Source organism: Saccostrea echinata, unplaced genomic scaffold (genome assembly GCF_033153115.1).
Source record: "Saccostrea echinata isolate AGI-Se365-2 ecotype Australia unplaced genomic scaffold, CSIRO_AGI_Sech_v1 ptg000028l, whole genome shotgun sequence".
Lineage (NCBI taxonomy): Eukaryota > Metazoa > Mollusca > Bivalvia > Ostreida > Ostreidae > Saccostrea > Saccostrea echinata.
Genome location: NW_026889777.1, coordinates 13,459,426 through 13,531,514, shown reverse-complemented (window position 1 = coordinate 13,531,514; position 72,089 = coordinate 13,459,426). Strand labels below are relative to the sequence as shown.

General features: G+C 32.2%; 2 protein-coding genes across 2 annotated transcripts; both read left to right on the top strand.

The window, feature by feature from the left end:
• The first annotated feature begins 20,209 nt into the window (after positions 1-20,209).
• LOC133193781 (uncharacterized) lies at positions 20,210-34,655 on the top strand. The gene is made up of 7 exons (XM_061329711.1): positions 20,210-20,275; positions 20,465-20,576; positions 21,842-21,942; positions 22,059-22,211; positions 31,852-31,928; positions 32,573-32,638; positions 33,898-34,655. The coding sequence occupies exons 2-7, from the start codon at positions 20,529-20,531 to the stop codon at positions 34,041-34,043; spliced, it is 591 nt and encodes a 196-aa protein (XP_061185695.1). The 5' UTR covers positions 20,210-20,275; positions 20,465-20,528; the 3' UTR covers positions 34,044-34,655.
• A 4,149-nt stretch (positions 34,656-38,804) lies between these two features.
• Positions 38,805-52,221, top strand: LOC133193535 (organic cation transporter protein-like). Its single transcript, XM_061329498.1, has 10 exons — positions 38,805-38,844; positions 39,762-40,012; positions 41,569-41,669; positions 42,972-43,126; positions 43,248-43,416; positions 43,910-44,131; positions 46,743-46,966; positions 47,246-47,427; positions 51,793-51,929; positions 52,143-52,221. Exons 1-10 carry the CDS (start codon positions 38,805-38,807, stop codon positions 52,219-52,221), a joined length of 1,560 nt encoding a protein of 519 aa, XP_061185482.1.
• Positions 52,222-72,089: the final 19,868 nt, after the last annotated feature.

Genomic DNA, 72,089 nt, shown 5'->3' with positions numbered 1-72,089 from the left:
CCATAAATGACCTTTTCGTTGACGATATTCCATCTATTTGCCTTTGCCATAAATAAGTTCTGTTGCATTAATATTTCATGATTCGTAGTAAATTAGTTAAACATCCGAGGAGAATAGGCTTACGCAAATGTGTAAAAAAAATTGTTCTTCTTATTGTTAACTTCATACTTTATAAGTAATCAGCGGATCAATGAGAATTTGTTGAGTCACGAAAATTTTGTTCCATTTGTGTCTAACTGTTTTAGACAAGACAGGAATAATGTTTTAATTTCCGTAAAAATGTTAATAGCCTCATGATTTCACGGAAAATAACGATCCCGATGGATATCGTGGGGGTAGCTTAGATGTCCGATCCTAATAAAGGCCTCTTCATAAAGAAAACACTTCTCGGTCGTACAAAAAAGAATGAACAGTAGGATTTTATAGTTTTCGTTTATAGCTCGTGTGATTAAAAGTCATAAAACAAATCCTTCGTTATTCTTCTTCTGTGGTAGGAATGTATATTGAAATTGCACCCAGAAGTGTCATTACTTTGAGGTGACATAAATGATGCGTCAGGACAATAGTGTGCTTTGTAGTTTAAGTCTTTACGAGATAACTTGCCACCTCAATAATTTCTTGCTGAATAGGTTCATTGAGAGTTCAATTTACTTTATGAATATCTTCTTGATATAAATCTCTCTTCTGGACTTTATGTAGGGTTTTGAAAAAAAATCTTTTTGTTTGTTTTTATTTCATTTCCATTACAATATATATATATATATATATATATATGCATTGACATAAATTTTAAAACAGAGTTAATACAGTAAAATAAAAAAGAAAAAAGTAATATATCTATAAAGAGGACTAAACAATTGGAATATTGGAATATTTTCTGTCTGATTATATAATTCTTTCTAGCATATCCCTAATAGAAATCATTCAAATATTTTTCTGATAAAAATTAACCGTTCCTGGCCAAAGCACTACATAGATTTTGACTTCATCTTATTAAAATGTATTACAATTAAAGTATCTGCTACAAAAACACTTCATAACCCACTGCTTACATAAAACACGGTGTAGCTATTCCATTTTTCAAAACTGCGGTAAGTCATGGTTTAAAAATTCTCAGGAATCCAATACGATGTTATATAAATCTCTCCTGCCACGACCTTTACCTTCGATTTTATTTGAAGTAATTGCCAAAAAACCAAAGCCGTGTAATAATTGATGCGCACTGTTGGCATCTTCATCTGTTCCGCTTTCAAACACCACAAAGCTTTATGACTCTCAGGTCAAGACGTATTTTACTGCAGTTATTTTGTATTATCTTTATTCTGATAAAGGTCAAAAGCAATTTGTTCCTTTAGTTAGCTGGATGATTCTCATCGTTAACAAAGCTATATGTTACTGACCTTTTTTCATCATAGATCAAATACAGTTAAAACGCAACAATCCAGCTTAGTAGTGGTTGAAGATAAAAAGATAAGAATATATAAAGGAAACTAGCATAAGTAGATATAATTTTTGTTTTCTGATCTAGAATTGCTTTAGATTTCATACACGTTTTGTCATCATTGTGTAATTTATGAGTTGCAATTGCTTTAATATCCTAGTAATGAACAACTGTCTGATTAAATAAAATGCAAAACAGACTTCAAAAATTTGAAGAGATAATAACGCTTTATTTATAATAAAAATTTAAAAAAAAACTATTTAAAGCTTTGTGATGACAGAGAAATTGGGAGTTTTGTAGCTGAAAGAAATTATTTTAACCTAAAGAATAGATTTGATTTGATTGATTTGAACATTTAATAATTTTATTGTAATTTATAATTACAAAGGGATTGGGCACAAGTTCTTAAATCTTATTACGCCCTCTCCCTACATGTAAATTACAAATTGAAATTGTCACAGTTAAAAATAAAGCTTTCAAAGTATACAATATTTGGAAAAATTTACAAATTGATGCATTTTGCAGATATATATATATATATAGAGAGAGAGAGAGAGATACATGCAATTTTGTACATATGCATATACTGATACATTAATTAATGCTAACAAGGAAATCTAACAGAATGTTTAATAAAATAATGTTTGAACAAAAGAAAAGATACGTTTATCCTCTGCAGCACTCAATCAATCACCCCTCACCCCCACCCCCACCCCCACCCCACCCCATAATAAGACATGTCTATCTAGAATGTGGATTTTAGCAAATTATGAAAATTTATTTAAAACTTCTTTTCTGGCTTTCACATACTTTGGACATATAAAAAATAATAATATGCATCCTCACATCCTCTTCTTTACCACACGAGCATAAAAGACTTGATATTAAATTGCATCTTTAAAGGTCGTTACTCAATACACAATTTTGCCGTAGTCTGGTTTGAAGAACATTTAGTCGTCTGTCACCGTATTCAAAGTATGATTGTGTAGCATATTTTTAGTACTAATTTTAGATTTGAAATTAGACATTACTTTAAATTTCTAATTTCAAGTAAAATTGTGTTCTATTCGTTAACTACAGTAGGAATAGATGTAGACATAAGTTTGTAATCGACATTTTGGAATATAATTTTGAGAATTTCTTGTGGAGTAAATAGATGTGTTACAGCGCATATCTTGAAGTATTCCATTAAGTAATCAGGCACTAAATTATTATGCAGTTTGAACATAGTTTTTAATCAAGCTACTTGTCTTCCACTACTAAGATGTTCCCATCTCATTTCAAAGTAGTCTTTGGAAGCTATTGTTGTTAAACCTGTTACAATTGTAGCAGCATAAAGTTGCAGTTTTTCTAACTTATCGTTATCATTTTGTTGACAGCATCCCAATACCACGGAAGCATATTCAAGTTGCGATCTTATGAATGACGTGTATACATGAGTGAGAGAGTTTTTCGATTTACGTCAAATTTTTATTTTTTTACGAAAAAGCTATTTTTTTGTAGGCATTAGACAGAAAATTTTGATATTGATGCTGATATGGAAAGAATGCGATTGCTGTGTGTGTATTCCAATGACAAATTTAAGTTTAATTATATAAGCTAGTTTACTGCATTCTTCATGGCGACTATTTACACAGTCATACGAAATGAGGTCAAGATCGACCTTCCTGTTTTACTAGAAAGTAATAGTATAGTCATCGAACGCCTTGATATACATTTGTAAATGCATTTACTAGTATTCACACCTTCTATCAAAAGTACTCACTACTTTGCTTGAAATGGAAAAGCTTCATGGTATCGCATATATATATATATATATATATATATATATATATATATATATATATATATATATATATATATATATATATATATATATATATATATATATATATATTCATTTCTATTTGTTTTCTTTGTGATAACTCTTTGAAAGTTAGGAGAGTTGATTTCTTGATCATTCTAACGGAATGCAAATTTCGCCAAGCGAAAGGTCAGGAGCTAAGACGTCCTAATATGCATGTAATTCTCGTGCGGCTGTCTTTGTGTTTGACGTCAGTGGGCGGGGACTATTGAAATTGACATGTGAGGCCTCGTGTAATTTAAATCAATTAGTCTACATTTTTTAAATCTAAATTTGCAATTTTATTTCACAATGAAATGGAAATATAAGGAATCACTGTCTAGTTAGTAGAGTATGCCAGGGATATCAACGATAGTTGGAAACGTGGGATAATTTATGCATAACGGGCTTCGCCCTTTATGCAAATTATCCCACGTTTCCAACTATCGTTGATGCCCTGGCATACTCTACTAACTAGACAGTGATTCCTTTTATATATATATATATATATATATATATATATATATATATATATATATATATATATATATATATATATATATATATATATATTAAATAAACTTATATTCTGCTGGTATTTGGAAAAAAAATAAGCTGACTGCCAAGTTAAACGTAGTAAAGCTTACAAGTTGTACATGAACTGTTCAGCTAAAAATGTAAATTGTAAATAATGCAGATGACAAGTTATACGTAATTCAGCAGACATGCTGTAAATAATTTAGATGAAAAGTAGTTATTAACTCTGCTGACGAGTTGTAAGTAATTTAGCTGACAGGTTCTTATTATTTCTGCTCATACGTAATTAACATGAGAAGTTATCATTGTGTCAGTTGACAAGTTGTATACCTTAGCTGACAAGTGCTAGTAATTCAGCTGAAAAGCTGTATGAAGTTGTTCATAATTCAGCTCACAAGCTGTATGTCATCTGAAAAGAAACTTAATGTTATAGTCAAGATTATCTTTACAAATTTGTCAGCTTAAATGAAATATGGAGATAACGAACAGTATTCAAGCTCAATGTCCATTAAAGCAATACACTCTGTGTAAATCGGGAGCAGAGCAAACAGGAACCTCCAAAAACATCAGAGGTGGGATCAGGTGCCATGGAGGAGTGAGCATCCTCTGCCGACCGGTCACACCCGCCGTGTGCTCCTTGTCATGATCGGGAAAAAAGAAAAAATCCGTAGACATTTCAGTGTGTAAATAATGGCCTAATAATTATTTTGAAAAATGTCAGTCAGCATTTGACTTAATGATAGATTGTATTTGCTGACAAGGTTAATGTATCGACCATAGAACTTACGAAATGATGACTTCAAACGATTATCAGATGAATTACAACATATCATCTTAATTAGAAATCCTGAATTTCCTACAAATTGTCAAATGAATTATTCACAACTTCTCAACTGAACTATTAAAGGCCTTTAGATATCAACGTTTACCTGATTCACTTTGACTTTGTTATTTTTAGGAAAAAAAGAAAAGTTTTGTAGATATTTATGCTCATGAAAAATTTAACTATACTTGATTGAATGTGCAATATTTTGATGCCTCAATATCAATATGAATAATATTGACTTGCTCTATTATAAAAACCAATTTCTGATCGTTTTCTTCCTATTCATGCGTATTTAGGTAAAATTTCGTCAAGATTCAGGGCCATGATTTGAAAAAAAAAAATGATTTCACACAATTTGAGGCATGTTTGCATGATATTTTAACTTTGTGAACGCCCTTTTTGAGATTATTTATTACAATTTAATTTTTATGAAATATTTGAATTAAACAATGCATTATTATTATAACATGTCCAATTTCAAAGATGCTGAGCAAGATTATTCGGGAACTATTAATATTTCTTGTGGTAGAATGTTTTGAAGAAAATTCTTCAAATCTACACATTTGTTTGGCGAAACATCTGAAACTATAATCATGCATATTTTTACTCGAGAATGGAGTATATGCTAGGAATATTAAATAAAAGTTTCAATCAATATTTTTAAAGCAAGTTTTACACTTTCACTAAACAAACTTTGCCAAAAAATAAAGATATATTTAAAAACATTTAAGCTGAGATAAAATCTATCTCATGGGGCCTGAAAAATCGCATATTTTGAGCAGTATCTCGAAATTTACATCATTGGCCCCAATGTTTTCTTCAATTATTTTAAATTACACAATACAATCAACCGATCAACACTTACTTCGTCAAAAGCTTGATACAAGATAATATTTTATTGCCCATTTAGATTTTAAAAATACCCCACATATGATATTGTTTTAGTGCAAAAAGATTTCACAATACTTCATTTGCTTTAATTGGCAGGATTTTTTCAATAATTAATATTATTCAAGCTATTCTAAATTTAAAAAAAAAAGAAGATTATGTTTATTGACATGATTAGATTTTGGGAAAATGTGATAAAGGTTGAAGTGATTAACATAAAATTTACAATTTAAGAAAAAAAAAGTAAATTGTACAGTTTTAGGATGCAAACTGATCCATTTTCTTTCCAGTTTGAGCAATGCTGTGTAATATAATATAATATACTTTTCAAAAAATCCTTTAACTCATATCAAAGTGACATACCTAAAATCTTTGGCTCAGGTGAATAAAAACAAGAGGCCCATGGGCCACATCGGTCACCTGAGCACATTAGCCAGGAAAAAGCACATATCAGTTTAATATTGAAAAATTTACATTGGGGAGGGGGGACTTGAATTTTAAACTATCTGAGGATGCTTCCATATCAATATAACAAATGGCTTTGCTGTTCTTCAGCAGAAGGTTTTTTAAGAAATTTTACTATATATCCCTTTGTAAAACTTTGATCCCCCATTGTGGCCCATCCCTGATGGGGGGGGGGGTCATCATTTGAACAAACTTGAATCTACACTACCTGAGGATACTTCCATATAAATATGACTATACATGGCTTTTCTGTTCTTGAGAAGAATATTTTTGCCTATATATTCCTATGTAGAACTTTGATCCCCCATTGTGACCCCACCCTAACCCCCCCCCCGGGGGGGGGAGGTCATCATTTGAACAAACTTGAATAAAAAACTACCTGAAGATGCTTCCATATCAATGTGACTAATCTTGGGTTCGCTGTTCTTGAGAAAATTTTTCAAGTTTTTTTCCTATATATTCCTATGTAAAACTTTGAATCCCCGGGGTCATGATTTGAACAAACTTGAATCTACATAGCTGAGAATGCTTCAATATAAATATTACTTAACATGGCTTTGTTGATCTTGAGCAAAAGATTTCTAAAGATTTTTTCCTATATATTCCTATGTAAAACTTTGATCCGCTATTGTGGTCCCTCCCTATCCCAAGGGGTCATCATTTGAACAAACTTGAATCTACACTACCTGAGAATGTTTCCATATCAGTATGACTTAACAAGGCTTTGCTGTTCTTGAGAAGAAGATTTTAAAGATTTTTTCCTATATATTCTTGTGTAAAAATTTGATCCCCCATTGTGGCCACACCCTACCCCCGGGGTCATCATTTGAACAAACTTGAATGTACACTACCTGAGAATGCATCCATATCAATATGACTAAACAAAGCTTTGTTGTTCTTGAGAAGAAGATTTTTAAAGATTTTTTTCTATATATTCCTATATAAAATTTTGATCCCCCATTGTTACCCCACCCTACCCCCGGGGGTCATGATTGGAACAAACTTGAATCTAAATTACCTGAGGATACTTCCATATCAATATGACTGATCATGGCTTTGTTGTTCTTGAGAAGAAGATTTTACAAGTTTTTCCCTATATATTCCTTTGTAAAAAATTGATCCCCCATTGTGGCCCCACCCTACCCCCAGGGGTCATCATTTGAACAAACTTGAATCTACGCTATGTAAAGATGGTTTCCTAAAAGTTTCAACTTGTTGGTCCAGTGGTTCTTGAGAAGAAGATTTTTAAAACATGCCACCAAATTTTCCTTATTTCTGAATTATCTCCCCTTGAATGAGGGCGTGGCCCTTCATTTGAACAAACTTGAATTCCCTTCACCCATGGATACTTTGTGGCAGGTTTGGTTGAAATTGGCCCAGTGGTTCTGGAGAAGAAGTCGAAAATGTGAACAGTTTACAGACGGACAGACAGCTAGACAGACGGACAGACGGACTACAGAGAAAATGTGATCAGAAAAGCTCACTTGAGCTTTCAGCTCAGGTGAGCTAAAAATAATGTAATAATCATACTATTTTGATTTCTAATAAAATTTATAGCATAAATTTCTTATAACATTTCCTTTAAACATGGTTTAATTGTTTAATGGTATCTTGTTTTTAATTTATGTTATGCTGCAGTTTCTTAAGTTTCAGCCTCAGGAATTTATTATTGTGTAATTTCGTGAAAGCACGAAATAATAAAAATACATGCTTTTATTCTTATATTGCTAAAATTCATCGAAAAAACACTTGATCATCAATTTTGTTTTCGATATTTGACGTCTAAGAGTCATTTCGCCATATTTACATCCACTGAATATTATTTCCTTTATTTCGTATGAAAACCACGGCGTTTATAAAAACTTTAACCTGCTAAGCAAGCCGCCTGTATAGATTTCTTAATCAGTGGCTCTCCATCAATGAAACATACAATGGTGTACATATCAATAATGCAACATTTAAGGTACTTATTTCTATTTCGTATGAATATTTATACAGACATAAATACAAACAATAAAATGTCTTTCTTTGGTTGTTCGTATGGGAATCAACGTTGCCGCAATTTGCAGGAAAAATCTACATATCCGTTTTTTTTTTTTTTTTTTTTTTTTTTTTTTGCAAAAGCTGCGACATTAATTGCCATGCAAACAACCAAAGAAGTATTTAGCTGTTTAGTTAATGAATACTCAGGTAAAATAAGGAACATACTGTTGGTACAAATAAAAATGAGATCAAAATTCATTGTAAAAAAGGCATTGGTAATCGACAATCTTGAAAAGAGGTACATTGTTACGTTCACTACAAAATGCTGTAATTTTTGTTTAATGAACACATTTTGTTAAATTTAATAATGTTTCGTTAAATTAATATTCTTTGCACTCAACAAAACCATAGAGGATTATATATATTCAATGAAGTATACATGCATTTATTTGTATTTCTGTTACTAGATGTAGACTAATACGACATTTGCATGCTTATTTAAAGAGTAATCAACCAGGAACCCATACTTCTCCATTTCAATATAAAAATATGAATTACAATATATGATATAACGTACAAATGCATGATTGTTACAAGAATTCCTTATTATATTTATTTCAAATTTATTGCTTTCGTTTTGCATGGAAGCAATTTCAGAGCGTCTGTGCTTTTTTGACACAAAACAGATGGTTATCAAATCATAAGTACTTGTAAAACAGGATATCTTGTTAACTGTTTTAGCAAGAGATGTCAGAGTGTTTTGTTCTGTTATCCCGAGAACAACACAACAAGCCCAGAAATTTAATGCTGATCGTTTTACATAATGGGCAAAAGAAATGGGAAAATGGGGCAGGGATTTTTTTCTTTGCTTTATATATCTTAGCATTTTTGTGCCACAAATCACCTTTATCCTTTATTTATAATTCCAATGAATTCACATTTTAACAAAACATTAATAATATATTTATTAAGTAGATCGGAAAATTATATATCTGTAAAAAAATAACGCACAATTTTACTCCTTATAAAGTATTGGAAGTCATGTCATATTATGTATTTGTAAGATTATAAATCATTGAATGCAAAATGTTGTTTGCATTTTAATGCAATGAACTAATAAAGACAAGGCCGTAAAATCACTTAATCGACCAATAATTTTTTTTTTCGACCAAAAGGCGATGATTCCAAGGAAGCATTCAAATAACAGCTAATGAAGAAGTTAAATGATAAGACAATATCATGTTTATTTTACTCCATATTATGTCTATGCATCGTATTATATATATATATATATATATATATATATATATATATATATATATATATATATATATATATATATATATATATATATATATATTAGAATATTTAGCTCACCGGACCAGAAAGGTCAAATCAACTTTTCAATCGATAAATGATACTTAGGTTCAAAGTCAATTTTCACCTATTTTGTAATCAATTAACTTCTCATTGGAGATCAAACATTCATGACATCTCTTAGATAAATAAGTAAATTCTTTCCTTTTTCGGCTTCTTTGGAAATAAGTTCTTTTCGGAATTAGTTTGACACTTCGAAATTTCGCTCAGATAAATTTATTTACATGCTTTCGGCTAAACGTAATCTTTCCTTTGTTATGAAACTCTTCTACGGAAATACAGGTAATTGACTCCTCACACCTTTCACTTTTTGTTAATCTGAGTAATCAGTGTCAACTACATCAAAGAAGAATTGCCGAAATTGGCCTAACTCTTTTATAACAAGGTACCCGATTGGTTAATGAAACAAGTCCGGTACTGTGCCTCGGTGAAAAGTGAATCTAAGAGATTCACTTTCTACCGAGAGCTCTATCAATAAAGATCTATTTGTGTTAAATCGGACTTTGTTTCCATTTTTCCAATTAGATATTCCTGTAGAAGCCGATTGGCAGTTGCAGCACTCCCAGAGTTAATTCCCCGAATTCACCATTCAGTATCACGAAGGAATTTATTCCAGTGTGACAGATTTTAATATGTGAAAAGATAGTCCGGCGTCTGTCTGTTTATCTCTTGTCTGTAGTCTTTCGTGTTTTAAATTTTTCATACTTTTGACTTCTCAATGAACCATTTTCAACGAATCTTGCCAGAATGCACCCATGTGCGAAGTGTGTTCGAGATTGTTCACATGAAAGGCCACGCCCATTTTCAAGAGAGATAATTACAAATAAGTGTAAATTTAAGGGCATTTTTTAAAACATCTAACAACCAGTGTGCCAGAAAAGATGAAACTTGTGTGAAAGCTTCGTAACATATACTTTAGATTTAAGTTTGTTCAAAGCATGATCCCCTGGGGTAGGGTGGTGCCACAGCAGGGGATCAATGATTTTACATAGGAATATATCGGAAATATCTTTAGAAACACTCTCCTCAAGAAAAGCAAAGCCATGATTAATCATTTTAATACAGAAGAACATGTAAGTCTTCAGCTAGATTAGATTCAAGTTTCTTTCCTTTTTTTCAAAATCAAGACCCCGGGGTGAGGTGGGGCCACAACAGGGGTTTAAAGTGCTACCTAAGAATCTATTGGAAAAAAAATTAAAAAACATTTTTCTTAACATCAGCAGAGCTATAATAAATCATATGAATACAGAAGCATCCTCAGGTAGTGTGGTTCAATTTTGTTCAGATCATGACCCCCTTGGGTAGAGAAGGTCGCAACAGAAGATCAAACTTTTGTATAATAATACATAGGAAAAATCTTTTAAATCTACTTCTCAAATAACAACAAAGCCATGATTACATATAGTTATTTTTACGCTGAAGCATTTTCAGGTAGTGTAGATTCAAGTTTGTTTAAATCATCACTTCCAGAGAGTAGGATGGAGCCACTTACACATATTAAAACTTTTCAATACTGAACTAGTTTATGTTTTTCTATCACCATAGTTCTCGGGTGAGCGATGTAGCCCATGAACCTCTTGGTTTTTTTTTCAAAAGAGAGGAAGAGAAAATTGTTCTTAGAATAAAAATAAGATTATGTTGCCAAAAAGACATTTCAATCTGAAACCAATTTGCTAAATAAGCTATATAACTAAGGTACATTTCTTACTAAACAAAAATAAAAACTTGAACTTTGATTAACTATAGGAGTAAAACATGTTTAACCTTAGTGTCCTTTGAACAGTGGTTGAAACAAAGAAGAAGCACACCTTCAATTCATTATCTTTCTTTTTATTCAAATCATAATTAGAACGGGAACCTTTCTTTAGAATACAATAAACAGATGTATTTGCTTTATGATTCATTTTTCTGCGTAGGGGTAGTTTTCGTTTATTGAATTATTGAGAGTCATCCGCAATGCACGATCTACCCTTTGTATCTGAAAATGGTCATTCACTGAGATATTGACATACACTACCATTTAATATGTTAGCGACAGGCAAGATAGCTGAGTGTTTCTATCAGTAAATTGAAATAATTATATTACAATGTGAAAAAATGAAGAAAAAAAGTTGTCATCATCTAGCAGAAAATCTTACTATTCCTAAAAGTGAAATGTGCTTATGTCCTGTATATTTTTAATTGTTAAGTTTCCTGATATACTCGATTAATCAATTGATAATCAATTGCTTTAGTTCATCATGGGTATGACGAAGCCAGGGTAGATTAATTGAGTTTTAATTAATTGGAGATGAAACTAAGACTGAAGAATTAGATCCCATTACTTATTTTCCAATTAACCTATGTGTGTTATGAAAACAGGAAGACATAAAGATAACCTTCTTGTGAACTTAAGTATTGATTGTACCTGAGAGTTTTCTAAACTCATAAATCGGGGTCTACCCACTAGTCCGGAGGTTCATTAGTCTGACGGCCCACTAGTCCGAAGATTCACAAGTCCGACAGCCCACTTGTCCGAAGTACAAGAAGTCCGAAGGTTCACTGGTCCGATTTAAAAAAACAAAATACACATATCATAACAAGGAACCTTCGGACTAGTGGACCGTCGGACTAGTGAACCTTCGCACTAGTGGAGGTGACTCATAAATTCCAAATAAGCGGTGAGCATGTCTAGGAGTCATTCTTACATAAACAATCCTTCTGAGTATTGCATAATCAAAAGAGAGTCTGCTACCGGTATGTGTAGTCTAGATCCCATTAAAAATTAAGGCAGAAAAAAAATCATTATAATGGACAACATAGCAGATGTACATGTTGTGTCCAAAAGCTCTCATTCCGGAAAAAAAAGATTGGAGCGGAAGGAAGAACAAACTTAAGGGTACTCTCAAATATAAAAAAACAAACAAACAAACAAAAAAAGCCATCAGCTCAATATCTTTACTGTAAGTGTTTTAGGAAAAAACGTTAGGAAAACTCGTAAATATACTATATTTTCTCAGTCCATCTGACGTATTTTATCAAGAGTCATTGAACACTATTGAAGCAAAACGAAATGAAAACTTGATCTGTAAATTCAAATAATTTGAATTCACAAATGATTCATTGAAATTTAGCTCAAAATCAACAATTAAGTATGTAGAAAAAAATCCAAAAGCAAGTGGTTTAGACTAACTGACAGACGGGGAGACGGACGGACAGACAGACGGAGACGAAACCTATAATATTCTCCAGTTTTTCTCTGAAAAAGACAAATTAAGACAACAGTTTTTCGAGAAGAAGGAAAAACCAAAGTCATTACGATCTATCTTTTATAACAGGATTACGATGACATTCGGTGATGCGGCCCATGGGCCCCTGTTTACAATGCTTGCAATATAATCAACAAGCAACAATTGATTAATCACAATCTACAATTTCAAAATGTGGTGAACGAACATCCCATGGGACATATTCAACTTCAGAAACACTTAGCCTAATAGTTAAATCAAAGTTTTCGATCTATGTCCGTGGAGACTAGTACTTAGTCGGTAATACACTCATCCCTCCTTTATCTGGCAGAGATTATACGATCCTGTCTCTGCTGAATATTGGGAAGCCATTGTCTCCATTTTAAACGAAAAATTCCGGATTTAGATTTGGACAAACATGCATCAGATGGATACGATGCAGCGATGGCATTAAGTTAATGGTTTTTGATAAACACATGACGAGTGGAATAGCGTAGTTTGTCTCGTTGTATTGCAATTGAGAGAAATTAATTCCAATTTCATTAAATGGAATTGGGAATTTTTTTTTATTTAGGTATCCCGATAACCAAACAAACATGTATAGCATGTGTTGATAGTGTTTCCTAATTTTCTATGTTTTTGTATTATAAAATTTGCACATATTATATCTTAAAGTATATGCTTTAGAAAACTTCACAGAGAGCATAAATGGTGCATGTATTTTGCATATTCAAAGCATTGAAGTTGTACAGGCTTGATCGTTTACATAATCAATTTCAAAGAACATTTCGATATATCAAACTGGCTTTCCAAAGTTCTCAGAATCTATTCATTAGTAAATACCTCAGCTGTAGCAATTAATCCAAAGAAAAAAGGCTGAATCATCTATTTGTTAGACTTTTCTCACTCTCATTAATTTCCTGTTGGGAACGTATTTTATTTCTCCAAGATAATTAGAAATAATTATGCCCTCAAATAAACCTCAGAAGAGTTAAATTTGTTGCATCATGCATTGTGTCTGGTATCAATTGTGTTATGTAATTCAGCATCTGAGAATCAATCTAAAAGGCAATTGAGAAGCCTTTTACGCACAAAGATAACTAAACTTTTGAAAAATTTAACAAGCTAGCAATTTATTGTCCTTGAAAAATATAGTTATTAATGTAAATTTGATATGGCTAAACCTCCGCACCAATCCAGGAATATATTGATATAAATAAATAAATAAAACTCCCGAGACCGGATATTAAGAAACTTATGTACATGTACTTTGGTATACATTAATGTTTAATGGTTGTGGTTATAAAATGTGTTCCTTTCAACTTTAATGGGGATCCTACTCGGTAAAGTAAAGAAAATCACTTTAAAGATGACCGTCCCCCAGCTAGGAAATACAACTTTAAAAGTTATTCTCTGTAGCCATGCACTTAAACTTCTTCGCCATGCATGATCACCGATTTTGAGGGAAAATTGCCCATGCATTATTACTACTTGACACCACAACATATATCACATAAACGTTGATTGCTATACCAATGCCTTGCAATAACAATGCTGTAAAAATTGATCACTAGTTATACAAAATGTGCTTTTATAAAAAAGGGTCTTTATCTATTAATTGGTGCATTTCAACCTATAATTGCGTTTATGGGTGTATACGACTTTATAAAAATGAAAGGATAAAATATTTAAGTTTGAATACTTTGTTTGGTAGCATGTATAATAGCTGTTTTCCCAAATATGTTTATCATGCATTTAGAAATCAGGCCTAGGCCTTCAACTTTGGAAACAGCCATTGTCATTTGTTTGCTTTGCTGCTAACATTAACTATGGGACTCTGAACATGTTGAAAAATGTCATTTTTCAAACTTTATGGCATGTTTTCATGGTACCCATGTATAGCAACCAATTTATGCCTGATTTGATTACGATATCTATGACTTTCATCGTAGAGAGTTTGAAGAAATTCTGAAACTATGCGTGCTACAGCTCCTATATGAAATATATGGAGATAACGAACAGTATTCAAGCTCAAAAGTCCATTAAACAATACAAAATAGGAGCAGAGCAAACACGCACCTCTAAACATCAGAGGTGAGATCAGGTGCCATGGAGGAGTGAGCATCCCCTGCCGACCGGTCACACCCGCCGTGTGCTCCTTGTCATGATCGGGAAATAACGGAAAAATCCGTCGACAATTCAGTGTGTAAATAATGGCCTAACAATTAGTATGAAAAACGTCAGTCAGCATTTGACTCAATGATAAATTGTATTTGCTGACAAGGTCATTGTATCGACCATAGAACTTACGAAATGATGACTTTAAACGAGACAGCTGATATTCTTGTTTCATCAACTTGTTTGTCAATAATTTACCTCGTTTTAGAAATTGTTCATACGTAGAGCATGCTCTTGCGTATCGAATCAACTGAGAGATATATACCCCGTATGCAGGTGATGAAGGTATATTGCTGCATAAGTAAGGGAAGTTGACGATTGAAAAGTTAAAGTCATCACGTTTATCATAAAGCTTGGTTGTTAGATTACCATTAACGTCTTTTTCAAGTAAAATATCCAAATATGAAACAGATGTGTCAGACTCTATATAAAATTTCAAATCATTAGAGAAAATGGCTGTTAAATTTTAATTTATTTGAATAAGGCTCCTAATGAAGCTTGAATTTAAAATCTTTTCATGCAAGAATTCTCATTCCTTTATATGATCAAAGGTAGCGTTAAGTCTTTAAAACTTTTAAAAAGATAGTATGTGCTCCCCATAAAGGGACAAAAAATGAAATATGCATGTATTTGTTTGCCTTTTTTTTTTTTAACTAGAAATGCATTTAAAACACATTTTGAGATTTCGTAATTTTCCCTGTATAACACCTGATATGAATTGCTGTAATGCTGGTACATGTTTTTGAAGAGAAACAAATTATTTTCAGAACCTTGGGGCGGACAACCTTATTTATTTTTCTATGAAAAGATTAATAGGTGGATAGTATTAAAGAAACTTTTTTTTCTGACGTACGAATGTTCTCTGACAGTTTTTTTTGCATTTATTCGACTTCGTCTGTAGGATCACTGGGCAATTTTAGACCGATTTTACATACAGTATTTCTGTGTAACTGAATTTTGTTTGTATTAAAATTCTTTCGTTATGAGGAATATTTTTGAATAAATAAAATTATTTGTCAATAAAAATCTAAAACAGAAACGCTTCAGAAATAATATGAGCTGCCGTTCTCAGTTTTACATTGGAAAACTGAATAAACCTTCAGTTGAAAATGCAAGCACTTTTTCCAAAATATTTGTTCATACTTGTAAAAATCATGGGCTTAACGAATTAGTTTTGCATAAGAGTTTAATAAGCTCTTTTTTTTTTCTTTTCTTTTGAAAAAAAAAAAAAAAACATGTTGATTAAAAATATTTTTATTAAAATTAATTAAATTATGTCATCCCTGCAGATCTAAGCACATGACCTGTTACCTTTTGAATTTCACAATCTACGATAGAAAACGTCTTAAAACATTTTTTTTTTTTAAGAACAGCAAAATACAGATTGATGAAAGCTGTTATCTATTAAATATTCAACTCAACTAGTGGGAATACAACTTAATTGATTCAAATCATGAAGTTCAAAACTAGTTTGTAAACCTAAAAGGCCAGGGTTCCAAGTTTCACAGACATTGTGAATACTTTTATTTTGAAAATACAATATTTAGAATATGTATCTGTCTAAATTGTTAGGCTAATATTATCTTGAACTGATTTTGAATAATTATGTCATAATGACCATTAGGTCCAAAGCTTGGACATAATGAGATTAAAAGTTTACATATAGCAAAATACATAAAATCTATGTCTAGTACATGTAGTTTCAAATGGATTGATTTCAGATTCATTTGTCAACATATAGAATAGTCGACCTAAAATTAGCTTCTATTTTTCAATTGGTGAAAAATAAACCTATTTGACATTTGACAGTTGACATTTTGCAATCGACATTGTCTAATTCTGGTTTAAACTATATATATATATATATAGATATAGATATAGATATATATATACATTGTATATATATTCACATTTCTGCACTCTCTTATAACTTCTGGGCCATACATGCATGTAAAGAGTTTTCTTTTGATGCAGTTAACAAAAGTACACAGATATGTCTTGTCTTTTGTCTCTACAGCTGAGGGTAATTTACAGACATTTTAGAATAAGCGTCCTTCATTTTTTTTCTTCTGAATCATTTCAGGTTCCCCTTACATCAAAGTCTTTATAATTATCCTGATTAAAGCCTGAGTGTTATTACGTTTTAAATTTTTCTGCATCATTGAAAGAATCGCACCATCAAAGCAGAATTGGATTATTGAACAATGTACTTTCAATGGTTTCCATGTCACTTTAAGTGCCAAAGCCACACTAGTTAAATCTTCAAAGAAAATTTACGACCCAAAAGAAAAAAAATAAGAATAAGAATATCAGTTCGAGGACAGGTAGTTGAAGAATAGCAAACTTTTACTAAATTAATATTCAAAATGAGAAAGAAGCCATTCCTGGCCTTTCGTTTTTCTGGTAATTGTTTGACAAGCAAACTCGTTCGTAAAAGCAATCTTTAAATTTCTTGACCTGTTACCTGGTATATGAGCATTATTGCGTTGATAAACCATTATTCCTACCATGCACAGATCCTTTCCGTTTTCATTATGCAGAATTCAAAGTTACCAAAGATCGATGAGTGTGGTTATTAACAATTAATAATTAATTTTTACAATGTTAGACAAAGAAAGCACCTTCTGAAATCATATATATTTGCATGAGTTTTATGAAACCCCTGCCTAAAGCTAATAAGCTCCCCACTCCAACCCCACTCTCACGGCCCCAATTTCAAATCCTAGATCCGCCCCTAAATGTCAAAGTCTGTACAATAGTGATGACAAGGAATATCATCGGGGTAGAGGCAGATAGAGCGCACTACATATGATTAACCATCTAGGCATGTATAAAATTAAACTAGCTGTTATGAAATTTTATTAAATGTAAATGCCTGTCTAAAGATAAATATTTTTTTTCTTGTTCCAAAGGTCCTTTATCCTTTTGAACAAGGAAACATGGGTTAATATCATAATTTATTACATGTAAATATGATTCCGTATGAATTCAGTAAAAATTTTAAACGGATTTCCATAAGAAATAAAGGGGAAGAATGACTTAAGAAAATCCCAAAAATTAATCCAAAATTTATATATCATCACGGTATATCAGTCAAAATCTTAAGTTTGTGCATCAAAAGCTTTTTTTAGTCCAATGACATTTTATAAATCTGATGTATATTACAATCAAGGATGTATGCACATACAGTCGTATCAAATAATCATTATTTGTAATATATGATATAGACAAAGCGATCAATAGATCAGCGTTCGTTCATCTTTCATTCACCGTTTGTTCAACGTTCGCTAATACATTCACTTTTCTTATTACTCACTTAACGTTCTCTCTATCCATCGCGCCCCGCTCTCGTTTCTTTCGTTTATAAACTTGCTTTGTAGAAATCCTCATCGTCCATATGAGGTAGAATTTAGAAAGTTCTCTTGCCTCTCATTTACTTGGAGAATGCCCCCACCACCACACACACAGCATTTTTTTTTCTTTTTCGAAATATGGGATATCGACATACTTTTTTTCCTATTCATGTATTCTAATATGAATTATACTTTATCCATATAATTATATTCTAAACATTTCCTCTCTATGAGTTACAATGTATGTACATGTATAAAAGTCGCGTTTTCCATGTTTTCAACGTCGAACTGTGTCAATGAAAAACAAACAACTCTTAAAATATTTTATTCATAGCTTTTCTATTTGCTAGCAATAAACATATAAACTGTACAATCGAAGCTGCTGCATGAGGCTTTTCGACGATAAATAAATACGTATGTATTTACAAACAAATAAATGAATAAATTATTTTATTTATTTATTATATATTGCTTGTCGGAAAGCCTCATACAGTTGCGATTGCTTCTCTTAAATTATAAAAAAAAAACAAAAACAAACAAACAAAAACACCATGCATTCATGCAGATACCTAGGGAATTTGTCAAGACTGAAATGAATTAGATATTAACTGAAGCTTTTGCAGGATACTCAGGTGAACAATGAAGATACTGGAAAACTCATGTGCCTCTTCCTAAATGCAAATAAGTTCATGGGTTTATATATTTTTTCTATTCTTTCACTTTTGCTTCTCGGCATCCTGCAGAAATTCTTGGTATCACTTGAACACCCATCATCTTGATATCATCTCGCAGTTTTATCTAATTTATATATCGGAAACATTACGATACTTAATACCTTAATGATATTATGATTAGACAGACAGATTTTCAATCGTTTGATCTTATTTTATCGAATCCCAGACTTGGTTTATGTTTAGGTGTATCCTGGGATACCCACTGTAAACTGTACACGATTTTTCATGTAATTACCCATGCTAAGGTTATTCAAAAATCTTTTTTTAAATGTGTACGGGGTTAAAGCTTTGATTTTACGAGCTAATTTACAGTAATTTAATTTTTGTTCCGGGGAGGTAAAACCTGATGTTTAATCAGGTTGGCAGTACTCGGACAAGCGCAAAGTTAATCATGACCCACTTCAGAATTAATATATACTACAAATTAACTTTAATTTGAAAGAAGAGTTTATTGTTCTGACCTATTTCTTTCTATCAAGTTTGCCAGATTTATTGTACATGTGGTATCGTACTGCAAAACACGCACTTATACACATCAGAACCCTCACCAGATATCTGGAAGGGAGTTGGGGGAGCGTCTGTAAGTGGTACCCTCCCTCCTTGAGCCAGAAAATGGCTACCATTCAGGTTTGTAGGAACCGGGGGCAGGGGAGGGGAGGGGGCTCCCTCAATGATTTTGCCAGTATATGCTTTACATTAGTAAACAATGCGTCTGGTGGCCTTTTTCTCAAGAATTTCTGACAACCCCACCTCCACCCCCAAAATGACATTGTCTCCTATGGGCCTTTCTTTTTTGCGGGTCTTTTTTGCATTCTGGAAGTCATCTTTTATATAATACATGTAAATGAAAGATTTCTAGCAACATTACTTAACAGATTGATAATAAATTAACTTTGTTTCGAAAATGATTTCTTAAAGGGTATAGGATCTTAACAAACACACATGTATCTCCTTTTCTTTCAGACAGCCTTGAATCCAACAACCAACTACAAACTATTTTTTAACACGAATTATGTTTAAGAAATTAATTAATCATACTTCATTTTATTTGAAGTCACTTTATGAGTTGTTTAAGAAAGATGCAATAAATACCATGTAGAAAATCACATCATACGTGGATGTAGAGTTTATGCCTATAGGTGTGATGTGTTATTCATAAATGAATGATTAAATAAATAAATAAAATAAATAAATTTAACATAAAGCGCCTTATCCGGAATTAAGTACTCCACTTTAGATTTTTGATCTTATGATCTACTTTCGGTTTTACCAATTTGGCGCCAGGTACAAAAGTAAACACACCGTCACACGTAAGTCACCTTGACGTTCTCATGGCCAAAGTTGCTTATACTTATAGTAATATTTATCTCAATATGTCATAGATTTGAATAATTGGACTGTAAACAAGTGATTTTTTTATTAGGTAAGATCGTGTTTATTTCACAAATATTTCTGGTTTCTTTGGCAATCGCAGAACAAGTTGACCCATATTGTTATGATGATTGCAAAATTGAAATATTATAAAATAGCTTAAAGATAATGATAACTTTTTGTATTGATTAAAGATTATGAACACAAATATATGTTTTCTAACAATTCTTCATTTTTTCAGTTTTGTTCAAATTGACCCTAAGTGCTTCCTCTCATCGCATCCATGATCACAGAATTCTTAAAATATGGCCACAAGTTCACGGACATCAAATGCGCCACCATTAACGGAAGAGGTTAAATGCTATCTTTATTATTATTATTATTATTTTTTATCAGAATTAATAGTTTCTTTTTGTCCCATCACGTGTCAAAGTAAAGAAATTTATAGTGCCAGGGTTAGGGTCCAATTTTAGGATGTGAAAACCACAGGCTCTTGTTTTGTGTATAGGTAACCCCTTCATTTTATTTTCCAGGAAAATGAGAAAGGATGGCAACCAAATCCCATATGTACAGAACGAATGCCTTTGTGTATCCATCTTCACAATGTCAAGGTTTTATGATACCATTCCTCTTCATAAACCCTTGACAAAAGTTGCCATTTAAAGGTTGGCCTTGTGGATAACATGAAGTAATGTTTAATTATAAACCAACCAATGAGATTTTGTCTTTAAAATCTGTCGTCTTCAAGTGGAGTCAAAGTGTGGCTCAAAGCCACAGCTGTAAGGAGGAGGATCTTCCAAAAAATTAATCTCCGATATTTATTTGAGGAAACTAGTGACAGAGCTCACAATATTGGCACTTTCCATTTTAAAGACAAGCAATATTCATTTACAAAACTTACTTACAAGGCTGTATTCTGATTTGTTCCAGTCCTAGACCAGGAACATGAAAAAGTAGCTTTCTAGCCTGACTTTTAAAAAGAGACTTTTGTCAAAGGGTTTGTGTAGAGGAACGATATCACAATACTTGACATTGTGAAGATGGTGTGTACCCCACTCCCAACCCCCTTTTTATGGGTTACTTGGTCAGGTCTAAATATATATATAAAACTGCTATATACTTCACATACATGCAGCTGTTGAATCAAAATACAGTCAAATCTCATTATCTCGAACTCATTGGGACTAAAGAAAAACTTCGAGATGTCAGAGAATTCAAGATATCAAGGATTAAATACTTAAAGAATATTAAGTTGTTGGGACTTCCAATTCACTTCGACATATCCATGGTGTTTGAGATATCAGTGTTCGAGATACCAGAGTTCAACTGTAGTATGTTATTATCAAAGGCCAGTTAAATGTTATCATATATCCAGGTTCCAACTACCAAATTACCCCCTACAAATTCTAAACTTATTTGATATTTTTAACCAGTTCTGAAAATACAATAAAATTGAGATGCTTAACTGTAACAGCATTTGGTAAGAATATATTGTATCCTAAAATGTATTAGTCTACCAAGAGTAATTAGCATTTCAAAATTAAAAAAAGAAATACTGAGAAGGAAAAAATATATTTTAATATTTACAGTTTATTTTCAATTTGTTTTGATTTTACAGCAAATGGTGAAGGGTATGAAGGAACATTATAAACAGAAAGAGGAAGGATTGTCTCAGGTCAAACTTCAGGTGGAAATAATTTGGTCAACTATTCAGAAAAGGTACATTGACATGATAATATTATTGTTACAATACCTTAAATGAAATATAAATTGGAAATCTTCAGGCAAACTGATTTGTTAGTAATGGGTTTTTTTTTCAATATTTTGTGACATAGATTTCAGCACATTTGCACAAGAGAGAAGGAGAATTTTACTGCTCCCTCCTTGACTAGTGAGGATAAAGACCAGATATTGTACCTCAATCAGCAACTGACCCAACTTTCTGACAATCTTAGACGACTCGTGTCTGACGAGAATCAGGAACAAAGGTAAAAGAAGTGTAGGCTGCAACTGAGTGTGGTGTGGGTGGGTGTGGGTGTGTGTGTGTGTGTGTGTGGGGGGGGGGGGGTTATTGTTGATTATAGCTAGAATATTCCAAAATATATTCGGCATATAGGCTAGTAAAGATGTATCAATATTTAATATTGACATTTGCATATGTTTTCTTTTATATATATAACCCCTATTTGAATAAGGTGATTTTAAAAAATGTGTATAAACAGGTTCGTCATGCTACCATTAATTGATTGTTTATTCATAAACGATCTACGTAATTTCATAGTGACGTCATAAGTGTTCAACACTGTTGAGGTTTGCAGAAAAAAAACATTTTATGGGTTTAAAACTTTAGTACCCAACTATTTGTAATAAATCAGTCACAAATGTAAATATAAGTAATAAGGTATCGTTTTTATACTTTTATCATGATGTAAATACAGGTTGGCACGTGATAAATTTACCATAAAGCCCTTTGGGCCTTATGAAATTTGATCACATGACCACACCGTATTTACATGCCGATAAAAGTTTAAAAATGATACCTTATTTCTTAAATATGATTTAAGAAAAGCAAGAGTTTCTATTCTAAAAAATAATATGAATTCAATTGATACATGTACAAAATTCCATTACTCATTTGTTGTTGTGATGTACATGTATTACTAAGAGATTATGTTGAGTTGGATGTGCAAACGTCAGCACTTTCACATTTCCTGCAACATAGTTTGGCTGTGAACAACCTACTAATTACCCTGTAAGCATTTACAAGGATACTGCTAGGCTTTGAAAGTCATTTTTACAAGGCTACAATTCACTAATGGATTAATGCTTTATCTCCTGACCTTTCAGTAATATGTAGGCTTACGAGAAGTTCATGCAATAAATGTTGTATGTTATTAACAATAGAAAGAGAGGAAAAATGCAGATGTAAAGTACATATATGTGGTTGTCAGTGAGTCACAGTTGAGAAAAGAAAAAAAGATTATTAATTGTGTAGGAAAACTTCTTGATCAATTTCTACATCAGCTCAGTGAATGAATGAGCCATGTATTTCGTTAATCTGTCGATGGAAATAAAGTTTTTCAGATGTGTACCTAAGGCTGTGAATTGATGAAATCATCTCCTGTTTCTCCATAATCAAGTTTTGGTATCATTCATCTAGTATGAAACTTTACCTCATTTGTAATTCATTAATCGGGTAAATGTGCACAGTAAAATCTTTGGTTACACCTCAAGGTTTTGGATGATTCATGAGAGAGATCATGGAGATTGAGACAGTCTTTTCAAAATGAAATATTTGTAATTTGCTCTGAATTTAGAAATTTAGAAAATCATAATGAAATCATTTAATATGCAGTAAAAACCAGCACATGATTTGGTTGAAGAGTTCAGTTGAAAATCTGAAGCCATTGCAAAAATAAATTTCTTGTCAATATTATTTATTCTTAACATGCTTAATTTATTATAACTTTCATTTAATTCAAATGTGAAAGTGTGACATTAATTGCATTTACTAGTACATGTAGTAAGATTCACAGGAGTTTAGAGTACCATGTGTTTACAGCTATAGGAGTTATTTGGTCTACCATACGATACATTAGACAAATAATTGTGAAATTTTTCAATCAGGCCCCTGTTTGAAAAGGAATAGGTACAAGAAAAAATTGTTTCTGATATTGGATTGAATCTCCATATTTTTTTCAAGATGTCTTTCAGTTATTGCTTCAGACAATGCCTGACATCTCTTATTATTTTGAAACACTTTAATTTTCTTGCTAACTAGGACGCATCCACCAACAAGTATGCCTACACAGTTTTTGAAGCCACATCTTCAATGAATTTGCTGCGTTTATCTAATTTGCAGAATCTTGTGTTAATTAGAATTCTGATCTTCTGCAGGTTTTGATTTTATTGATATTAATTGAGAAAAGGGCAATATTTGCCTTCCTCAGTTTGCTTTTTAAGTTTGTCCAATATACACATGATTTAATTGATCTGAGTAATGCAGATTTTCTTGAATTACCACATACAGTTGATGATAAAAAAATAGACAGGTTCTAAATAAAGATATGAACATAATGAATGATGATAATGCATCAGTTAGTGCATATTCAGCAAAGCTTCTTTATTTTATTTTGGCTTGTACTTAAATTAGCAGAAAAGAAGCTGTGTGAAAGGGGCCTAGAATATGATTACTGCTAAAATAAGTACCTTTACTGTAACAGTATTGTATTTGATGTTTGTATTCAGTTTTTCCATAATTCATGTATGTATGAGGGTTGTCCCAGAAAAACGTGAACTTTTTAAATATTTCATAAACTACCTGACCAAAATTATTCATTTTTGGCACAATGTTGGGAAATGATATTTTCGTCATTTTTGGCTAAATAATTATAATGCATTTAGAAACAACATTTAAAGGGTGATAAATTTCGGTGGTCAGCGCACGGCAATTTCTTGACTTCAAAAATTGCACTGACAGCGATGTTTTCTTTATTATATTCAGGTTATTCGGAAATATAATGTGACCAAAATTACATCCATAGAAACTGTATGATCTAGAGTACTGGTGTGTAAACATGGTAAAAACTCAATACTCGACATTATAAATAATAAAAGTATGACGTTTTATGCACAAACACTATATTAATTAAATATTGTCAAAAACAGTGACGTCGGGCGATAATGTGGCGCACCAAATTATCACACAGAAGTGTATGGAGCGGGGTAAGACCCCTGTTCATATGGGAAAATGTCATTGAGCTGGGAACGAGGGAATGACACAAATACAAGTATCGAACACTGGTTTATACATAGTAAAAGAGGTTCAAAGATGGATGGACTAGTTATCCAATGAAAGAAGCGTTTAGTAGACCTACAAAAATGACAACTAAAAAGTCTAGAGCTGGACGTCATACGTGGAGACCGCCGTTAACTATGCAAGCAGTTAGAATTATGATTGGGAAATTGTCTAATAAAAGAATTAATTCCTTGATTTATTCATAACTGTAGCATGTGTGAAATGGATAACTCGATGACTAAAAGAAAATCAAATGCAATATCGAATTTATGCTTCGAACAAATTTTTAAAGATGCACATTTCCTGAACAAATTTAAAAAATTCACTAGCTGCGTTTTGACGTCGTCTGTGTTGCGCCGACAGCTATTTTGAATGATTCGTTGGATCAAAGATAAAAATGTTATTTATAGAGACATCTTATTGAAATTTCTGTCAATTACGTAAAAAGTGTTGATTATGATGCATACCAATTTTTAATTGTATAATATTAGTGAAACAAAAAAATATTGAAAATGTTCGCGTTTTTCTGGGACAACCCTCTTACTAACACTTAATGTAGATTGAATGTATAGACAAGATAAAAGTTTACTGAATGAATGTACATTGGCTTCTGTTTCTCCCTTGTCTTCCTGTTTTTAACAGACCTGCTTTTGACTGAAGTACATTATATAACTGCTAAGGATTGTATGTCTCAGTAATTTAACTAATTTTTAGACAATCTGAGTGTAAACTTGGAACAAATATGTTTATTAGTAATTTGGGTTGTCAGTCACAGATTTTCTGTATTAAATAAAGGATTTCTTTGTCTGCAGACCAGAAATATACAGGGTATTGCTCCAAGGTTTAGTCATTGAGAAAACAAGTGGGAGAAAATTTCTTACTTCTGCTGATTAAAACAAATCCTTCTCCCCCCCCCCCCCCCCCCAAAAAAAAATCACATGCATACAAAACAAAAACAAACATAAAAAAAAAACAACAACAACAAGTGTCTGTTAAGTGCAATCTATCATTTCTTCCAAACAAGCTGAACTGAAAGATAGTACCCTTGTAGAATTTGACGGTAGGAAATTTTTCTTTAAATCTTTACTTTTTCTGTAAATTCAGACAGCACATGTGATTTCAACATTAATGTTAAGCATCCTGTATTATTATGTGTACCAGCTGGACTGGAAATAGAGGCAATTCATAAGACATTGTTTAAAACCTTGTAGGGTAAACAGATAATGCAAAGTGCATTAAATTAGGTAACCAGAGTCACCCAGGTGACCTATTGCTATGTCAATTAAATAAACCTTATTAAGTGCATGGTTATATTATAAGCTATTGTGACATAACAAACTATTGACTAGATATTTTCATGCCCCGCCATGAATATGGCCGGGGCATATAGTGTTTGTCATGTCCGTCCTTCCGTCCTTCTGTCCTTCCGTCCTTCCATCTGTCTTTCCGTCACACTTTGCGTTTAGCTCTGTTCAAAGCTCAGTTTCAAAGAAACTATCCAAGATATTTTTATCAAACTTCATATGCTGATAGATATTGATGAGGGCTATGCAACTGCATCAACATTTTTTGACCTTGACTTTTCCTTTGACCTTGACCTCACTTTTCTTAAATTAGTGTTTAGCTCAGTTTTAAAGATACCATTCAAGATAGTGTAATGAAACTTCATATGTTGATACCTACTGACGTAAGCTATTCAACTGCATCAACATTTTTTGACCTTGACCTTTCTCTTGACCTTGACCTCACTTTTCTTAAATTAGTGTTTAGCTCAGTTTTAAAGATACCATTCAAGAAAGTGTAATCAAACTTCATATGTTGATACATACTGATGTAAGCTATTCAACTGCATCAACATTTTTTGACCTTGACCTTACTTTTGACCTTGACCTCACTTTTCTTAAATTGGTGTTTAGCTCAGTTTTAAAGATAGTGTAATCAAACTTCATATGTTGATACATACTGATGTATGCTATTCAATTGCATCAACATTTTTTTGACCTTGACCTTTCTTTTGACCTTGACCTCACTTTCCTTAAATTAGTGTTAAGCTCAGTTTTAATGAAACCATTCAAGATATTTTTAACAAACTTCATATCCTGATACATACTAATGTAACCTTTTCAACTGCATCAACATTTTTTGACCTTGACCTTTCCTCTGACCTTGACCTCACTTTTCTTAAATTAGTGTCAAACTTCATATGCTGATACATACCGATAAGAGCTATTCAACTGCATCAATATATTTTGACCTTGACCTTTTCTTTGACCTTGACCTCATTTTTCTTAAATTAGTGTTTAGCTCATTTTTAAAGAAACCATTCATAATATTTTCATCAAACTTCATATGCTTATACATACTGATGTAACCTTTTCAACTGCATCAACATTTTTTGACCTTGACCTTTCCTCTGACCTTGACCTCACTTTTCTTAAATTAGTGTCAAATTTCATATGCTGATACATACCGATGAGAGCTATTCAACTGCATCAATGTTTTTTGACCTTTACCTTTCCTTTGACCTTGACCTCACTTTTCTCAATTTGTGTTAAATTGTTGCATTACTAATATACCCTCGGCGGGGCATTCATGTCCTATTGACATATTTATAGTTCATAATTTTTTTAAAAAAGAGAAAAAAAATGCAAAAATTTTGTTCAATATTTACTCTATTTTTTATAGAATGCATACATGCACAGGAACTTTTTTCGCATATCGTTTTACGCATAATATCAATTGTCAAAGTAGGGGTCTGAGCAGCGACCTGCAGTCAATTTTTTGCACTATTTTCTTTGGAAATCATAGAAATGTTGAATTAAAATCATTTTTGATGTCATATCTTATTTATGACATCAAGTTGGATAAAAAAAATTTCATGCTCTGAAGTCTGCATATGTCCTCCAGGCTTAGAACATAATTTAAGATTTCCCCATCAGTGTTTGATTTGGGGGGGGGGGGGGATATGAGCCTTTTATACTAAATATGTACACTGTATATAGTTCTTTGTGAATTAAGGAAGTAAAGTGAAATTATCTAACTAATAATTTTGTGCACACTATTATATTTTGCAACCACAGCATAATGTTAGATAATTTGCTAAGGAATGTTTAAAATCATAAACCTAATTGATTAATTGATAATGAATTAAGTTATCTATATTAAATATAGAATAAAAAATCTTTAAAGCATGGTGTATCTTAGAAGTGACTGATTCATATATGTACAGAGGAATACTGAGGAAAACTGCACACGGAATAAAGAAGTGTTATGTAATCTTCAAAGAGTCATGAATGAGGAAGACGTGGAATTTGTCTGATTAGTAGCCATCATCATGCAAGATTGCAGACTTGAGGGATAGTAAATTCTGTCAATCATTTTATGCATTTTATTAGAATTTTTTAGGTCACTTGAGCATGTTGAGTCAGATTTTTTGATTTTTTTGATGTCCTTTCTTGAAATTCAGTAGCTGTCTTAAAATTCTGATGGTGCATGTTTGTGAAGAGTTATAAAATCGGTCTTCAAATTCACAGAAAACTTATGCTTGGCCTCAAAAAAAAAAGAAATGTATTTAAATTTTCAAATGCAAGACAGACTTTCTATAAAAGCATGTACCACTTTGTATAAAGCATATTTATGTACCACTTTTTATGCCCTACCCAGGTATTGGTTGGCGTCAGAATCCTGGATAAAGCTATATAAAGAAGCAAGTCAATTCCTGATTAAAGTAAATATAAGGCCTACCTTGACCAAACTTGCATGGATGATGCATCTAGAGATGGACACTTCTACGAGATTTGCTTCAGATGCTGGATCTTATGTAATTATCCAAATGAATGACCAGGTTAAAGAATTTGGAGCAGGTCCATTCCAAAGTATCTATAAGCCCTACTTGGACCAAACTTGCATGGATGATGCACCTAAGGATGGACACTACCAAACTTGCTTTGGCTGCTGGATCTGACCCTTATTTTCCAGATGAGTGAATTTTAGCTATACTTACAGTCCAGTTCAAACATCTGAAACAAGTCTGGTAGTGTCCATCCATAGATGCATCATCCATGCAAGTTTAATCATAACAGCTAGGCTATATAATTATAGAGCTACTCCAAAAAAATTACCCTGGTCATTCATCTGGAAAATGTAGGTCAGATCCAACATTCGAAGTAAGTCTGGAAGTGTCCATTATTAGATACATCATCCATGCTAATTTGGTTAAAGTATGGCTAAAATTCAAAATTGAACTCATATCTGGAATGGTATGTCATTACTGTCTTTATTGCAGTTGTCAGTCTACAACTATCCATTTTGGAATACAGATCCCCATGTATGTTCATAGTATTTAAATTTCAGTTTGTGTTTTAACTGTATATCATTTAGTTTCAAAGTATAGTATGTGCCATGAGCTCATAAACATGTATAACTGCTTATTATCAAAACCCTGCCTTTTAAAAATTAAAAAAAGACATAAATTAAACTGCCCAGAGTATCTTTTGCAGAGTAAGTCAAAGTGGCCTGTAAAGCTGGTATCTTTTTAAAAATATTTTATGACAGTTCTTGTGATATAAGGTGTGAAAGTCGGACAGATGGACATACTGTTAGAAAGACAGATGCTTGGTAAAGTGATCCCTGCTTTGCAGGGGACACAGAAATGAGATAATTTTCTAATACTTTTGTTGAAAGTATTGATATATATGAAGAAAAAAAAATAAACATAATTTACCAATTCAAAATAAAATGCAAAACAAAAATGATAATTTTAGACTGGCTCGTGTTATGTTAGTTGCACACTTCAAAGCCAGGGCGAGGATAAGCATCTGTTAATTTCTGCAACAGGCTTCATTTTCACTAGATTAGGAGGATTAAAGGATAATCCCTAAATAGCAGCAACACATACAGCTGTTTTAATGTTCAGTGTTCGTGATCCATTGAGGTAAATAACCTTGACCTTCAGACAGAATTTAGATCAAAGAAAAAATAAGCTGTACTTACAAGCATTGAGGTCAAGTGATCAGAGCTAGAAAGAAAATTGAAAAGCTACAATCTTTTGTAATATCTTTGCAGACGTATACAGAAGAGACGAAATGATGAGTTTATGTTCACAGTGGGATTACTTCCTTTGATTATAATGTCTTGTTGCATGAATGTTGTTTTAAAAGTAAATATCTAACACTGAATATTTTATTTTTTGGCCCTAGCTTGCAGATTCATTGTTACAATTACATGCAAACAGGTTTTCCATATATACAAAAAGAAAAATCTTTTGTCGTAAAGCCTAGCTACTTTAAACATGATTTCAATTATTGTTTTTAGTGTAAAACTCAATACTTGTATTTCTAAGTTTCATAAAATGTATAATGATGCAAATGGACCATGAGGTAATATTATAATCATGATAAGGCCATCTTAAAAAAATTGTTTGGTTGCTCTCTACCGACCGACCAACTGGCTAAAAATAGCCCAACTCTAAACTTTTTTTTTACCTCCTGGAAGCAATTTTTTTTTTATGTATTCTGGACAATAGATTTTAAAAATTTAGCATTGAAATTGAAATTTTCTGAGAATTTTTTTTTTTTTTAACCTATGTATTGTTTTTTTGTTTTTTTGTTTTGTTTTTTGTTTTTTTTTTTGTTTTTGCTACATACCTGTATTTATTAATTCTTGAAAAAATGTAAAAAGGTATTTTTTCAACATTTTCAACATTTTTATATGATGCATATAGATTGATATGCAACATGCACGTAATATAAAGAGTACAAATTTGCAGTCCAACATCCAGGTGGCCAGCCAGGCCATAAAACTTACAAGATGAGCTCACTTTTGATGTCAGTCTCACTTTTCTACAATAAACATGAGACAGAGATCAAAAAGCCATCTCTTCTGAGTTTTAAGACCCCAGGGATCTTGGGCTGAAGGTGTGAGATATCTATAAATGCAAGGAATGGAGAAGTTGAGGTTTAAATAAATACCAAGGAAATTGAGATATTGCTGTTAGAGGTACTGATGTTCAACTGTTTAGTTATATGTTCTGAATTGCCTTCCATACCTGTAGGTCTAACATGTACAAAATACCACCTGTAAGAGAGATTCCCATGTTTTTTTGTCATTTCATGTGCAAAAACCTCATCATTTCTGATGACTGTTAAAGGATTCCTTTTATTTTTACCGACTAAAAGTGCATTGTAAAAATCTTGAGGCTCAAAAAACTGGTATATTTGGAATTTATATGAAGAGCTGGCAATAAATTAAGTGATGTTTAGAAGCAGACTGGGTGGTTACCAGTTAAATGTTTGAACTAAATAACAGAACATATAGCATCAAATGTTGGGGAAATGTATTGATTTAATGTAATGCATGTCTGCTGTTAAAAATCTTTACAATTCTGATTGAAAAGAATTCTGTACTTAAGTGCATTGAAATTAAATGAATTTCCCCTACACATTTACTAGTTCTCGATGTCTGTTTATGATAATTCTCCCATCTTCTTCATTGGATTTCTAAGCATGTAAGTGTTCACCAAAAGTGCAGTCTTAAAAGTGATAAATGTTATGAACTTGTGAAAACAATTGAACTTGTAGGGTGCATGAATCTTATCCTCTATTATGAAAATATTTTATTGTCTCTCTATACAAGATATAAATCTAATGTGAATGGGTATTAGACATTAGATGCAGGTTTTAATAAAATTTAGGTTGTCAGCTTCTTTCTTTAAACATTTTTGTTGTTGTTGTTGTTATTTAAATAACAACTGTTAGTATACTGAATAAACAACAGTTTGTACTTAATTTATCTAATTGCTTGAATAAAAATTTGACAATTTTTTTTAACAGACATCTAGACTACATCAAGGTGTACTGTCAGCAATATTCAAAGAAAGACAACTCTAATTTCATGAGGGAAATTCAAGGTAAACTAAGACAAGTTCTAGTTAGATATCCTTATGTTAATTTGGATTAACATTTTAATTTTTTGATTCTTGTCTGGGTGACCATTCTATTGCCAATTAGTTGGAAAGTTAACACTTTTATTTCTGAAGTGTCCGCATTGAAATGGTCAGTGGTATCATGAGTGAGATGGTCAAGAAATTCATCACATCAGCAATACTGTTCGTTATTTCCATATATTTCATCAGCAATACCTGATGACTTCTTGTTCTGAGTTAGAAATTCGAACCTTCATGTTAATTAAACCCCATTTAATCAATTAAAAAAATCTACCATTTTCTGTGTAGAAGATAGTTGTTTTCTAACTGAACTCTAATTTTGCTTGTGTTAAGTAGTTAGTACTGTAACCATGACTGAATCAATTTCAGGGACACTTTCTGTCAATACATTTCTATGCAAAATCAAGAATTTATATTTTGCCACATTTTCTTGTTTTCAAATCATAAACTATTAGTCTAATTTAAGATCAATTAATCAGACTGGTTTATCTAATTCAGAGTCAAATTATTATGTAGAACTCAATCTACAGGCAGTTTTGTTTGAAACTGAAATCTGCATTTTACCTTTCCTCTTTATTCTGTAGTCAAATGTATATTTTCATTGTCAGAGTTACAAGGAATGCATTCTGCAAACTGTTTACAGACAGAAGAAATTGAGAACCACATTAACAGAGGTAAAATAATATCATTAGTCAAGCTTTTTCATAACATTATTTTTTCTTAAACATGGGCATTCTGCCAATTGTCATATCAATAATCAATATATAGTGCTCAAGACAGCTCTGACCGGTTGACAGGGGATGCTTTCTCCTCCTAGGCACGTGATCCCATCTGTGGAATTCCCAGGGGTCCATGTTTTATGCCCTGTTCACAGATTTGTATTGTTTGGAATTTTTTGGGGTTTTTTTTTAGATTGAACAATGTTCATTATCTTTACCTATTTCATTATACTTTTAAAATTTGTTTCCTTATAATATAAATCTGTACTAAAGAAAAAAGTCTAACATCCCTAATGTTGAAATTAATGATCCAAATAAAATTAATGATGGTCTGCTCAGTGAGATGTTGGACCAGTAGATGAGATGTTGGACAGTTATGTTGTTTATTTATTTGCTTTATGTCAAACTGGATCCTCAGTGTAGGGGGTGGGGGTCAACTGTATCTTGTGTGCATTCGTGTTTGACAGTTTACACAGTATTGATCGAGTTAAATCTACAGTAGGGGTAAAGAAATTTACAACAAAATTTGGTCATCTCCATCACAAACATTGAATCAGTGCAAGATACATTATAATAAACAGTAAAAGGTTTAACAAAACAATTATTGACAAAATGCATGCTGCTCTCAAACACAGACAGTAAATCCATGCTTGCTAAAAAGTAAATTGAGTTTTGTCTTGATCATAGCAGGCTCAACTAAAAAAAGGGTTAAAAGTGAAGGAAACAATGTTTCTGTTCTTTATGCTACCAAGCACTGATGCATGCTGGGATATATTCACTATATTTGTAATTTTTTTCTTTCTAATATGGGTATAGCCCCATATAAGGGCAATCAAAATACAAGATGCAAACATGTCAAATGACAGATTTACAAACCAGAAAATTACAAAGGCTGCTGTGAGAATTCCATGGGTTTTCAACAAAAATAACAGAGACGTAAAATTTGAAAAATGTTCATTTATTTTAATTTCTCAATATGTCATTGAATTTAAGCAGCTCAAAAAGAAAGCTCAAAATCATAGAAATGAACATGATTTATTTTTGCTTAACTTAATTAGAAATCAACACTTTCAGCAATGTTCAGAAATTATTTGATTCATCTGATTCAATAAGTTTGATTGAACTTTTGAAAACCATAATTTTTTTCCGTCAAAGTTGACCTTGACTAAATTATTTTCCTTACATCTATACAATTATATTATTTTGTTTTACAGGTATCAGGCATCTTTCCAAAATCAAAAGAGCTCTCAATGGTGAGGTGAATGAAAAAGAATCAAGAGGTCAAGGACAGGTCAAAAATACCAAGGTCACTTACAGCCAAAGGAGCACGATAAAATCAGCTCTTCAGGAAAGAAACTAATGTCAAAGAGAATGTGAGGAGACACAAATATATTGATCTAATTTGAATTTAATTTTAATTATATTGATACTTCTGCTTTAATAGTATTCAAAAGTTGTACACTTGAATGAACACTGTGCATGTATGTCTTATTTTGGCTTTAAACAAATATATATTTATGCATTTACACAGTTATAATCTGTCTACTTGGTCACACAGTATAGAAGATTCAACATATTTCTTCAAAGTTAATATTAATAATTTAAGGATGTGTAATTATCTTTCTCGGAAAATAATTTAACCTCATCTGTATACATAATTATGTAGTTTAATATTATTAAGACACCAAACCAATAAAAACAGTCAGATAGTTATTGGAAATATTTTTCAATATTCTATTGAATATTTTAATGAATGTGCAAACTGCTGATATATACTGTAACATCATCCCCCCATAACAATCCTGAAACTTTACTTTCTGGAATATTGAAAAATAAAAGGTCCATGTCTATGTTTTAAGACTTATGCAAGTAAATATACCCACGTTTTGTGCATGCATATTTATTTTATCTCTATCTTTTGTATTAATTTTCTTTATAATTATTTGACTTATGTAGATGTGATTATGCAATAAAAACAAATAAACCATTAATTTGCCATTTTCTTATGAGAATTCTGCATTTTGAATATTATGTAAATAGTGTTAATTGCTTTAAATGTTATACATTATTTTATGTTAACCAATTAATGTATGAAGTTTTATTAAGAATGAATTTACACTTTGAATTCCATATTATTTTCTTAAAATTGAACATTATATTACCAAGACATAGATGTATTTTAAGAAAAATGGTTGAAATCCTATGGACTTTTTCAATGTACAGAGAAAGATAATTAAAAGGAAAACTTAAAAATTTATCACCAAAAAGAATTGTCTGGAACCATCTTGATTAGTTTAATCTCTTCAAAAGTTTAATTTATATATTATAATGAATCATTTATTAACAACTGAGAAAGAAGACATTGTTAAAAAAAATAAGATAAAAAAAAAAATAGGACAAATTACATTCTCTTTCAAAATGTTGATTTTTGAAAAGAAAATTATTTGTCACCTGAAAGTTTGTTTTGTTAAACATGCTAAAACTGTTTTCCTTCTTTTATCTTTTTAGTCTCAAAGCAATGTATTTGATTTACTGATTTTTCTTTTTAATAAAATTATTTGTGTTTTCATTTATATTAATTTATTAAAGGGCTTTTTTGTATACATTCATCTTGTTGATAAAGAAGTGCTACATAATTCATATACATGAACATATTGATTTTTGACCATTGTTTATTTGATTATAAAATATACGTGCTAGTTTTGTCTATTGGATTTAGTGATACACTCATTTAAATACAGATATATTGTTGATTTTTGCCTGTGATCTTTTTTGATTTTGATTGTTTTTTTTTTACAATATAATTAGTGATTATTTATAATGTATTGTCTAGTCGCTTTTAATTAGTATTTCGAAATCGTACAAAATTGTTCAAACCCAATGCTAAAAAAAAAAAAATAAAATATTAATCATTAATTATTTGTTTTTGTTATTGTACATTGGTGAAGAGCAATCCATTGAAATGAGGAAAATATGATGGCTTTATTTATTACCACTTAGTGCTTGCATAGGGTTACAAAGGGGATGATATAGTTATATTTGAAAATGATTGCTAAATAATTTTTGTAAGAAATATATCACTTTTTTTTTTTTTTTTGCAAATTGTGTGGAAATCCTCAAATTTATTCATATCATAGAATATCATATATTTAAACCACATGTTTGTGTACCCAGAAATGAAGAAAAAGAGAATCTCAAAAATTTAGGATATCAATTATACCGAGATTCCAATGGACTGTTATTTTTTAAATAGTCCTTTCAACCAATGTCACAGTATCCTTTTATTAGTTCTCATAAGGTGAAAGCTCAAAGAGCTAATGCTTTGGTCATTTTAATTTTTTTGAATGTGGGTCATAATTCATGAACCCCTTGGACAATTATTTTGGTCAAATTTGTGATGGAGTATCCTTGGTCCAAGGGTTTTCATAGGATTTCAACCTTATAAAAAGGAAGAGTTATAGTATAGGGATTTTAATCAAAAGTAGGTGTTGTTGAAACGTCTTTTTTCTCAAGAACCACTCGGCAAGTTAAAATTGTTCTATATTGCCCCATCACCCTGGGGCAAATAGCTTGGTCTCTGGTTGTCTGTCTATTTTGCCCACTATAAGAACAAGGATCATCAAATTTTATTCATTGATGTATCTGATAATGCATCTAAGGACTTTAGGATATTTTTACCCAAAAGTAGCTAGGTCACCATGAAATATGGAGATAACGAACAGTATTCAAAGTCCATTAAAACAACACAAATCAGGAGCAGAGCTACACGGACCTCCAAAAACATCAGAGGTAGGATCAGGTGCCATGGAGGAGTGAGCAGATCCCCTGCCGTCCGGTCACACCCGCCGTGTGCTCCTTGTCATGATCGGAAAATACCGGAAAAATCCGTCGACAAATCAGTGTGTAAATAATGGCCTAACTATTGGTATGAGAAACGTCAGTCAGCATATGACTTAATGATAGATTGTATTTTCTGACACGGTCATTGTATCGACCATAGAACTTACGAAATGATGACTTTAAACGAGAATGTTGATATTCTTGTTGCATCAACTTGTTTGTCAATAACTTACCTCGTTTTTGAAATTGTTCATTCGTAGATCATGCTCTTGCGTATCGAATCAACTGAGAGATATACACCCCATATGCAGGTGATAAGGATATATTGCTGCATAAGAAAGAGAAGTTGACGATTGAAAAGTTAAAGTCATCACGTTTATCATAAAGCTTTATTGTTAGATTACCATTAACATCTTACCTCTAGTTAAATATCTATTTCATATCTTTGGACTATATCAAAAGTCCACCCATGTTTTGTCATCCATCACCCAAGTCTGATAAAAATGTTCTTTAGATTAATTTCCTGTCAGAATTCTATAAACTGTTATGGTTTGAAATGGTTAGTGTCTTTCAATGTAAATCTTGTAAATCTGGTATTTTCAGATATGGTATTTTGTTCACAGCATCGATACTTTTTGGTGTCTCTCTACATATTTCGATCGACAGATCGACTGCGATCTTTAAACTTTCCTTTTTACTTTTGAATTCCTTAATCCATCTGTAAACTGTACAAAGTGAACGACTTTCCTTTACCTTTCATATAGGTTCTTCAGCGATTTTAATAATGAAGTACAGTTTTCACATACGCCCTCATTTCCCTCTCTTGGTAGAGATCATTTTTAAACAGTTTTCAACTCGGTGTAGTGACCACGCTTACTTTTTAAAAAGGAAATTTTTGCGATGTTAGTAGGGAAAGTAAGCATGCAGTTTTCTGTGATTATGAGTTCTTTCATAGAACTTTTCGACTGTAAAAAATTAGAATTAAATATTTCTACATTTTTTTTACGATAAACAGTATGTTGCATTACTTGTAGAAAGACCCTCGTAGTTAAATTTGTTCCAGTGGGGCTTTGTTGGTCATTATTGGAAAAAAGAATCTTGAAATTAAATACATGTAACTTTAAAAAAAAATCATATATTTATTAAAAGCAAGCAGGTTATTTAATGATGGTGTAAGTTATGGGCCCAATACCATGATAAACCACGTAAATTGTACGTAACGTAGGCTCAGACCCCTAGGTTTCGCTAAATTCATCATCTGTACCATTAAATAGGTCTCCTTGGCGACTATGAGAGAAGCTTCAGACAATATGATCCCTTTTTAAGATTGTTAAATTCATGTCATAAAGCCCCCGAGCTCCATCCCTAGATGAAAGTGAGTTTGTTTAGGGATGAGAAGCGTGAACTGTCAAGATAACGAACAGCATTTATGCTCTCGAGTTCAATTAATACAAATTGAGAGAAGGGTAACACACGGACCTCTGAAAATACTAGTATCGGAGGTGATATAAAGTGCCAAAGATGGATAAGCACCTCCTGTAGACTGTCCACACCTGCTGTGAGCCCCTTGCTATGGTCGGGTAAACTTAGGATTCAGGATGAATATAACGGCCGTAGATTTTACAAAATGTTTTCTTTAAAGGAGATTGTTGATGCCCTTATACCCTTGTATCATTAACTTATTTTTTATGAGCCTGTCTCGTTTTACAAATTGTTTGTACGTAGAACATGTTCTTGCAAATCAAGTCATCTGGGAGACATAACATAATATGCAGATGGATATAGTATATTGCTAAATAAGTAATGGAAGTTGACGATAGAAATTCAGTTGACCGTCAAGGTTGTGTTTTATATCTCATACATTCAAATGGTTTAGAACAGAAATACCTTGAAAATATTGGTCATTCAATTACAAACAAAAAATTAATTCCTTCACATTCTACAATAATGTTCTAAAATAAAATTTGAAATTTGTATTACCTATTTAAAAATTCCATTCAAAAAGTAAGCCTTATTGGAAATGGCCTTTACTTTCATGTTTAAAACTTTTTTATCAAAATAAAGAAAAATCATTCAATTCACACTTTGACTTTCATATACATGTATATGACCTCATCTTATCTATATCCTTCTGAACTTGAAACATACCGATGAAAATACTGAATTGCTAATAAAAATCTGAATTAATCATATTAATATTCTAGTCACATTTGACCGTTATTGTGTCTGCATATTGATCAGGAGGTTTGGATAATTATTCATTTTTAGAAGCAAAGTAGCTATGGATTATGACGATGTTATAGCGGATTTAGACTCCTTTGGTAAATACCAAAGACGCGTTTTTTTCCTGATTTCTATACCATGTCTGTTCACAGGATTTGGAGCCCCAGCAACGAGTTTTATTTTAGGAGATCATCAACACAGGTACAACTTAATAAGAATATCTTACATGCTAATCTCTGTAATAGATGTAATCCTATTAGCTGTTATTTTCACTCTGATTTTTCGCAGGTCCATTTGATATAATATTAGAATCAGACCCAGTGGGATAAAAATTAAAAGTTCATGACTTAATTGCAAAAAAGTTTATTTGAAGAGAAATTTTCCCTCACAAATGAGCATTTTTAGCATAAAATCGGCTTCAGCCCAGTCCTAGATATGTATTATATGGAATCTGAATGGGGTCGTGTTTCACTATCACATATCTCATCATCGTGGATACGGATCTATGTGCGACGGTGCGATAAAGCAATGGCGATGACGTGATGACGCCATGCAATGACAATGGTGCGATAACAATTGTCTTATGGTACGAGAATAAAGCGCTAGCTCTTCTATCTGTCGCTTCATATTTTGCTATCACACCTTTGCTACAACAAGGTGGCGCGACTGCATCATATCGTCATCACACCGTTGCGTCAATGTCATCGCACCATTGCGTCATCTGTATCGTGTCATCGTATCATCGATCCAATTTTCGATGTTTGATGGCGCGAAATCAAATTACATTACCCTATCCAAACTCCATAGTACAAATTATTCGTGCAAAACAAGAATATCTGAAAGTTTGATCAAGTATATAGACTTATAATATTTAGCTAAATTTATGCATCATTCACAATGTTTACTAAATGTGTATTCATATTCAAATATTTTCATATTCATTCAAATTTTAGGAGTTTCACTCACTTGAATATGTTCAGTGAATTGATAAAAAACGATATATTTTGGAAATAAGTACTTCAAGCAAATCAAGAGTTTTATTCTGTTCATCTTTCAAGTCTTCGTTGCAGGTGTAAAATCCCATTTTTTGACAATGACACATACGACGTACAGTCCGATTTCCATTTGGCCGCCATAAATAAGACGATTCCTTTGAATCCAGATGGAACATATTCATCTTGTACCGTTCTGATAAATGGGACAGAACGGAAGTGTTCCGAATGGGTATATGATCGTTCAAGATTTATTCGTACTGTAACGTCAGATGTGAGTAACTCTAGATTAATTTTGCATTCCGATTATTACACTTTCTCAATTGTTAGAAATATTTCCATGTATACGTTTATTAATCTCCATGTATAGATTTAAGATAATATTGTAAACTGAGTATGTTTCGTGGAATATGGAGATAAAGAACAGTATTCAAGCTCAACGTTCATTAAAATAATACAAATCAGGAGCAAACACGGACATCCAAAAACATCAGAGTGGGATCAGGTGTCATTGAGGAATGAGCAACCCCTGCCGACCGGTCACACCCGCCGTGTGCTACTTGTTTTGATCGGGAAATAACGGTAAAATCCGTCGACAATTCAGTGTGTAAATAATGGCTTAACAATTAGTATGAAAAACGTCAGTCAGTGATGACTTAATGATAGATTGTATTTGCTGACAAGGTCATTGTATCAACCACAGAACTTACGAAATGATGACTTTAAACGAGACTATTGATATTCTTGTTTCATCAACTTGTTTGTCTATAATTTACCTCGTTTTAGAAATTGTTCATACTTAGAGTATTCTTTTGCGAATCGACAATAATTGCGATGAGGACCCCCTCCCCCAATTCACTAATTATCAAGTACTTTGTCGGTATAAAAACTGTGCACAAGCAAAGATACCTCGCTTCACAATATTATGTGCAAAAGAAAAAAAAGGGCGAACAAGCGAACACAATGCCTATGGTGCAACAAATAAGATGATGAAAAAATTAAATCTCAATTATAACAAAGTTTTCTTCTATATTTCATCTAACATTAACGGATACTCTATGTAGAATCTCCACTTTCTGCAAAAATCTCACATTAATATTGAAATTATTATGCCCACAGAGGGCAAAAATAATCATTTTCTCATGCTACACATGTAATACAATTTTTTCATATCCGTTTGTATCTTTCCCGAGAATTACTTGAAGTCCATTTAGTCATAAATTTCAATAATACATGTAAGAACACTGTAAATACTAAATTCACAAATTTGAATTTGATTTTTATACAACTGAAGCTATAGGCATTCTGCACGCCTTGTTCACTTATCTTCTTTATTCCTGAAAACTGCACTAATTTATAATACAGTTAAAATTAAGATCTAGAATTTCACTCTTACACTTTGGTAAGCAATTACATAATTATTCATGTCACGTGTCCGTGTTAAAGGGAGGTTTTTTGGCAAAACGTTATTATTTTTGTCAAGGTTACATGTAAAATATGTTTTTGGTGTCTGCATAAGAACAGGTAGAACATACCCATATTCCATTTAACCACTACATTTACCATTGCAGGCTTTTTTTTTTACTATTTTTTGGGAAAATGATATTTCTCAAAGTTAGAGGGATACATCTATCTTATTTTAGGAGATATTTCACAGATACAGCTCTTAAAGAGACATCTATTTTACGGAAAGCTTCTAATAAAATAAATAGTGAAACTAAATGGACAAAGCTACTGGCTAAAATTATACTTATAGTGGAAAGAAATATATATTTTTTTAAAAAGTGTATTCTAAACATGCGTTAAAAGTTTCAGAAACTTCTCTTTTAGTTTAACCTTGTGTGTGATTCCCTTTATGTTCGTTCTCACCTGAAGATCGCATATCTAGTGGGTTTTCTTGTGGCCTCCATGTTTTCACAGATTGGAGATGTGTAGGTGTTTTATCTTAATTGTTGTATAATATAAATGTTTCCTGAATTATGTTTCTCTAAACTGTTATATATAGAAATACCCTATTACTGTACCACATCTTTATAAGAAATTTCAAACATTTTCGATTTTTTACCTAAAGCACAAATGGGTCAGATTCTGAAAGAAGAATTGGTTGATTAATGCGCATTTATTAATCCAAAGAAGAAGGTACAGTTTTGACTTTATTATGCCCTAAAAATTTAATGTCTTCAAAGAGTTTTGAAACTGGCTTAAATATTAGTGGAGTATATGACTGTGATAAATCGGGAAAGAATATGGCATGAATGAGTACCATTCTGGAAATATGACGTCGTTAATTAGATGCATTTCTCTGTTTTAAACAGAAAAAGCCACAAAATGACCCGTTTCAAGGGTCATTTTCATTAAGAAAATAGTGTCCACAGCCGTCGCCCACTATAACATTCGGATATGTTGTGTAAAAGTCTTTGGAAAATGACATATCTCAAAATCTTTGTGGGCGATGGCTGTGGACAATATTATCTGAAAGAAAATTCCAAGGAAAATTAGTGTCTTCTGCAACTTTTTAAGAAAATACGGGAAAATGCACATGTTTATGACATCACAATTAGCATTTAGAAGGTCATGTGAGAAAAATGATTTGCAAGATCTCTCTGCATGGAATTTCAATGATTCAGAAAGCATGAGTTTTAATTTTTTACATCACTTTCATTTTTAAGAAAAACACAGGGCAAGATTTGTATTGAAACCGTACCTTGTTCTTTATAGAGGATATTCAATGTTTTGTTGTTGGATATGGAATTAATTTCACGAGAGGGACAGGATTTTTTTTTATTTTCACTCGTGTTTTGCACTCGCAAAAAAATCAAACAATCCTGTCCCACTAGTTAATTAAATTCCATATTCAACAACAAGACATTGAATTTCCTGTTTATTACATTTTATTTTATTTTCCCTTTGCCTCTGTCTTTTAGGCTGTGACGTTATAGTTGAGACGTCATAGCTTAGCAGTTGTGAGATTGAAAACATTGTAACATGGATTTTAGCAACATATTTTGGAAGAAATTGGCAGTTTTAGTCTCTATCGGGATGATTTAGTTACTAATTCTAATTTATTAAAGGCAAAATTATTTATTTTTTTTACTTACTTTGATATCCTTTCACACTGTGAGAGAATATCACTTTGGTATCCTTTCACAGTGTGAGAGAATATAACTTTGTTCAATTAATAAATCACAGTATTTCACCGGTGAAAATGCAATAAATATATTTTATTGCTTTAGATATGGGAGACGGATTGTTATGTTAATACTATGTACACTCAGGGTTGCTGTTGTCTTTGCTGTCCCATTTTCCATTAACCCGGCGATGTTTGGGATTTTGAGGTTTTTTGAGGGATTGACTTCTCTAGCTTTCTATCAGATGTCATTTGTAACAGGTACACGTACAAACACACGCATGGGTGCACATGCGCACATCATGCTGTTTCTTGAAAAAACTTTTAATTTATACGATAATAATCTTGATTATTGATTTTTTTCATTTCATTTAAAATTTAGCTATTGAATTAGTCGGCCCATCAGAAAGATTATTCACAGCTAACTTTTCTAAGATGCTTTATTGTATGGGTGAGTTCCTGTTGATTTTACTGGCGTTCTTTGAGAGAGATTGGGTTTATCTGACTCTGTGGCTGGCCATACCGACTGTGCCCCCGCTCATATACTGGCTGTATGTATCATATGATCACAATTATTTACCTTTTTTTGAAATATAATTATCATACATGGAAAATCATACCTAATAGGTGTTATATTTAGGCCATTTTAGATTAAATTCTAAAAATCTAAAAAAAGAGACTGAATACTCAAATATTAACCTCTATTATTTCTGTCAATCAAGTTATTTAAAGATTCTTTGTACCGGGTACATAAAAATGTACATTTTCTCTTCAAAATGAAAATTAAGGGGAGAAAATGTTTTCTGTGAAGGAAATGAGGAAACTTTCTCATTACCTTTTTTTAAAAAATCAATTTTGTACTTTATATTCCTGCAAAAATAGCTCTATTATTGATCTATCCTTTAAGCTAAAGTTATTTCGGAAAAAAAGGTTTAATCAAAATAGTTTATGTTTTTCTCACACAATTATTGCATTTATCCATAATTTTGTTGTGATACGAAAATGCATTTTGGATATTACTGATAGCTGATTTTGTAAATGTAGACCTGGTTTGATTCCTGAATCCCCCCGCTGGTTGACCTCACGAGGAAAGACGGAAGAAGCTACCAAGATATTACGAAAAATTGCCAAAGTTAACAAAATTAAAAAGAAATTCGATGCTAGTAAAATTAAAAGAGAAGAAGATCAAGGAGTCAAAGTGATTTTAAAGGAATTGGTACATTCGAGGATTCTCATGAAAAGGCTATTCATAGTGATTGCAAACTGGTAATACTTTTCAATGTATGTGAATAGAAAAAAAGAGGTGTGATTCTGAAACACTGATACCCTCGTATAACAGCTAATGGCCAAGGTTAAAGTTTTCATATGTAGGTCAAACTCCAAAGTCAAGAGTTCAATAATTAGTCGGTACCCCAAAAAGTCATAAGGAATACACAGTCATGTGAAATATGAAAGCCCTAACACCAACCAGTCAAAAAAAAAAGCAAAGGTTAAAGGTTTTTAAAAGTAGGTCATACTCCATTGTCAGGGTCATGAGGTCAAACATATTGGTACCCAAAGAAAAATCTTGTCACAAAAAATACACGTGAAAAATGAAAGACTTAGCACCAACCATTCAATAGTTATGGGCAAAGTTAAAGCCAACAAACAAACAGATTAATAGACAAACGGAACAGAGGGACAATCATACCAAAACCTATACATGAATTCCCTTATTCTTCGATTTCGGGGGCATAAAAATACAAAGCAAGAAAAGAGGCCCCGGGGCTTGAGTTGTTCTTCCGATAAACTGCACAGCATATGAACTTCTTTTGAATCAGTATATCCCGAGGCCTTAAGGCATGTCAACTGATTCCACTGATAGGATTAAATGATCCTAACCCTTTTAGTATACAAAGTAAAAACACTTTACAACGAATGATTATAAATTTCAAAGCGAAGAGTACTAACCTTTTTTTGGTATCCATCTTCCAAAGGTGCATCAACCTCCAAATTAAGTTTTGTCACCGCACCTGTCTGATAGTATTCAAAACGTTAAAAGATTTCAAAATGTTTAGCAATGATATCAGAAAGTAAGTCTTTGTGACATACTTTAAGATCAACATATTGCAATGCCACAAACTGCATCAACTTATACAGTTTGCTTATTCTGAGCTTCATAATATTCAAGATATTGAGCTAAAAAGTTTGAAAACGATTTCAAAATAGAAAGACACTGTGAGCTTCTCTGGATCAACATATTTTTAGACACAAACATACATCTAATTTAAATATTTGATGATCCTAGGCTTCTTAGAATTTAATGTACGTGTATAACATCTCAGGAGGATTTTTTGTCCCAATTTTAAATAAGTTTGTTTGATTGTTGTTTAACGTCCCTCTCGAGAATTTTTCACTCATATGGAGAAGCCACCACTTGCCGGTGGAGAGCTGCAAATTTTTGACCTATACTCGGCACTTAGGGCCACTGAACAGTGAGGGATCTTTATTGTTCCAGCACCTACTGCGACACGGGACCTCGGTTTATACGGTCTCATCCGATTGACCGGTCTCCACGTCCCACAGTGTGATTCTAACCTCCGAATTAAGGATCAACTCCTTCCTCCGAGACTCTAAGTAGACACTCTAACCACTGCGCCACCCGGGCGACAATATCAAATGAATAGATGATTTTAACCTACATTTTATCAACAGATCTTTAGGCCTCAAGGTACATCGGTTGACAAGGTTTGATGATTCTTAGTATCAAGATTCTAAAGATTACAAAATGAATGAAATTAACTTCAAAAAGAAGTTCACTGTGAGCAACTTCTGAATTAAAAATTCCTGAGGCACAAAGATGCATCATCTTATTAGATTTGGTGACCCTGCATATTATATTGAACAGAAAATATAGGATGAAAGTTTATATTAAAATGATTTTGCCCTAAAATTCAGTAAATAGGGCACAGTAACCTACTTTTGAATTGACATACTTTGATCCTCGAGGATGCATCAACTTACAAGGTCTGGCGATTCTATGCTTCTTAGGTGAACGATTTGAAAAATTCAGAAAGTAGGTTACTTTGAATTAATATTTGGTTGGCAAATTCTTATAGGCCTCAAGATATCTGACAAGGTTTATGATCCTTCTAACAAAAAGTATTTCACTGTCACCTATTTTTGGGTTATTATATCCCATGTCTAAAGATGCATTAAATCACTTATAGGTTTGATAATCTTGGGCCTCTTAGTATCCAAGTTAAACTGATCAAAAATATATCATAATTAAATTAAAAAAGAAGGTCACTGGGATCTATTTATGAATAGACACATCCCATAGCCATAAGATGCATAAACGAATTAGGTTTGGTTACTCAAAAGCTCATAGTGTTAAAATATACAGGTTAATAGATCGTCAAACGAGAAACCATCACATTCAGAGAGCAGGTTACTGTTATTTACCTTTACGTTGACACACCGTAAAACCTACAGATGTATCAACAGACATGCTTTACGTTGACACACCATAAGACCTACAGATGTATCAACAGACATGCTTTACGTTGACACACCGCAAGACCTACAGATGTATCAACAGACATGCTTTCATGATTCTAAACCTCTTGTAATCGAAATAATTTATATGAAATCTTTTCAAAATGAAAAGCTATAAAATTCAGAAATTAGGTCATTGTGACCACTGCTTAGAAGAATTAGAAAGATTAAGTGATATACTAGGCAGCTTATCAAGCAATTAATCGACTTAATTTTTTTTTAAACCTATATCTATTAACTGTTCTAACTTAACGTCTCATATTAAGTAATAAAGTACATCCGTCCATAAAAAGAACTTGAAAAATCATATACTAAAAGGAACTTCATTTATACATCAAAGGTTTGTGGCTGCCTTTATATACTATGGATTGACAATGAATGTTGGTTCACTTGGCGGGAATCTGTACGAGAACTTTTCGCTCCTTGTGTTCGTTGAGTTGATAGGATATTGTGTCATCTTCTTCATGAACAAGACAGGGCGGAAGCCATTGCATCTGCTGGCCATTTTTGGATGTGGTGTTGCATCAGTCGGATCAATTCTTCTCATTCTTTTTGCAGAAAATAGTAAGAATTGATTGGAGATCAATGTGTTTTTAAGTAAATGTTTTTCTTTTGAAAATTTAATTGATTTTAACTAATATATATCCTTAATTTGTTAATAAAGCTGCATTATTTTTTTTTTTTATTTATTATACTTTGTTGGTAAAGTTCTTTGCTTTATACTAACGAATTTAACTTGTTGGTGACAAAATAGAAGGAAGAAAAAATAAATGTTTTCTCGTAGTTGATGAATCATTAGGAACACATATAAAAAAAGAAGCCATTTTTTCTGTATTTACTTAGCTCTGTACTGGCTACATATTGCCCTGTCCTTAATCTCTCGGTTTGGTATATCTGTCCTGTTTGCTGTACTGTACGTATACACGGGGGAATTGTTTCCTACTGTCATCAGAAGTATCGTGATGGGAACCGTTAGCATAGGGGCCAGAGTGGGAGCTCTTATCTCGCCTTACCTGTATGACGTTGTAGGTATCGAATTATCTGTATTGCATTTGAAGTATAAAATACCTGTGTAACGTTGAAGTTATGAAATTAACTGTATAGTATTTGAAGTATCGAATTACTTGCATGACGTTTTGTCCTAGCAAAAATACTGTAATTTTATTAAACTGACGCCACGAGCGTCAGGCAGTATAAGGATCAATTTTTTCCATGGTCCGAAACTAAGTGATCATACTTAGTGAGCTAGATTTTGTGCAAGCTGATTTACATCGGATTTTGTTATCTGCATTTTAACAAATACAGTTTGCAGAAGAAAGAATCATATTACTGTTGCAAAATGATGATGTGTTTACTTCCTTCAGTTTTTTTTTTTTTTAACCTATTTTTTTGCGATTCTTTATACGGACATGTCCGTGTAACATTTTTTCTGCGTTTCTAAACAAGAGTGTAGGCCAGTACCTGTAGAGGAATGGGCTTCACTCCCGTAAGGTTCTAAGTAAAGAATCGGCTAAATGAAGAAGACATCATGATTTGTACTGATTTTCATTTCATAAAAAATAATTTAAAAAAAAACACATTTTAATAGAAGAAATGAGAAAGGTTTTGAAATCGATTGAAAAGTAAAACTAGTATTGTTAACAATTTTAATACTGAACATAAAAATGTATTTTAAACTCATTCATAATGTATGGTAAGACCATCATCACAGGTGAGTTTTGTCCCGGGGGGTATCAGTATCTTGAGGGATCTTTTTCGTGCCACACCTACTGCGACACGGGGCCACGGTTTATACGGTCTCATCCGAAGGACCGGTTTCCACGTCCCACAGTGAGATTCGAACCCGCGACGTAAGGATCAACTCCTTACTCCGGGACTCTAGAGCGAACGCTCTAACCACTGCGCCAGGCTAGCGACTACTTAATCGTAGAGAACGACGGAGAACAGACCAGTCTATAAATAGAGGCCATCTCATCAATTTATCACTGACCAGAGAGGGTGCATGAAGAAGCGGTTTGTTGACGTGGCACTAGTCCGAAATATCTGACGTTTTCCAGGCTTTTTTTTCACGATTTTGATATTCATTTTGCATGCCAGGAAAACGTCAGAACCGGCGCCATTAAGAAAACTGGACTTTTCGCCTTCTCCATCCGGAGTTGATTTTTCGATACTTGCAAACCGAATTAAATGCCGAACTCACAATTTATTGCATGAATTTCAACTTGCTATAGTTTATTTTTCTACACGTCTTGCGTGCAATTTTTGTTAGAAATATTCTATTGTATATTAACATATTATTTCTAACATTTACGTTATTGGTGTGTAGTTAAAGAGTATAGTGGCATATTTATGCCATCCAAATAAATTTTGTCAACATAAGATATCGCAAGATAACTATCACTTTAAGTCAAGATAACTTGCTGGTTTTGTCGAGATACACCAACTTCTATCTCGTTTAATCAAGATAAGCAATGACATTTTTTTGCAATAGCTATCTCGACAAGATTATTTATCTTGTATCATGACTAAAATTGTTGCGTTGACAAATACTGCCTCTTCGTAATTGCTGTCACGATAACTGTATACTCGTAAATGTATAGATGACGTGTTACGGGTGTCTCAGTCGTTTTCCAGTGAAACTATGCGGATCTCTTTCATTGAAATTATTCTTCAAATTCATCACTGCTATTGAATCAATTTAATTTTTGTATTTGTCTATTGGAGGAATATTATTTTTAAGAGATAAGGATTTATAAATATAAACCATTCCACATTACTTTTCTCCGTTAAATAAGTAGCAAAACAACTCATTTACTTAATTCATAATTTCCATTTTTGGTCTTTTCTTATTACATGTTTCACACCTCGAACAAAGGGTTTTTGCTGTCACCAAACCACTTGGTACACTCCAAGCCCAAGCTTCATGGCTGGATGACTATGCCATTGTGTGCATAATTATTAAACTTATCATTATCAATGATAGGTTACAATCATGGACACAGGGCAAGGTCACTAAACAATGAATGTTGGACCTGATGTGCTAAACAGTCAATAAAATCTATAGAATTAATCAAGGAAAAAAGATCTTTTTTTATCTTCCCTTGTCTTTCTTTCCGAATTAATCATCTTTAGCCAAAATTAAAACATTAAAAATTATTTAAATTAAAAAAAAAATAAAATTAAAACAGAAATTTAAGAAAAGTTTAGTAATTATTTGAATATTTAGAATTTAGCAATTACACCACTATAACTCACAACTAGAATTATATCTCATCAAATTAAAATGTGCAGAAAAAAAGGTTACTCGCCATCTTGCCTTGGATTTTAATTAACAGATTAGGAGGACACAGCAAGAAGTCAAAATTTGATTTTTTGCAAAGTTCAAATACAGGGATATACCTATATTGCTCAAGTAGTGTGTAAACTTTCCCTGTAATTGTTGTAAGCCGAGACAATCCAACCATATATACAGATTTTTCCCCTTTTTTCTGTTTTCGTTTTCTGTGGAAATCTGTGCTTTTCAAGAGCAATTTATCCATTTTACCTCTAAAAACATATCTTTACTAATGTCAACAAGTCCCCTGACTTAAATCCCATAAAAATGACATGAATAACTTCATACTGAGATTTTGAATCTATAGAAATGAACCTTATTGTGTTTGAAAGCTACTCACTGTAGACTGTCTGACCTGTTGCAGAACAGGTATATATTACCCTGAGGGGTATAATCATCGCATCTGGGCCTCTACAAAATGGCAACAGTCAGGATCAAATCATCGTTATCTTGATTAAATAACAAGAAACACACAAAGAATTGTAATGAAATAGATAAAGACACAAAAGGTTTAATTTCTCATGTGAAACATGTACTAAGTATGTTGTGTATAACTTTTCCCTCGCCATTCGAGTTGGTCCCTCGCTTCGCTCGGCACCAAATCTCATGGTGCTCGGGAAAAGTTTACCAACATATACTTAGTAGACATGGCAGAAGTAAAACAATTAATGCAAAGAGTCAATCATTTATTAAAAACTACCGATAATAATGTTATAGCCAAGTATTGATCTCTGATAAATAAATAAAAAAATCGTTTATTTAATTGAGTAGCAAATTTATTGAACAAATAATTGCAAATATTATATGTAATTAAGTGAAAAGCTCATTGGTTTGGTTCACACTTACTTGTATTTTATTTCACTGAAAACAAAGACACGGTTTGAACACACATTGGTTCAAACTGAATTCCCTTGAAACTTATTAGAGTAACAATTTGATAGAAGATATCCGCCTTTTTCATTGGAAAATGACCGAGGCACCCGTGACACATTATCTGTTTATATACTAGTATATGTACATGTACATATGCAGTTATCGTGACTGCAATTATGAAGAGGCAGTACTTGTCAACGCAATGATTTTAGTCATAATACATGATAAATTATCTCGTTATGTCGAGATAGCTATCGCAACAAAATTTGACAGATTATCTTGACTAGACGAGATAGAAGTTGGTGTATCTCGACAAAATCAGCAACTTTTCTTGATTTCACGAGAAAGCTATCTTTACTTGACGCGACATCTTATGTTGACAAAAAACTATGTGGATGGCATAAATATGCCACCATAGTGTATAGTTAAAGAGGCATTGAGGCCTTAAATATCATAAAAAGTTTTGTATTAAGTTTCATAGCAAATAAAAGTATCAAAGTTTTTACTGCAGTTAACGATATTTAACGTGAGTTAACTATACTTAGTGAGATATCAATTAACCTGTATGATATTGTAGATATCAAAATACCTCTTTGACGTTTTAGGTATCAAAATACCTGTAAGCAGTTATAGGCAACAATCAATATGCATGATGTTGTGGGTATCAAATATCCATATGACGTTGCAGCTAGGCATCAATTTCTGTTCACTTGTTCGACCCTAAGTGGTTGTAAACTATGTGCAACTCGCTCTTACTTTATTTGTTCAATGACAATCAATGTAAAATACTTTCTTCCTCTTGTAACTGGACCCAGATTCTAAATTAGTAACCACTTATTAAGATAAGCAAAGAACAAAGACCAAAAAGAAAATAAAACTGTATACAGGGTGTAATTTCGCTCCGTGTTGTTTTGGCCCTTCCACACTTGCAAATAATTTTGCCCCTTTTTAAATTCGCCCAAGCACAGTTCTCTAAGAAATTATACTAAATTATACCGTGTTTTGTGAATTCGTCCTTTTTTAAATTCGCGCTCCTGTGAATAGGGCGAAAGGGGCGAAAATAAATTTCCCTGTTTTTTGTATTAATTCCCTGTTAATTGTATTGTATTAATAATATTTTAACATAGTCTCATTTTATTTGAATCAGTAAATGCGAGTTATCTAAGATTTTATTTATATTCAGACAGATGGTAAGATTGGTAAAATGCTACCACTCATCACATACTCTGTTATTACCATAATTGTTGGATTGTTGTCCATTCAGCTACCCGAAACAAACAAAAGAAAATTGATTGAGACTGTCGAAGAGGTCGAAGTGAAGTAAGTTGGATTTTTTTTCTCTCGTTATTTTACAATTTTGAAACCGTGGCATAATTTCAATATCTTTTTTTTTTTCTTTTTTTCCTTTTTTTTTCTTTTTTTTTTTTTTTTCTTTTTTTTTTTTTTTTTTGACATAAAAAGTTTTGAAACTTAACATTCCTTTTTATAAAAAGTATATTATCCTAAAATTTTGATAACTCTTTTATTTTCAAGTATGATTAAAGGCAAAGGCAAATTTACAGAAGAGGAGCCCCAAGATACGGTACCTCTTAACTGGAATCCATCGCCTTAAATTACAGTATAAATATAATAGATGATACATCGCGCAAACAAAGGTCAATATTAAAATTATCATAACTAAAGATTTTAATACACTCAGTTGTATTTGTAGTTGTATGCATTGGCTGCGATTATGATAAGAAAAAAATATTTGTACACAGATATTCACTTTTTATATTCAGATATAATGACATTGCATTCATTTTAACATTTTAGAAGTTCATTTGTTAGAACGATTTAGATGTATTCCATACACTGTATATGAAATAAATACATGTATATAAAAATATTCCTTCTTTTTTCACTGTCTGAATGTGGTAAACAACAGAACAAGATAAATTGCTTTACTTTACGTGCAGAACTAGGGAGTGTTCTATTTTGAATTTACTTCACAAAACGTTCAAAATATTTATAACAATTCACTTATAAATTTATATATTACATTTTTACCATCGAACTTGTATCAGCTGGTGTACACTTTGTTGCCAAGGAGGATACTTGTCGCTCGATATATATTCTACTATGAATACTGAAAAGATAAGCGATTCCATACTGGCTGACACGGTGTCCAGTATAAAAGAGTCTATAAGGTGCACAGGCTCTGACATAGTGGTTGGTTCCCCTCGGATTCTCCTTCGGGACATTCACAATTTATCCTTTATACAGTCAGCAGATAACCAGTTTTGGTCTAAAATAAACCATACCTTTACGAAAATCAAAGATGGTAAGATATAAATCAGGGATATTTTTGACGATTCTTTTCTGACCCCATGTGACTTTTAAAACTTCAAACATTGTCTATAGAATTGAATGTACTCTACGCGAACTTACTTATATCAAAGAAACAAAAGTTGCACCAAATAACAGAACCTTGGTTTGAAATAATAATGGGGGCTATCAACATCTTTATAAATATTTAAGTTCGCCAGACCACAGTGTTCTTCCAGTGAGGGTAAGAATTTTTTTTTTTTGGGGGGGGGGATATATAATCAAACTAATAGTCCTACATTGAGTACTCCATTCCGTAGGTAACAGGAAGAATACTGGATCTGGAAACTAGACACGGCCTATCCGTATGGTTGTAACGATAATGTAGGAGATCTCTTCAGTCCACAGAGTGTGATGTGAATGTGATTGGACTTTTTAAGAATACATCTAGACGTAGTTGTAGTCCTGGACATCGATCATACAAGAGACCAATTAAACATAATGTCTCTTTTGATTCACTTTTGCCTTACGTCAATAAACAATCAGGTCTTCATCACATTCGCACTAAACTTTACTCGGTTCCCTTGAAATTTTTGAATGGAATATCTGAAAATATGTCCATACTTAGATTTGTGAAACTAGTGATTGTGATTATGGATGTAGCCCAGATGTAGTCTCTTTAATTCTGACTTAACCTGTCGGTTCCTTCAATAACAAGAGGCCCAAGGGCCTTAACGGTCACCTGAGTATAATACAACAATTTAGAGGATCCATAAAGTATATAATGAACTGAAAGGTGAAGCTTTGTTGCCCAAAAGCAAGAAAAATAGAGTGATCAGGATCAACAATATTATTAGTCTAGTATTCATTAACAGTTCATAAATTAGGTTCTTATCTGTTCCCCATTTATCACTCTCACCAGACAGTATGTAAACAAACTATCAGTGCTTCTCTACTCTTTTAATTCCTTGTTGAAATCTCTTACATTGGCCTCTCTTGGTCTTTGATGAACAATTAATAAGACAAGTTATTTTTGTCTCATTTTTATTTATCTATTATTTACAAGTCTACCTGATCATTAAAACTATGAAAGTACTTTTTGTATTATACAATAAAAATTCTTGCATAATTCTCTTATTCTATTAACCTTTCAAGTACATTATTTACAGTGATTAATTATGACAAGTAAATGGCAAAGGGGAATAACTCCTCTCAGTAGAATACAAATTAATAGAGCCCTGGCCTGGACCAGAACACTTGACCAAATGGTCCTGATGTTCAAAAATCTGGTAAAAATACCCTTCCTTATTAAAACTTTTACTCTTTTTGCCTCTGATATGCACAGGTGCAGAGAAGATTTTTAAAGCATTAATGCATCTTCACTCTATAATAAATAGAGCCCCGTCCTAAAATCAGAACCTCTGATCCAGGGATCATGAAATTCACAATTTTGGAAAAGGCATCCTTGCTTATCATAACTATGCATCTGTTTAAATAATACCCAGGAGTAGAGAAGGAGATTTTCAAAGAAATAATGTACTTTCACTATATGATCTATATAGCCCCGCCCTAGCACCAGAACCCCTGACCCTGGGACTATGAATTTCACAATTTTGGTAGAGTCACTCTTGCTTATCATAACTATGTATTTAATTTGTTTAAATAATACCCAGGAGTAGAGAAGAAGATTTTCAAAGAAATAATGCACTTTCACTACATGATTTATATAGCCCCGCCCTAGCACCAGAACCCCTGACCCTGGGACTATGAATTTCACAATTTTGGTAGAGTCACTCTTGTTTATCATAACTATGTATTCAATTTGTTTCAATAATACCCAGGAGTAAAGAAGAAGATTTTCAAAGAAATAATGCACTTTCACTATATGATCTATATAGCCCCGCCCTAGCACCAGAACCCCTGACCCTGAGGCCATGAATTTCACAATTTTGGTGGAGGGCACAATGCTTATTAAAATCATGCCAACAGTTTGACTGCTTGATGTCCAGGAGTAAAGAAGAAGATTTAAAGATTGCATTAATTTTGATGGTTTTGGCCCCACCCCTCAGGCCCCAGGGGGGCAGGGGCCACGAATTTCATAATTTTTGTTCCCCTTCACCCATAGATGCTATATGCTAAAATTGGTTGAAATTGGTTTGCTGGTTCCAGAGAAGAAGCTGAAAATGTTCAAAAGTTTACGACCGACGGACGACGGACCACGCACGACGACGGACGAAAAGAGAAAGCAATAGGTCACCTGAGTGACTCAGGTGACCTAAAAATAGAAGTCGACAATTTTTTATCGAGTAATTGGTCATCATGAAATTACTTTGTCAAATCATAACGAATCCAGCATCATTTTAATATCAACTTTAGAGTACTTATGTGTAGAATCAGTGATTCACTTGATAAATCTCATATTTGACTTCTCCTGGTCGTCTATGAGATTGATAAACATGATGTATTTCTTTGGACAGTCAGTAACAAACCTAGAAACTAATAGTATTTCTGACAATGATTATATACGAGGGGCATTTAAAAAAAGGTTCCGAGAATGAATTGATAAATATCAAGTGTTTATCGGAAGTTAACGAGTTTGGTATTATAGAAAAGAGCAGGAAATTATGCACATATTACATCTTCACTTAACATTTTTGATGACGTAATAACTCCGAAAAAGACCTCAGAATTTTTGTGTGTTTAGTAATATGGAGAGTCGAAGTTTTTATCCTGCTGAGAACAATAGAATAGGGCTATCAAGGGCTTTTCAAAGAAAATTAGCATTGAGCTAGAATAAGATTATAAGAATGGTACTGTAAATCAACAGGGATCCTGTGTGACTCAAGTAAGAGACAGTTCATGTGTAAAATCATGATAATTTGAAATTCAATGAAAAACTAAAAACCAGAGGTTATAGCGAAGTAACCCAACATATAATCCAAGCCAGTTTTCTAAAATATACCCATGCTAACTCTTCCAAAAATTATTGTAGCATATATACAGTCCCTGTCATTGTATTACCCAAAATGCAAAAAATACGTTGAAAAATATTGTAATAAAATAGTGTATTTATGCCTGCCTGCCCAAATGTTACCTAGGAAGAAGAAACACTAAGTCTTGCTGTAACCTTCAACTCGACATTCAGATAGATCGACGACTTTTTATCAATTAACAATCGTCACATGTACTTCCATTTATATGTCGACTCAATATATCCCAGTCACTCGAAATTTATTCTGCATATCCTTGGCTGGAAAAGTGTGAGAAAAATTAAGAGTTATGCATTTTGAAATTGTGATTTTTCATTCCAAGTAAAATTGTATAATTTACAACAAAAAAGCGTAATTATTAATATTGACCTGAAGCTTCTTAATAAAACAAATTAAAAGGCCTATAAAATTCTGTAAAATAAAGGTATGACATATATTGAGCAGGAAAAATACCCAGCCCACATGTGCTCCCTTTCTTTTCAAATAAACACGGGGGTATTGAAGTTCACGATAAAAGTAGATCAATGAATATGCACGCTTTCTGCAATTTGAAACAGGACGATTGATGAAAAAAAAACAATATAGAAAATAAAGTACTCAAGTTTATGACATCATTGTACTTTTAAAAAGAATTATCCCACAACATACAAAGGGAAATTTTTGAAAACTCAAAAAACACGCTGCAGCTCAAGGGAGAAAAGCTTTATTTGCTATTTTTAATTCATTAAAAGCACATGCATCGTCTTTGATACTTATGTAAGTAGTGTACTTTTATACGCCTCAGAGATATGGGGATGGCATAAACCTAATGATGTTGAAAAAATCCATCTTGATTATTGTAAAAGAGTTTTAAGGGTAGGTCAGAAAACAGTTAATAATTTTATATATTGTGAATTGGGTAGATATCCACTAGCACTGAAAATGAAATTAAAAAGTTTTAAATACTGACTCAAGTTAAGAAGGTCTGATAATTGTATATACTCTCAGTGCCTGTTATCAAGATATGGTTTTGCGTAATGATAATTGAATTATGTGTATTAAAGAAAAGTTGGGAAGACTAGGCGTGAGCTAATCATGGGAATCTAACATTATTGATAATTGTGTATTTAAAATAATTGATCAAAGAATGATTGATGTTTATAGACAAAATATTTTTTTTTTCAATTGTATCTTCTTATTTAAAAGGACAACTGTACCAGTACCTTGTGAATAATTTTGTATTACAAGCATATTTAACATAGCCTATTGATAAAAAAAGAATATCAGAGAATGCTTACCAAGGTGAGATTGTCAAACCACCAATTAAAAAATGAAACTGGTAGATATTAAAATACGTAAGATCTCAAAGAGTTTGCACTCTCTGTTCTCCTAATGATATTGAAGATGAATTTCATTTTATATTAAAATGTCGATTTTATGAAAGTCTGAGAAGTGTGTATATTAAGAAATAATATTATGTTAAACCAAGTGTATTTAAACTTATAAATTTATTGTGTAGTCAAAAGATGAAAGAGCTACCTAATTTTTGTAAATTTTTATACAAAGCTACAGCTCTTTGAATATCCAATTTGTAATTATTATTTGATATCTGTATCCTTGTTTTGTATATCATACAGTTGGAAAAATGTTTTATTTTGTATGCTCTCTATTGCGTATAAAATCTGATGAGCCTTTCGCTTAAAGAACTAAACCAACTAAACATACAGGTATTAGTATTCGTGCACAAATTGATCAATTAAAAAAATCCATACCGCATTAATCTCGCGAGATTACTAATTAAATTACTTATTAATTGTCAATTTTAATAATTTTACAATTTCAGAATTGGATCTTTTTATAATCTCTGTTAAAATAAACGTATACAAATTCAAATAATTCAGTCTGTAAATATATAGGCTCAGAAAAAAGTAAGTAGGTTTTCATATATAGAACCGCGTTTAATGTTGGGCTTTCTACAGCAATATGATGATATATCGTAACAGTATATACCAATTTTTGATTAAAAAGAAAAATATGGGAAAAATACGTGTATGTTTTCATTAAAATGAAACAGGAATTTATTCACTAGGTAGTTCACAGAAATATTTATATTACAGGTACATGTAACTCTTGAAGGCTCGAATTTCGAACTCTCGAAGTTCTTGATCGCTCGAAGTGAGTCTCCGGTCCCGAATATTTCCCCTATACAACTAAGCAAATTAACTCTTGATTTCTCGAACTCTTGATCTCTCGAAACCCTTGATCCCTCGAAGTCAAAATGCTGTCCCGTGATGCATATTCTATTAGAATTTACCCTCGATACCTCGAAGTGGCTATGTGTATACAAGGTTATATAATTAGAACCTTTACTTGGCCATTTAAATGGCCCCAGGCAGAAGACGCGGGTCTCGAGGAACGGGATGTTTATTCAGGTGACACTTACGCTGCAAGGTGATTATTGATTTATAATTAATATAATCATATTTTGCCTATATGCTATTAAAAATTATCATCGACTGTTTTACGATAATCTAGAGACGCGGTGTCAGTGAAAAGTACTAATTGATTAAAAGGGGAATAATAATTTAATTTTTATTTCTAGTCAGTGTCAAAGTTAAACGAAATACGAAAAAGCAGAAATAGCCTCAATATCAATATGATGACTATTATTGGACAAATACTTACAGAACTGCGTTCAATGATCATGTTTGGAATAGTCAATGCTATGTACGACGCTGTAACGAATGCGTAGTATAATGTTCGTATTACAAATAAATAAATATACATGAAATGACGATATACATTTTTTGCTTTACTTGGTTTAATGATATATTCATCTAAATTACGAAAAAATATCGTTGTTTTCTAAAAAAAAAAAAAAAAACCTGTAAAAGGTTAGCACTGCAATGACTGCATGAAAATCATTACATTCGGTAAGACTAATTTTAAAACCTGTCAACAAACCCGGAAAATTCTGGACTCTTGAAATCTCGAACTCTTGATCTCTCGAAGTTTTTTTTATTGTATGTACATTGTAGTACATGAAAATATTTGATGATGTTTCAACTAACTGGCATTTTTAGCTCACCTCGACGATGTCGAGATGAGATTTTGCTTTACCCCCGGCGTTGGAGGCAACGTCGGCGTAAGCGTCAGCGTCTCGGTAAAAGTTTTAGGAGCAAGTCTATTTCTAAGCCACTATAAGTCCAACCTTGACCAAACTTGCATGGATGATGCATCTAGGGATGGTCACTAGAAGACTTGCTTCGAATTCGGATCCTGGATCTAACCTAGATTTTCCAGGTGAGTGACCAGGTTGAAGTTTCCATTCCAAAGTAACTATAATCCCTACCTGGTCCAAACTTGCTTAGATGGTGCATCTAGGGATTCACACTTACTTACCTGCTTTGGATGCTGGATCTGACCTAGATTTTCCTCATGTGTAAATTTTAACCAAAATAGCATGGATGATGTATCTAGAGATGGACACTTCCAGACTTGCTTTTGATTCTGATTTTGGAATAGCTATTTAATATTATGGCCTGTTATGATTAAACTTGCATAGATGCTGCAACTATGAATGAAACCTTCCAGAATTGTTTTGGATGTTGGAACTGACCAAAATTTTCTTGATTAGTAAAGAGGCTAAAAGTTTTTAGCAGGTCTATTTCAAAGTAACTATTGGTTCTTCTTTAAAAAAAAACTCGCATGAATATTAATTTTAGAATGTATACTAACAAGAAAAAAAATATGATGTGAGATTTGCCTTACTTATAGACAAGAAAATATTGGTGTTGCCATCAATTGTCGCCCGGGAAATAAATGAAGTAAAATCTTGATCATCAAACCGCTTCGATTTGTGTGATACAGGCAATGATCGAGATTATGGTCGGTAAGATTTACGGAAAGCTTCTAATCGGATGAAAATCGAACAAAAACGATACGTTTTAAACTTTTTCATTTCATCAACTAACTGTTGGCTGCATAAAATATAAATTAGAATCAGACACATGTATCACCTATCATCAAAAATATATTTGACTCAATGAATATAAAACACAAACAGTGTAACGTACGTTTTTTTGCGATAAGTAAAATTCAATGTTCTAAAAAAAGGGACGTGTTGTTTTGTCGATAGTAAATGATAAGGAACTTTGTATATTACATATTTTCAAAGATGTACTTCATGGAAGTAAATATATTGTGTATCTCGTAATTAATAAAGGGAAAGAACATTCTGATGAATAATCTTTTTAATATATAGTTAACCTTTACTTCTGAATAACTTCTCCTACCTCAATCCCATACACCAAAACTTTAACTTATATGTATAGAGCAGCCCGGTCCTTCGGGCTACAATAACATTCGTCGAGGTGAGCTTCGAAATTTCTGAATACCTATGTTTTTAAATATGTGTACGTCTAGATTGTTCATTTGAAAAGCCCCATCTGCGTGTGTTTTGAAGATTATTTCAAGGACTCTCATAAAAAAGGGGAAAAAATACGAGAGAAAGAGAGCTGGGAGTCTGTAACGAGTTAATGAATATATACACTATCAAATAATTTACAACTGAATTAATTTCTGTCACGAGAATATTGATGATTTGTTTTCTTATTGATTAATCTTTTAAGCCATTATGCTATATACTTAAGCACGTTTGTTTTGTTTGTTTGTTTGCTGTTTAACGTCCCTCTCGAGAATTTTTCGCTCACATGGAGATGCAACCACTTGCCTGTGGAGAGCTGCAAATTTTGTCCTATGCTCGTCACTTGGGGCTATTGAGCAGTGAGTGATCTTTTTCGTGCCAGCACCAACTGCTACACTGGACCCTGGTTTATACGGTCTCATCCGAAGGACCGGTCTCCACGTCTCACAGTAAGATTCGAACCCGCGACGTAAGGATCAACTCCTTACTCCGCGACTCTAGAGCAGACGCTCTTACCACTGCGCCACGCTACTTTTGCACATGAGCATTAAGTTAAGCAAAATTAGATTGACTGTGCTGTGTGAAAGTAAAAGTAGGTAGTACAAATAAATGATTTCCTTAAAACAACGGATCTATTTATTGGAAATAAATTAATTCTATCACTCTCTCTCTCTCTCCTCCATCTCTCGCTCGCTTTCTCTTTCTCTCTCTTTCTTTCTTTCAAAAACATCATATTACTGTATATAAAAAGAATGCTCATTTATATACAGTAATATATTTTTAAAACGTCATCATTCCAGCAAAACACAAAGTACACATAATACACCTTCCTGAAACCAAGAGCCTATGATGGAAATTGGATAAAACATACTAAAAACTTGCAATTTAAATATGCAATGAGAATTTAAAAAAAGAAACATTAAGTTTATTTGATTATCGTATAATTATACGAGTATCTAACCATGTCTGTGATATTTCTTAAAATTACGCTGCAAAATGACATTATCAATTTTATACATGTAAGAACACTGCACAGCTTTTAACAGCGACTGGGTTTTATTGACGCCATTAGCAAAGGGAGATAAGCCTCGTTAGTTGAAGTTCATTTTTGTGATAAGTAATTTTGATGGATTCCGCTGCCGCTACCTTGCATAAAAAATATAAAATATAATTTAAGGCTTTGTTAAAGCAGCTCAGATGAACTCATTATCGTACACAACTCCAAATGCATAGGACATTGATTCGTATAACCTTTACTGAATCAATCTAGTGCAAAGGCATGCCCTCAATGGATGATGACAAGCTTTTAATCATAAACGCTAGAGGTATTATGTATCGGAAAGTGCTGCGATCGAATTGAAATATTGAAATGAGTTAATTATTTCTATATTTAACGCATCTGACCACCAAAAACTCAGTGTGCAGTCATACAAATCTGATTTTTAAAATGAAATAATAAACTTTACATAGAATCACAGCACGTTTCACAAACTACAATGTGTGTTGAAAATATCTATGAAGTAAACTTGGAATTTAAAATTGGTTATCCCCTTGCACTATTAGAATTTATAGGTGAACCAATACTGCAAGTAAATGTGCTAAAATCACTCGACAAGTCTAAATAGAAAATATAACCGTCCTCAATATGAAGTTAATAACCATAATTACATCTCTCCAATATTATTTATGAAATAAGATTCGCCATCCTCAAAAAGAACATATTTTTTATCATGAAAAATCTCCGATATTTCCATTGCGCACAGTAACTGCACTGCAAAAATAAAGATCGTTTAGTCGAAATAATCTTGTTTATACTTGATTTGCAAGTATGGTCAACAAAGTAACTTAGGTGATGCCTGAGATATGTTACATGTATGAATTTATACATATATTATAGTTAAAATGGTTTTTAGAAATATATAAATTACAGGGTAAGCATTTGCAAGGGGAAAAAAACCAACTTAATGGTGTTTAATAAAAGCAACAATAAAAAAGAGACCCTGGACGAAAGAGGTTGAATTTTCACCTGGACAGCACTAAGAAAGTGACTGCTTTGCATACGTGTTTTTTTTAACTTGTTTATTATTGGATAAATTTGGTTATGATGAAGGGACAACAAATATTATCTAACTGACCAATGGTCAATCGTTTGTATAAAGTATCTACAATTAAGAAATAAAATGTAAAGATTGTAATATATCACTTTATTTTATTGTGCGGTCGTCCAGTTCTCATACTTGTTAAAACTATGTTCATCATGTGCCCGCCAGAAAAGTTATTCGTTTACGATTTTATTGAAAATAATACGTCAGCTTAACTTGATACGATTGTAGTAATAGCTCTTAAAATCGTATTTTACCTGCTTTTACTTCATGCTTGATCTTTGGATTTATAATATCAGGGATAAGAGGATGGATTTTTTATTTCATGTTTTTAGCAGGCATCATACTTTACTCTTATCGTCACTTCCAGTTTAGTAACGTAATCAGATTACTGGATCATATTCTACATTCTAATTTGAGTTGTGTATTTTGAGGCTATAAGTAGTTCTTTATTGTCAGCATTAACTTTATACTCAGCCCAATCAGGACTACATTTGTTTACGCTATCGTTGGTAGTTACGATATTTATACGCTAAATTGTACGTGGAAACTCAGTTTCCGTACAAGCTGTTTATTGGTTGACAGTTCGTACAGCATATTTTTGAATAATTTGAGTCATATGACAGGGGATAGGAGGTTATATAAGCAAGAGCGACAGATTTCAGCTAGCTGTATGGCGGCAACATTCGAAAGCTAGATAAAAAACAAAGACAGTGAGATACTTATAATATTTCACCAAGTATCTACAGAGAGAGGAGCCTGGTCTATTTTACACGAGAGCAAATTAAATTGGTGCATTCTAGTAAATAGATGATTTATTTAGATGATTATGCATGCTGAGAATTCAGAAATACTAGCCACCCCTTGGACAGCTTACAAGATTATGCAAAAGGTTCAACATGAATTTTGAAGTGCATTAAAAATAGTGTGGGAGGACGAAATAACGTCAGTTTCAGTTCAAATCTCATTTAAAGGTTATTGTTACAAATTTTGAAGACAAAGCAAAAATTGTAAGTAATGTAAGCCTTGTATGGTCTACGTAGTGTATAAGTTCGACGCGAGGACACAGTCGTGAGTGGTGAACAAATTGTATCTCTCTCTAGATGCATTTATACAAGTTGGATAACAATGCTACTACTACATGTAACAACTTATGAGGCGCTCTTTCTTTAATTTTGAGTTCAGTCGACATATAAATGAAGGTAGCTATTATTTATTGATAAAACGTTGTCGAAATAATATCCGTCGGATAAATCTACTTAAAACATGAAAAATCAAAGTTTTGTTGTAGACATTCAATTATGTACATAAAATGAGGTTCCATATGAGGTTGAAACTAGACTGTGAATCTGAGAATGACTAGTCTGCTTAACAGAGAGACGTAGTATTTTCTCGAATTTTGAAATAATCTTTTGTTCCACGTATGACAAATGAGCAAATAAAGACACTAAAGTACCGCTGAGAATTAAAACAGTTTTAAATATACGCAATGACTTAAAAGGTCCTTCCTACCCTGGTGATTTGGATGGCATAGATGATATATCTAAATCGAAAAAGAGAATCAATCAATGACAATAGAAAGGTTGGTTTTTCGCAACGCTTACTTCATTATCAGGCTGTGAAAGTGACTTTCATAGACACATGGAATTCTAATCTAAGAAGAGAATAGAAGCGAGTTTCAAATCGCCGAGGATTTTCGGTTCGGAGGAATCACTGCTGTTCACAATCATTAGGTTTCCTCACACGAGGATTAAATGGGTAAGGTACTATAGACAGTATGAGAAACGGCTAGGGAGTGTAATTTAAAGAAACTTTCAGGACGTTGTTATTGACGTTAATATGTTGTTAAAAGTGCTCCATGATGACAATACATGTTAATTTTAGGATTAAGGAACATGAGTTTTATTTAATCAAATGGAATGAAACTTTACGCATCGACAAAATAAATACAGAATCATATTTCTCTAGTCCTGGCGAAGCTAGATTGACTTTCAATGCAGTAAAGACCACAATCATCTGTGGTATTATCACCAAAATGCTTTTTCACAATGTAGATATTGCATGGTCTCCTCTTTTAGGATAAGTCAGCTTTTAGGAAATATGTTTTAAAGTGCTATATTGAAATAAAATTATACCCTTACTTAGCAGAAGCAAATGTTAAATTAAATAGAATATATAATGGAGCTGATTTGTTGATTCAAACAAAAGAAAAGAATTTTTTTAGAAAAAAATATTTTAGTCAGGTAAAGTCGACATATCTAATTCTCATAAAAAATGCCCTCTCAGTGCTAAGCGGGGTGTCTTCAAAGCGTTTAGGCTAAGTTGCAGAATCAAGATATCTAGGAATATCTTTATGAAAATAGGTAAATTTAGTTACTTTATATGCATTTATGTACATTAAGTTAAATAGTTTATAATTATATACACATATATCAGGAATATCATGTAGGGGAAGCCTATCATAAAATGTGAAGATAACGAACAGTGATCAAATACAATTAAACATAACCAAAGTGAGGACAAGAAAAACGGACTCCTAGAAACACTAAATAAGAATCAGGTGCCAAGGAGGACGAACCTTCTCTGTTTACCCGATTAACCCAACATGAGCCCTTTGTATATAGAGTAAGCTGTAGACAATTCAGAATGAAAATAATGGCGTAACAATTTGTATTTCATACCGTCAGTCAACATTCGATCTAACTTCAAGCGTGATACTACGTATTATTAGATAGTCTATTTATAGTCCCTATATAATCTATACAAACGCAAACGGTTCATAACACTACATATTCACTGGTTTTGAAGCCGTATTCACCGGAGGGTCGGTGCGCGTGCAGCGGCATTGTGACGTCACAATCAACACCTCAAACAACGTTGTAAACAATGGTTGCAACGGCCGGAGCCAGCTGTGTATCTGAGCAGGAAAAACATTAGCCAAGCCTATCGCAGGATTATTTTCTAAACATTTCGATCTCTTATAAACAGCAAAAGGAAGACAAGGAAGTTATAACTTGTGATCTGGCCATTTCTGTTTTATTATTATTATTATTATTATTATTATTATTATTTTTCTACGACAGAAGTTCGTAAATGAAAGTGGTATCATCATGCAGCCTTCAATGTCTTATTTATTCGAATCTGGACTATATAATAAAACAATTATGGACTCTTTCGGTGGTGAAATGGTTTGTTATTCACCAGAAAAATATCAATATTGACCGAGGCGTCTCCATAATTGTATAATACTACATGTATCTTTACCTAAATGTAGCTTTACTGAAAAAGCTTAATGTAAACACAATAATTAGACCAATAACAGAGATGCAGATACTTCTCTTGTTTTTTATGTTGTACTTTTTCTTATATTAGTTTGTTTTCCGAGTTACTGAATTTTTTTAAGTAATCAATGTTAATATGAACTTTGACCATATATATTACAAAAGTAAAGTTCCTCCGACAAGCTATACAATAAGACGAGTTTCAGAATATCTAATACAAGGCTGCGAGGCTGATAGGATTTCTAGATGTCTGCAATCGGAATTGATTTCCTAATTTCAATAATTGAAAGAGTATATATAGAGTATGCAGAAGTGAATAAACTGTTTGTATTTACACATCATTGAAAGTAACATGCAGTTCACTATTTTTCCTATATGTTTAGTCTCGGGCATATTTATTACAATATTAGGAAAATTTAAAAAGTCTTCGGATTTTTCTTGTGCGTTAGAAAATAATAACAAAATTCCTTCAGTTGGAATTTTGAACGATGCAGATGGTGTACAGAGTTTATCTGCATGTAGTTCTAATTGTTTATCAAGAGCGCAATGCTCTGAAGTTTTCTTTAACAGTATCACAGGAAGGTGTATTATTTCCACATCATTAGGAATTACACAGATGATACATTCATTTGGATTTATCCATCTGACTTCTACATCGGCAAGTATGTCTTTTATTATAGCAAGAAAGCCTACATATTCCAGACTATAGTTTTATCAAAAATGTCACTTCAAATATCTATTTGTTTATTTGTTTAAAACGAAGAAAATAAAAGAGCAGTAAAAAAAATTAAGCAGCAGTTTATTACCTTTTTTTCGAAGATTACCTTGAATCAAGAAATACGAAGGAAGTATTTGCAAAACAGAAATGCACTGTTAAAAAGATACTGTATCTTGAATTTCAAAAAATCTCATTATTTTATAGTTCATGGCTCTAGAAAATTATTGAATCCAGTGTGAATAATTACTGTCCTTCAACCTTTTTTTTTTTAAATTTCATTCAGGGTTAGGGGAATAATTATTGTTATCCCTTGAGAACAAATAAGCATGTTTTATATCCTATAACAATTCAATTGAGCTTGAGATAACGAGGTTTGACAGTATATAATTTACGTACCTTCGACCATTTCATTCGAATCTATATCAATACTTCTGTAATCATTGCAGGGGAAAAAGTTGTATTTTTATTGCAATGTCTCAACCTTTAAATCCTGTATTAATAAAGAAAAGCTTTTATTGTTTTAATAAAATACACAAGACGTTAGAAATAAGTTGAAAAATTTGGGGTTGTTTGAAATTTTGTTTTACTATGCTTCTTCATTACTTTCATATTTTGTTTTTTCTAATAAATTATTTAACACAATGCATTGACAACTTGATATTCTATTATAAACCTTTATTTCCTGTTGTACTATGACAACCAATCACAAAATATTGGCAAAATACATTATAATTAGTTAAATAGTTCCTTGTTTTATAACTACTATAATAGATTTTGGGTGAAGGGACAATATATGGTTTTTTTTTTTTTTTTTTTTTTTTTTTTTTTTTTTTTTTAAATAGATTTCTTGGTTAGAGAAAGCAAATTTAAAAAAGGGAAATGATTGTTTTAATATTTGACATATTTGATTTTTTTTATAATGCTAGAAATATTTTCAAAACTTCAGAAAACACTATACGGAGAATATTTGATACTTCTTACTATGTCCCAGTGTACGAAGAGAAAACATGGCTCGAGGCACAGGTAGGATATATACTAAATAAGAACACAACCTTTTATATGGATAAATTGCAAAGAGTTTTATTTTGATTTCTTAATTTTTTTTTCAAATTTAAGAGATATAATTAGCTATCCTATAAGAAATCAACAATTGCACGTACCGAATGGATGCATTTGCACATGTTTTCAGTAATGTCAAGTTCATAAACTAATTTTTTTTTTCAAATGCAACCGCTTGATCATCTTATAAATATTTACAGAGAGAATGTAAAAGAAATGGATCTAAGCTTGTGGAGATCGAGACGATCGAAGAATTCAATTTTGTACAGAGAATAGCCCAGGATATCAATTCTGGTAATGAAAAATTGAAAGGATCAAAATAGAATTCAATTTTGTACAAAGGATAGCCCAGGATATCAATTATAGTAATGAAAAATTCAAAGTATCAAAATAGAATTCAATTTTGTACAGAGAATAGCCCAGTATATCAATTATAGTAATGAAAAATTCATAGTATCAAAATAGAATTCAATTTTGTACAGAGAATAGCCCAGTATATCAATTATAGTAATGAAAAATTCATAGTATCAAAATAGAATTCAATTTTGTACAGAGAATAGCCCAGGATATCAATTCTAGTAATGAACAATTCAAAGTATCAACACATGGAGTTATTGATAAATTATTGAAATATTGGAGCTAAAGCGTAATCAAAATAAAAATCCTGTAATTGTTGAATAGAGATGTGTTCGATTTAGAATTCTGCATACATAAGTAATAGACACATCTGACAAAAGCAATTTTATACATCTAGATGACAATAGTATTTCTTTTTATTGAAACTTTCACAGATATTACAAATACTTACAAACTTATATGTAGATATATGTACAAATCAGAATCCAAATAGAAACTAATTTTAGTTGAAACTTTTTTTCAAACATCAGTGTAATAGTTTAGAGAGAGAGAGAGAGGCAAGCTCTAACTTTACATACCCAGTTTCATTTAAGCTCGCTATTGAGAAAGAAAAAAGAGAGAAAGAAAACCTAGAACAGTGCAGTTTTGAGGGATTCAATTGTAACATATTAAAGTAATTGCCAAAAAAATCAATAAATTGAAATATAACAACCCATTTCTGCCAGAATGTGTAATAGTCAGTATTTTTTTTAAATATCATCTTTTACAGCTTATTTCAAAGTTGTAGAATAGGATTTAAATAGATTCAGAAAACCTTGGATAGATGGACAGGTATTTTGACATTGAAATTAATAAATGTAACGCTTCATTAATATTAACACAGTGTTAAATTATTCTAAGATTTCATTTTCATCTTTTTCACCAAAATTAAATGATTTAGCATTTAAATTCAATTCAATGTCTTTTGCTTGACAAAGACTAATATTTTTTTTAATTGCTGAACAAACATACAGTCTCAGATTAAATGATAAATTGTTTCCTCTTCTTCTTCACAGAAAGTACAAGACTTACATTGTAGTGTCAGCTTTGCCCATTTTATACACGAGACTCTTGGTAGTTAGAATATGATGATTAACTCTGTATTGAAACCATTGTAATTTACAATCCTGTGTCACGAGGAATGGAAGACTATAAATAGTTTCCTATTGCACATCAGTTAATTCAAAATATCTAGCCCACTTATTTTTACCCAAAGGTTTAATAACTGGTTTATTCAGAATATCATACATAGTTTTTGATCCTTTCCTTGTAAGAACAAATACTTTAATATTATAAGGAATCATTGGTCTTTGGATTAATCCATTTCTGCAAAAATTGTATCTCCTTAAATCTGCAAATATTTTTTGTCTTATACCATTGTAGGTTACATAATTTGTTTTAATATTAAATTTATTTTGGAGATTATCTAGTAACAGAAAATGGTTATTTTCATCTAGGAGAACTACCATATGAATAATACCATTTTCATATCAAGAGTTATAAAAAACAGATTGTTTTCCAATTTTAATTTTTTTTTTAAACCATATAGGTTGATTAACATATTCATTACGAATCGTAATTTCTGAATTATCTTGGATTTCCTGAAAAGCACTACCAAAACTAATTGTGCAAACACTTATTAAAGTTTGATAAATGCATGATCTTGTATTTATTAGTTTATCAGTGTCAACAATATTTTCAAGCAATATTTTCCATTTGGAGTTATTGTCATCAATAATTCTCCTTATCCATGTTCACTTCAAGGTTTTTATGTAACAGCCTATATCAATCATTTTTAAACCACCATATGTATATTGCTGATGAGTAACAACTTTTCTTTAATTTAATCGACATTTGATTTCCATAGAAATTTAAAAAGTCGGATTTGTGGAGTTGATAAGGATATAAATAAATGGTTAAGCTGTGAAGTAAGAAGTAATTTCATTAAATTAATTTTCCCAATTGGGTTTAGGTTTTTTCTCCATTGTTCTATAATTGATTTGATTTTAACACGTTTTTTTGTCGTAATTCAATCTAGTAATTTTTGCAAGATCAACATTATAATAAATGCCAAGAAGTTTGAAATTGGTTGTCCAAATAAATTCCATCTCTGGACAAATTCTATCATTAGAGTATTTCTTGCTACCTATCCATACCACTTGGGTTTTGATTAATTTATCTTAAGACCTGACATTTTATAAAATTCTTTTATTTCCTTCATTAAAGCCTGAAGCGATTTTTCTGAACAATCTAAGATTATCATTGTGTCGTCAGCGTACTGTGACATTAAAAATTCAGTATTTCCTATTTCAATTCTCTTGATGTCTTTATTGTTTTTAATCTTTATTGATAATATCTCTTTTAAACCTTACTTCTAGGTTTCGTCTTTATTGGTGGAACAAATGCAGGTGGAGGACAAATGGTCTGGTGGAGTTCTCTTGATCCGGTAAACGTAGACACGAATTGGTGGTCTCCAGGAGAACCGAATAACTACATGAATAACGAACATTGCTTGAATTTATACGGTGACTTTAAATATAAACTGAATGACGCGCCATGTGACGAATTTTATCCTTTTATCTGTGAATGGAATCATGTTTAATAAATAAAGAGGATTGTTCGGAAAGTTCAAAAACTTATTTCTTACCTTTTTTTATTTAACTTGATATTATATTCAAATATGGTAGATATTTTTTTAACAAAAAACTCGAATGATGTGTAATAAGATTTTCAAAATAAAGGTGATTTATTTCAAAATCATTCAGAATTAAAATCGACAGAAATATTATCGAAGGGCGGATAAAAATTTAGTAATTTACGTTCAATACACTGAATACTGTCTGTAGTCAAAAATATCTGTTAAATGGTTCAAAAAGAGAAAGAAATCCTAGACAATCATGAATTGTTACATCGTTTCATGTTTTAAAATTATGAATAAATATTTTGCTTCGTTGAAAGAAATCAATTTTAGAAAATAGGTGGTCCTCATTATTAAAAAAAGAAAAAAAAAAGAAAGAAAAGAAAGCAGAAACTAACGACACACTTTTGTGTGTACATCGGGAAAACTCCAGAGTAAACTGAAAATGCGAGAGGAAGCAGACAATATGTCTAAAACGAGTCGTAATTGTGTGTGTAAAGGGCACAGGTGGTATTTGAATGATAGCGCCTCTCTATCAGACGAGGAAAATCTGTGAGGACAGGAACTATCTGTAAAAATCTGATCAACTTTAAAGAGCTAGTCATGTCATGGAAAGAGATTGGCGCTTCACAGTTGCTGATCTTGTGCAAGTACAGTTACTCAGTAAAATAATTAAACAATGATAAACGAATTTTTGCTACTGGAACAATTCTTAGCAAAATAAATTTTAAGTGATATAAAGAAACGTTTTTAATGAGTGGGTATTGGACAGTGGAGAGTATTATTGTCAGCATTTCGTAGATTCTATTGATGTTATAATGACATTTGTAGCTAATATAGTCTATCATTGGGTCGTATTTTGGCCGACTTGTTTCATACCAATTGCTAAGCCTTTTATTAAACCTAATTAAGGAATGACCCGTCTACCTGATCAATACACAGGGCTCACAGCGGGTGTGACCGGTCAACAGGGAATACTTACTCCTCCTATGCACCTGACCCCTCTTCTAGAGGTCCGTGTTTAATACCCTCTTTACAGATTTTTATTTTTTGTATTTTTTTTAGATCGATTACTGTTTGATATCTTCACTTTTTCATATTCAGTACTTTACAAAGTAAAGGTTGTTTGACAAGTCTTACGTTTTTTCCTTTTTGCGGTCTTTAAAAAGAAAATAAACAAATACATACATGTAAAAAGAAAAACTATCAGGTAGAGGAAAAAATAAACATATACTCTTAAATAATCAGTCATTTGATCTTTTCCAAAATAATTACACTACCAACAATGCATGAGTTGTACAGTGATTATATTCAATACATGTAATTATGACTTGAGTACCTATTCTTTTTCTTAAATTTCAGATGATATAGTTTCTTTCACAGTTTCTAACATTTTCAATATGAATAACAACCATGTACTCGGTTGTTTATTAAATTGATTTTAAGTTCTATCTACCAATTTATACATAGAAAGTACTTTTGATTGAATTTCACCCCCCATTCCCCCCCCCCCCAAAAAAAAATCAAATTTTAAAAGAATTAATCATTTTATTGTTAACTACCTTGGTAAATGCACTTTCATTT

Excerpts from the sequence above, each read along its gene's own strand:
- LOC133193535 (XM_061329498.1), top strand. The coding sequence starts at position 38,805 with ATGGATTATGACGATGTTATAGCGGATTTAGACTCCTTTG. Across the intron at positions 43,417-43,909 it reads CCCCCGCTCATATACTGGCT|ACCTGGTTTGATTCCTGAAT; the intron begins GTATGTATCATA and ends TTGTAAATGTAG. Across the intron at positions 44,132-46,742 it reads TTCATAGTGATTGCAAACTG|GTTTGTGGCTGCCTTTATAT; the intron begins GTAATACTTTTC and ends TATACATCAAAG.
- LOC133193781 (XM_061329711.1), top strand. The coding sequence starts at position 20,529 with ATGGCCACAAGTTCACGGACATCAAATGCGCCACCATTAACGGAAGAG. Across the intron at positions 20,577-21,841 it reads CGCCACCATTAACGGAAGAG|CAAATGGTGAAGGGTATGAA; the intron begins GTTAAATGCTAT and ends TTGATTTTACAG. Across the intron at positions 21,943-22,058 it reads TGGTCAACTATTCAGAAAAG|ATTTCAGCACATTTGCACAA; the intron begins GTACATTGACAT and ends TTTGTGACATAG.